The 72,089-nt window shown below is 38.0% G+C and overlaps 1 protein-coding gene, 1 long non-coding RNA gene and 1 pseudogene across 3 annotated transcripts; 1 reads left to right on the top strand and 2 right to left on the bottom strand.

Moving 5' to 3' along the window:
* Positions 1–12,239: 12,239 nt before the first annotated feature.
* LOC116667213 lies at positions 12,240–61,438 on the bottom strand. The gene is made up of 3 exons (XR_004324027.1): positions 61,299–61,438; positions 59,185–59,284; positions 12,240–14,895 (listed from the first exon to the last, which is right to left on the bottom strand). It is a non-coding gene; the product is annotated as an uncharacterized LOC116667213 (long non-coding RNA).
* Positions 15,972–16,735, bottom strand: LOC102510670 (annotated as a pseudogene).
* On the top strand, positions 61,311–67,462 carry TMEM254 (transmembrane protein 254). Of its 2 annotated transcripts, none has more exons than XM_006180039.3 (4): positions 61,311–61,442; positions 63,224–63,327; positions 63,507–63,566; positions 67,208–67,462. In XM_006180039.3, the coding sequence occupies exons 1-4, from the start codon at positions 61,353–61,355 to the stop codon at positions 67,326–67,328; spliced, it is 375 nt and encodes a 124-aa protein (XP_006180101.1). In that variant the 5' UTR covers positions 61,311–61,352; the 3' UTR covers positions 67,329–67,462. The 2 variants fall into 2 exon arrangements, with proteins under 2 accessions (XP_006180101.1, XP_032347476.1); XM_032491585.1 differs by lacking the exon at positions 61,311–61,442 and adding an exon at positions 61,576–61,825.
* Positions 67,463–72,089: the final 4,627 nt, after the last annotated feature.

Raw genomic sequence — 72,089 nt, 5'->3', positions numbered from 1 at the left:
TAGAAGGTAATATTTCCAATACAGAGATATTCACTTAGATCATGTACATTGCATCTTATCCTTCCATCTCCTGGAGCACTTCAACCCATCATCAATCGTAACATTGATTTTCAGATAATGATCTGATGGGAAATATTATATAGGTGATTGTTCTTGGGAGCCATCACGTGGGTGGTGCTCAACTGCACTGGACAAAGAAAAACCCATCTTATGCAAATACAAAGTATGTCACAGCTTGTTAGCTAAACAAAACCTGAATAAGCAAAAATGTGACATACTCCTCTGTTTTCAAGAAAGGGAAACAGACTCTGTAGATTGCACACTTTTTCTTATAAAAAAATTTTCTTATTGAAGTACAGTTGATTTATAATGTGTTAATTTCCAGTGTACAGCAAAGTGATTCAGTATATATATATAAATATCCCTTTTCATATTCTTTTTCATTATAGGCTGTTATAAGGTATTGAATATAGTTTCCTGTGCTCTACAGTAGGATCTTGCTGTTTATCTATTTTATATATAGTAGTTAGTATCTGTAAATCCCAAACTCCCAATTTATCCCTCCACTCTGCCCCTGGTAACCACAATTTTGTTTTCTATATCTGTGAGTCTGTTTCTGTTTTGTAAATAAGTTCATTTGTGTCATTTTTTCAGATTCCACATATAAGTGATATCATATGTTATTTTTCTTTCTGGCTTACTTCACTTAGTATGACAATCTCCAGGTCCATCCATGTTGCTGCAAATGGCATTATTTTATTATTTTTTATGACTAAGTAGTATTCCATTGTATAAATATACCACAACTTCTTTATCCAGTCATCTCTGTCGATGGACATTTAGGTTGCTTCCATGTCTTGGCTGTTGTACATAGTGCTGCTATGAACACTGGGGTGCATATATATCTTTTCAAATTAGAGTTTCCTCTGAATATATGCCCAGGAGTGGGATTGCTGAATCATATGGTAATTCTATTTTTAGTTTTTTAAAGAATCTCCATGCTGGTTGCACCAAATTGCATTCCCACCAGCAGCTGTAGGAGGGTTCCCTTTTCTCCACACCCTCTCCAGCATTTATTGTTTGTGGCACACCTGTTCTTGGTGGCTATTGTCAGAGTAAGTAAAGAGATACACGAGCTTAGAAGAGGACTGCACTGTTTAAAAAGACCAAGGGGGCAAGAGAGCAATTGAAACAATGTGGGACATACAACCGATGTGTCACATCATTGAAAGGTAGCTATTTCTTTCATATAAAATGAAAACAGAAACCTGAAGTGCTACTTGTATTAAAAAAAAAAAAAAACCCACTTAGACGGTGGATGTCACAGCTTAAAGCAATGTCATAGTTTAAAGCAATGATTGGATGAAAAATGCTACCAATCATTTCTGTTGAGCTTAAGTTCCAGAAAATTATAAAAAACCAAACCACAAGCCACAACCACCAGCGCCACCACCACAACAAAACCCCAGTGAATACTTTTGCTACTCAGGGCTGTGAAACTCAAGTTACATGTGCTAAAATAACGACAATTTAACTCAAACAGAATCAATTAGAGATGAGACTAATTATACCAGGAAATAAATGTAATCAATTAGATTACAATAGAGCTGGGTGTGTGTGTGTGTGTGTTCCAATAAGAGAAAGGCACTCTGCTTTTCCTAAAGGAAACGTTATTTAAATAAAGGTAGTGTCTTCTAGATCCACAGAATCCTACCCAGACAGTAGGTGGCACTCAGACCTGGGTTTTCAACTGGGTCATGTTTGAAAGCTGCCTTATGCACAAGGAGTCACATGGACAGGGTTCTCCTGGAAGATCACAAGGACAGTTTTGAGAGAGGGGCATTGATTGGGGAGAATTCCACTGAAGTATAAATTCTCCATCTGAATACAGTGGCTACGTCCTGATTTTGGCTCTAGAGGCTGAATAAGCCGCTCGGCTACTGGCTTGCGTTTCTTAACGCTACCACTTGAAAAGAAGAAAGGAGGAGACCTGGGTGAAGGAAGGCCACCAAGAGATAACTTACACCTTCATCATAAAACATGAGGAAAAATTATGAGTAGCTCTACATGCCCATACAAATGAAAATGCTAAAATTATGGGAAGAGCAAGATTCATATGCTTTCCTGAGTGACTGCCTGGAACTGCTGTTGTACCATTCCCTCCCATTTTCTGTAGGCTTGAAGTGCTTCAAGGGAAAATCATATGCAAGGACTTCACAGTATTTTGGACTTAATTATGAATCAATAATTGATAGATGGAGACTGAAGTCGTTTCCAGTTACCAGTTCCAACATTCTCAGCTAAGATAAAAACTCATGTTCCTGAACGCACATGTTCAAGAGATACAACATCCCTTCTTTCCTACACATCAGCCTAACTTCACACTTGACTTTGATCTTGCCAGGAGGGAAATGTGTGTGGATGAGTCCTTCTTAGACCTTTGTTTTGGTCCCAGTTCCAGTATTGTGCAGACAACCGAGGAGGTGGTGATGGCAGGGAGGGTTACTGACCTGGGTCCTTGGATTCCTTAATCAATAGAAATTGATAAGAAGCCAGACAAGAAGTTCAGGCAAGGCTTTATTGGGACTCAGATTCCAACACAAGGGAGCGAAAACAAGAAACAGGTGCCCTGGCTCGCTCTCTGAGGAGGGCGGGTTGATTCCCTAAATGGGGTGAGGGTAAGAGCGGATGGGTATGTCGGGCCAGAGGGCTGGCTTAGGTGGTCAGCCCACCCCCTTGGTGGTGCTGTGTGCAGGGATCCTGCGCATACCCTGCTTTTGCTCCTGGCACCTCAGAAATGGCAGTTGATTTGTGGCCTTTTGTATCTTATTGTTTGTAACTTCTCCAACTGCGCATGCCTGCAGTTAGTTTTAGTCTCATAGTTTCTTTGTGTTCTGTTGTTGGAGGAGACATTTGTTCAGGTGGAAGCACTGCAGCGAAGGGTCCCAGGTCCGAGCCTGTCTCAGGAGGAGGTCACGTTTGCCATGACCAGGCTTTTGTTCATTCAGGTATTGGGAAGGGCGTCCGCTGCCTGGTGCCCACGGTGCCTCCAGAAGCCGTGTGGAGCTGGCAACAATCACTGAGGCAATGAAGCACTGCCCGCGGACAGAGATGAAACACACTCGCTTTGGGTTTCCAAGTGATGGATGCTTCTTCTTGTCCATGGCCTTGCTCATGAACATGATGAGCATCCCTTGCTCCTCCTCCTCTCCATCACGCTAGCTCTGCATCTCAGGAAAGAGGCTTGAATGGGGGATGCAGAGAATGATTCCTTCCTCCTCCTAAAGATGAGGCCCTGGTGAGCTTTGCAGCGGGTGAGCTTTGCAGCGTGTTGAGCAGAGCCTGAATCTCTTCCTCCTAGAGGGGTGCTTCTGGTTGTCTGGAGGCTTTTCTTCCTGTGGATCCCCCTTTAGAAAAGGTTGCATCTTTTCCTGAATCTCTGTGATTGAGACAAGTTCATCTAAGAGTCTTGAGGATTCTGCAGAGTGAGGGTGCAGTGGAGATGACCCTTCTGTTGATAGTGTCTGCTGCCACTACACGTGCGTCTCATCATGTCCAGGCTGCAGGATTGCCCCTTCCTGAGGCTCCCCTCAGGCCATGACAACCTGGGGTCCCTCACCCCACCGCTGTAAAGCATGGGGTATGCCTGGCTGACACACATCCTGCAACTGTTGCCAAGGATTGTGAGTGTCAGGCTGAGGGGAGTCCTGGAAGGGCAGTGCTGCCATGCCAGTGTGCTCACCGTGCTCCGGGAATGTTCCTTGGTGTGAGGGTGAGACAGGAGTGTGAGGTGGTGAGGGACCCCCTCCCACAGTGTCCTGTTGATGAGTGGCTCGTAAGTGTCCAAGGAGGGTGAGTTTTCTCTCTTCCCTGCACAGCCTGAGTGGGCTGGACCACTGTGGTCCCTGGTGACTGGCCCACACAGCCCCCAGAGGGAACCCAAGGGAAAAAGAACATGGGGGAGAAAGGAGGAGCTGCAGCAGCAAATGATTGGATGCTCTTGAGAGGACTGGAGGGAGGAAAATGATGGGAGCTGTTGAGGACGGTTGTATGGTCAGGCCATTCAAGATGGCTGTTCTCTTGCTCCCTGCACATCCCCTGCTCAACCAGCTCCCTGCTTCACTCACAGGACTATCCAATCCTCTTAATTATTAGGCTTTATTAGTAACTGCCTGCGTGCTTTCCCCCTGCCCCAGCCGCTGGTTTCCCTGGGAACTGACAAGCCAACCTGATGTCAGTTCCCCCTATAAATGGTAGCCACCGCCTCCTTCTCTGAGTAGTAAAGTTTGCTGCCACTGTTCTGTTTGCTGTACGTGGTGGGACGCCTGCTCCAGGACCCACCCTCTTTGGTTCGGCAAGATTCCCCCGTCCAATAAGCCACTGGTGTCTCTGCCTTCAAGGCTGGGCAACTACAAGGCTCGCAGGCCTGCAGGATACGGCCAACAATAGTAGGTTGCTTCAGTCCTATGGAACAGTCAGGGCAAATCTAGCACTGGGACCTTCTGCCAGGGCATCCAGTGACCCACTGCTGCTCTGCTCTGGGTGCTGAGCTCTTAGTTCTAAAACCAGCTGTTTCCCCCCGATCTGTCAGGCAGAGGACAAAGTCTGTTCGGCCTAACCTCAGGGAGGTTATCTCTACCATTCACCTGGTCCTTGCAAACTAGGTGTAAATTCAGGGTAACTGTCCACACCTGGCTAGGACTGGCTCCTACGTTGGTTGGTTAGAATGGCGGGCTCTCACACACTGTCCATTACCTCTTTTGCCTTTTTCTTTCCTAGGAGTTGATGTCTTAATATTACCCACCTTATGAATCCTAGGGAAAGCCATTAGTGATCTGCCTCCCCTTTCCTACCCATACACCCCAAATCCGTGGGAATACAGGCATTCCTTAAAACCTTCCCCCTGTCTGCTAATAGCTGTGGTCCAAATGAAAAATCACCTTCTCTGGGTCAGATCCCTTTCCTGGTTCAGACATGGGTTGAAATTCATGCCTTCAGCGCATGTGTCTGTCTGCTTGGTATGTCTACAAGCCCATCTCTTATGGACAGTTTCAGATATAGGCAGCCAACAAGACCAGATGAAAAACACCTGGGTCTAGAGTCAACCTTTTACTTTCAATACAGTACCAGGAAAGGAGTTCTCCTGATCAAGCTGTTTCTTCTCTATCCATGGAGAACAGAGGTTAAGAACACAGGGCCTGGCAAGCCAGTTGAAGCAAGGTCATAGGTTCTTGGGTACAAATGAGTCTTTCAGAGACTCTGTTGTGATTATACCTATGAATGCATTTCGTAATTTATATACCGCCAAACCACTGTCTTCATAGCTTATGGAGAGCAACAGTTCTCAACCAGGGGCAATTGTGTCCCCACCCCCAACCGGGGACAAGGCCAACGACCCTAGATGATTACGTCATCCCAAGGGGTTGGGGAGGGGGGATTTGGGGCAGGGTCTGTGTGGGCCCCTAGGGTCTCAGGCCCAAGATGCTGATGAACAAATGTAACTTCCGTTTCCTTAATGACTTACTTCAAACCTTGCCGGGGAGGCAGTCTTCAGCACAGGGTGGTACTTCAGAGGTGAAGGAATAAAGGAATAAACAACATGCCCAACCAGCCTAATCCTTCATTGTTTCATGGACCTTCTTTCCTGACCATTGATGCAAATGGGTCTACAGTCACTTGGCCACCTAACGCCGAGTGTTCCCAATTCATTACTAGGATTTGAGTATGTGCTGCCTCGGATACCCAGAAGGGGAGGATCAAGAGAAAGAAATATTTCTCCCCAGCATGCCCTCAATTGAAGTCCCTGTAACCTATGATTTATTGGGAATGATAACATTTAAAAAAAAAAACCCTAATCTCAAGACCTTCCTCTAGTAAGTTGCTTTATTTGTTGGTGGTACAAATACAGTGTCTCCTAGAATAATTATTTTCTTCCCAGCTGTCTTTTTGATCACCAGCTACATTAAATTTTCTTTTTAACATTGATTATTCCATTCATAATGATTGGCCTGTAAACTTTGCTGTGTCAAAGCCATTTGAAAAACTTAGTAGTACAATAAAAGATAAAAAAAAAAAAGGAATTCTGGCCTAAAAGCTAGGAATATGGGTACTATTTTAATGCAGAGTCCTCCATACTATATGGTTCATTATTCTGTAGTTGTGATTACAGTGATCAGTGACAGCATACCACGGTCACGTTGACCCTATTGCTTACATTCTGTTGTGCCCATGTGTCATTTAATTTTCTGCTGTGAGGTGAAGATCCAGTCCAAGACCCTTCCCCCATCAATGAATGTCCCAAAACAAGTTTTCCTCCGTTGGTAGAAGATATAGACAAACTTACCATTTTTTATTTAATTCTTCACATTGTATGATGTAACATGCAAAAACTTCTTAGCAAAATACATGAAATAAGATACTGAGTCAAAATTGCTAGCCCACATTGTGTCGTTAGTGACCCTGAGACACAATGAAAGAGAAATTCAAGTGTACCTGGATTCTAGTTTCTGGAATGACAATTTCTTTTAATTGAAATATACTTAGCATAAAATATTGTGTAAATTTAAGGTGTACAACATGTTAATTTGATACATTTATATATTGTCATATGATTGCTGTTGTAGCAATAATTACTACTTCTATCCTGATACATAATTCCCTTTTAGAGGATGCAATATTAAGTTCTCTTTGCTTAGCATGTTTGATTACAATAGAATATTGTTGTCTGTATTCACTATACTATGTGTTTGACCTCTAGAACTTATTTACTACTTATTGCAAGTTTGAACACTTAAAACACGTGTTCTAACCCCCCATCCATCTCCTCTAGTAATCATTTTACTCAGTTTTTATGAGTTAGGCTTTTTTTAGATTCCATGTAGAAGTGGTTTCACACAGTATTTGTCTTTGAGTTATCTCACCTAGTCTAATGTCCTTAAGATCCATCCATACTGTTGCAAATGACAGGATATACCTTTCTCCTGGCTGAATAATATCCCATTGTACGTGTATGTGTAACTCATCTCTTTATCCATTCATTTGCTGATGGGCACTCAGGTTGTTTCTATATCTGAGCTAATGAGAATAATGCTCCAATGAACACAGGAGTGCATATAACTCTTCAAAATCCTGTTTTCATTTCCTTTTGGTATGTACCCAGAAGGGGGATTGCTAGAGCATATGCAAGATGTGGTTTTCAGTTTTTGAGGAACCTGCATATTGATTTCCATAGTCACTGAGCCGACTTGCAATCCCAGAATAGTGTACACAGGTTCCCTTTCCACCCTTGCCAACACTTGTTATCCCTTATCATCTTAATGACACCCATTCTAAAAGGTGAGGTGATAGCTTATCGTGGTTTTGATATAAATCAAAAGATGTTACACTGAACATCTTTTCGCGTGCCTGTTAACCATTTGGATGTTTTCTTTGGGAAAATATCTCTTTAGTCCCTCTGCCTACGTTTAAATCAGGTTGGTTTTTTGTTTATTGTACGAGTTCTTTATATATTTTGGATATTAACTCCTTATATGAGTTATATGGTTTGCAAAAAACTTTTCTCCCATTCTCTAGGTTACCATTCATTTTGTTAATTGTTTCCTTCGCTGTGCAGACGTTAAGTTTGACATAGTCCCACTGGTTGTATATTGCTGCTGCTGTTTGTGCTTCTGGGTGTCATATTAAAAAAAATCACTGCCAAGACCAATGTTGAATAACATCCACCCTGTTTTCTTCTTGGAGTTTTACGGTATCAGGTATGTTTAAATCTTATGATTTCTAGTTAATTTTTGTGAGTGTTGTAAGATAGGGGTCCAGTTTAATTGTTCTGCATGTGTTTATCCAGTTTTCCCAACACCGTTGATTGAAAAGACCATCCTTTCTCCATTAGGTGTTCTTGGCTCCCTTGTCAAATATTATTGACCGTGTATGGAGGGTTTCATTCTGGGCTCTCTATTCTGTTCCACTGGTCCACGTGTCTGTTTATTCATACCATACTGTTTTTACTACTATAGCTTTGTGTAGTTTGAAACCTCCAACTTTGTTGTTCTTTCTCAGGATTGCTTTGACTAATCAGGGGCTTTTGTGGGTCTATACAAATTTTGGGATTGTTTTTTCTACTTCTGTGAAGAATGCCTTTGGAATTTTGATAGAGATTACACTAAATCTATAGATGGTATTATGAATACTTTTAATTTTTTTATATTTTTATATTTTAATTTAAATTTTAATATTTAATATTTTTAATATTCAATCCATGAACATCAACTGTCTTTCCACTTGTTTCTACCTCTTTGATTTAACGGTCTTGTACTTTTCATCGTACAGATCTTTCACTTCAGTGGCTAAAATTTTTCCTTAGGCATTTTATTGATTTTAATGCTATTGAAATGGTGTAGTTTCCTTTTATTTATTTTTCAGATAATTTCATTATTAGTGTACAGAAATGCAAGTGATTTCTATATGTTGATTTTTTTAATCCTTCAACATTACTGATTTTATTATTTCCAACAGTTTTTGGTTGAGTCTTTGGGATTCTCTATGTAGAAAATTATATCATCTGCAAATAGTGACAATTTATTTTTTTTTATTTGGGTACGTTTTATTTTTCTGTCCTGCCTAATTGCTCTAGCTAGGACTTCCAGTACTATATTGAATAAGAATGCTGAGAGTGGGCATCCTAGTCTTAACAAGAATCTTAGAGGAAAATCATTTAATTTTTCACCATTGAGTAAGGTCTTAGCTAAGGGTTTATGTACGGCCGTTATTATGCTGAGGTGTGTTTCTTCTATATGCAATCTGTTCAGGGGTTTTTGATTATTTTTAGTTGAAGTATAGTTGATTTACAATATTGTTTCAGGTGTACAGCAAAGTGATTCAGTTATACATATATATTTTTCAGATTATTTTCCATTGTAGGTTATTACAATATATTCAATATAGTTCCCTAATACAGTAAATACTGTTGCTTATCTATTTTATGTATGGTAGTTTGTGTCTGTTAATCCTATACTCCTAATTTATCTTCACCTTCCCTCCCTTCCCCCTTTGCTAACCACAAGTTTGTTTTCTATGACTGTAAGTCTGTTTCTGTTTTGTATATGGATTCATTTATATTTTTTAGATTCCACATATAAGTGGTATCATATTTGTCTTTCTCTGACTTACTTCACTTAGTATAGTATTGCCTAGGTCTATCCATGTTGCTGCAAATGGCAATATTTTATTCTTGTTTATGGCTGAGTAATAGTCCACTGTGTGTGTGTGTGTGTGTGTGTGTGCGCGCGTGCGTGCGTGTTGTGTGTGCTTGCGCCACCTCTTAAATCATCTGTTGATGGGCACTTGGGTCGTTTCCATGTCTTGGCTATTGTAAATAGTGCTGCCCTGAACTTTTAGGTGCATGTATATTTTCAAATTGATGTTTTCAATTTTTTTCTGGATATATACCCAGGAGTGGAATTGCTGGATCATATGGTAGTTCTATTTTTAGTTTTTAAAGGAACCTCTGTACTGTTTTCTGTGGTAGCTGCACTAATTTACATTCCTACCAATAGTGTAAGAGGGTTCCCTTTTCTCCACACCCTCTCCAGCATTCATTCTTTGTAGACTTTTTGATGTTAGCCATTCTAACCAGTATGAGGTGACATCTCATTGTGGTTTTTGATTTGCATTTCTCTAATAATTAGCAATATTGAGCATCTCTGCATGTGCCTGTATGTCTTTAGAGAAATGTCTATTTTGGTTTTCTGCTCATTTTTGATTGAGTTCATTTTTTATATTGATTTGTATGAAGAATTGTCTATTTGGAATATTAACCCCTTGTCAGTCACATCATTTGCAAATATCTTCTCCCATTACTGTTGCTTGTATTTTCATTTTGTTGATGGTTTCCTTTTCTGTGCAAAAGCTTTTAAGTCCCATTTGTTTATTTTTGCTTTTGTTTATTTTACCTTGGGAGACCTAAGAAAATATTGGTACAATTTACGTCAGAGAATGTTTTGCCTATGTTCTCTTCTAGAAATTGCATGGTGTCATGTCTTACATTTAGGTCTTAAAATGATTTTGAGATTATTCTTTTATATGCTGTAAGGGAGTGTTCTAATTTCACTGGTTTACATGCAGCTGTCCAGCTTTCCCACCACCACTTGAAAAGACTGTTTCTTCTCTATTTATATTCTTGACTTCTTTGTCCTAGATTAATTGACCATAGGTGTATGGGTTTATTTCTAAGCTCTCTATTCTGTCCCATTGATCTATGTCTGTTTTTCTGCCAATACTACAACGTTTTGATTACTCTAGCTTTGTAGTATTGTCTGAAGTGTGGCTGGGTTATGCCTCTGGCTTTGTTCTTTTTCCTGAAGATTGCTTTGGCGATTCTGGGTCTGTTGTAGTTCTATATAAATTTTAGGATTATTTGTTCCAGTGCTATGAAAAATGTCATGGGTATTTTGAGAAGGATTGCATTAAATTTATTGCTTTGGTTACGTATGGCCATTTTGAAAATATTAATTCTTCCAATCCAAGAGCATGGGGTATCTTTCCTTTTCTATGAATCATCAATTTCCTTTATCAATGTTTTATAGTTGTCAGTGTATATGTCTTTTCACCTCTTTGGTTAAGTTTATTCCTAGGTATTTTTTCTTTTTTGGATGTGATTTTAAAAGGGATTTTTTTTCTTTCTTTTTCTGATATTTCATTGTTACTGTAAAGAAATGCAACAGATTTCTGTATATTAGTCTTGTATCCCACTACCTTGCTTAATTTATTTATTCTAATAGTTTTTGTGTGGAGTCAAGTATTCTCTATACACTACCATGTCATCTGAAAATAGTGACAGTTTTAGCTCTTCCCTTCCAATTTGGGTATCTTTTATTTCTTGTCTGATTGCTGTGGCTAGGACTTGCAATACTATGTTGAATAGAAGTGGTGAGAATTGGCATCCTTGTCTTCCTGAATTGAGAGAAAAGGCTTCCAGCTTTTTACTGTTGAGTATTTTGTTGGTTGTGGGTTTGTTGTAAATTGCTTTTATCATGTTGAGATATGTTCCCTCTATACCCACTTTTTAGAGCATTTTTATCATGAATGGATGTTGCATTTTATCAAAAGCATTTTCTGTATCTATTGAGATGATCATATGGTTTTTGTCTTTTGTTGATGTGGTGTAGCACATTGGTATTTTTTCAATGCTTTTTTTTTTTTTAATTGAAGTGTAGTCAGTTACAATGTGTCAGTTTCTGTTGTACAGCACAATGTCCTAGTCATGCATATCCATACATACATTCATTTTCATATTCTTTTTCATTAATGGTTATTATAAGATATTGAATATAATTCTCTGTAATACATAGAAGAAATCTTGGTTTTTAAAATCTATTTTTATATATAGTGGCTAACACTTGCAAATCTCAGACTTCCAGACTTATCCCTTCCCACCCCCTCACATTGATTTTTCTGTATGTTAAACCATCCTTGTGACCCTGGAATAAATCCAGTTTGATCATGGTGTATAATCCTTTTTATGTATTGTTGCATTCTGTTTGATGAATATATAGATGCAAAAACCCTTAACAAAATTACTAGCAAAGATACTGGCCTTTAATTTTTTTGTAGTTTGTCTGGTTTTAGTATCAGGGTGATAGTGGCTTCATAGAAGACTTTGGGAGTATTCCCTCTTCTTCAATCTTTTGGCATAGTCTGAGGAAGATACGTATAAGCTCTTCTTTGTATATTTGGTAAAATTCCCCAGTGAAGCTATTCAGTCCTGCACTTTTGTTTCCATGGAGTTTTGTTTTGTTTTAATTACAGATTCTATTTCACTTATAGTGATTGGTCTGTTCAAATTCTGCTTCTTCTTGACTCACTTTTGGCAGGCTGTATGTTTCTAGAAACTTATCTACGTTTTCTAGGTTGTCCAATTTGTTGGTATGTAACTGTTTATAGTATGATGATTTTTAATATTTGTTGTATTGGTTGTTCTTTCTCCTCTTCCATTTATTATCTTGTTTATTTGGGTTCTCTCTTCTTGGTGAGCCTGGCTAGAAATTTGTCAATTTTACTTATCTTAAAAAAAAAAAAAAAACAGCTTTTGGGTTTATTGATATTTTCTATTGTTTTTTTGTCCTCTATTTTATTTATTTCCCCCAATCTTTTCTTTCCTTCTGCTGACTTTGTTCTTTTTTTTTCTAATTCTTGTAGGTGGTAGGTTAGGCCGAATTTATTTGAGATCTTTCTTGTTTCTTGAGAAAGGCCTGTATCACTGTGAACTTCCCTCTTAGAACTGTTTTGCTGCATCCCATAGACCTTGTAAAGGTTTTTATCATGAAAGGATGTTATATTCTGTCAAATGCTTTTTCTTCATCTATTGTGACAATCATGTAATTTTTACCTTTCATTCTACCAATGTGATGTATTATATTTACTGATCTGCATATGTTAAACCAGCCTTGCATCCCAGGGATAAATCCCACTTAGTCAGGTGTATAATCCTTTTAATGTGCTCTTAAATTTGGTTTACTAACATTTTTTTTGCATCTATATTCATCAGGCATATTGGTCTGTATTTTCTTTTCCTGTATTGTTTTCATCTGGCTTTGGTGTCAGGATAATGCTGGCCTGGTAGAATGTGTTTGGAATTACTTCTTTCTCTTCAATTATTTGGCAGAGTTTGAGAAGAACTGGTATGAATTCTTCGTTAAATGTTCAGTAGAATTAATCAGTGAAGCCATCCTTCCGGGTTTTCTGTGTTGGGGGTTTGTAATCACTCTTTCAATCTCTTTACTTGTTATTGGTCTGTTAAAATTGTTTGTTTCTTCCTGATTCAGTCTTGGTAGGTTTTGTGTTTCTAGGAATTTATCCATTTCTTTGAGGTTATCTAATTTGTTGCCATGTAATCGTTCAGTCTCTTATGCTATATGTCACAGTCTCTTATCCTATGTGTTGTTACAGTATCAGTCGTAATGTCTTCTCTTTCATTTCTAATTCAATTTACTTGAGTCTTCTGTTTTTCTTATTTAGTCTAGCTAAATGTTTGTCAATTTTGTTTTTTGAAAAACCAGCTCTTAGTTTTGTTGATCCTTTCTATTGTACTTCTGGTCTTTATTTACTTTTGCTCTGGTCTTTATTATTTCCTTCTTTCTGTTAACTTTGAGCTTACTTTGTTCTTTTTCTAATTCTTTGAGATGTAAAATTAGGTTGTTTATTTTAATCTAATTGCTTAATATTTGTTAACTATCTCTATAAACTTTCAGAGCTGATTTTGCAGCATCCTCTATGATTCAGTGTGTGTTTCCATTTTCATTTGTTTGGAGACAGTTTATTTCCCTTTTGGTTTCTTCTTTGATTAGTTTGTTCAGAAAGGTGTTGTTTACTTTCCACATATTTTGCAGATTTTCCAGCTTTCCTCTTGTTGATTTATAGCTTCAAACCACTGTGGTCAGAAAAGATAGTTGGTGTAATTTAAATCTTCTTATTGCTAAGATTTGTTTTATGTCCTGTCCTATCATGATCAACTCGGAGAATGTTCCATGCACAATTGAAAACGATGTATTTTGATGCTGTTGATGGAATATTCTATATACATCTGCTATGTCTAAAGTGTGGTTCAATTCCAATGTTTTCTTGTTAATTTTCTGTCTGGATGATCTACCCATTGCTGACAGTGGACTACAGAAGTCCCCTACTAGTATTGTATTATTGTCTGTTTCTCCCTTCTTTCTCATCCGTCTAGTCAGTCTGTGCCTTTTGGTTGAATTCAGTCCATTTACATTTAGAGTGATTTTAATATGTAAGGACTTACTACTGCCACCTTATTTATCTTCTGGTTGTTTCATATCTCTCTTGCTTCTTTTCCCATCTCCTTCTGCCTACATTTGTACATTGGTGGTTTTCTACGGTGGTATGCTCTGCCTCCCTTGTTTTCTGTGTTTTGTGAATCTGTTCTTTAATTTTTGCTTTTGGTTACCATGAGGATTATATAAAACATAGATAACAGCCCATTTTATGCTGATAGCAACTTATCTTCATTTGCCTATAAAGTCTCCACCCTTTTACTCCTCCCCATTTATACTTCTGATGTCAAAATTTACCTCTTTTTATGCTGTATATTTGTTAACAATTATAGTAGCTGTAGTTGTTAACACTTTTTTCTTTAACCTTTATACTATAGTTAACTTAAGACACCATTTTCAGATAGAATAAGTTTTCTAATTCTATCTATCGTTCACCTTTACCAGAGTGTTGTGTACTTTCATATGTTTCCATGTCATTAATTAGTATATTTTTTTCAGCTTCAAGAACTTCTTTCAGAATTTCTTGCAAGGCAGGTCTAGTGCTGGTGAACTCCCTCAGCTTTTGCCTGGGAAAGCCTTTATTTTTCCTTCATAGCTGAAGGATAACTTTACCAGATAAAGTATTCTTGGCTATAAATGTTCATTTTCAGTACGTCATCCCACTCTCCCCTGACCTAGAATTTCTGCTAAGAAATCCACCGATAGCCTAAAGGGGATTCCTTTTTAGGTTACATTCTTTTTTCCCCAACTGCCTGATGAGCAGGAGTAGGGCAGATCTGACAGCTTCTTTGGATCTGCAGCCCTTTCTGAGGTTCTGTTTATTTTTGGATGCATAGGTGCACTGGAAACCTCCAGGATCCCTTGGTGCGATGTGCAGAGGCAGTTTGGTTTGGCTATGGATGTCTAATTACTTGTTTTAAAAAAGGAGAGGAAAAGGAAATGATTTATGCCACCAGGATGCTGATGTCACTCTTTTCGAATGCTGAGTCCTCTGGTCAGTCACCCTCTGCTAGTTCGCCCAGAGTAGGAGTTCTGTGAAATAATGCCCGGAGAGTGTCCTTCTGCCTCAGCTTCAAAACAATCCTAAATCAGAATCTTCTTGGCAATGAGCCTGTTTTAGAGAAAAAGGTAAAATTATTAGGAAGGCTTCACTTGATACGTATTCAAATCTGTGCTGTGAGCCTATGCTTTTCTTTTTAATTGAAGTACAGTCAACTACAATGTATCAATTTCTGGTGTACAGCACAATGTCCCAGTCTTGTATATACATACATATATTTGTTTTCATATTTTTTTCCATTAAAGGTTACTATAAGATATTGAGCATAGTTCCCTGTGCTATACAGCAGAAGCTTCCTTTTTTAAATTTATTTTTATATATAGTGGCTGACATTTGTACATCTCAAACTCCCAAATGTATCCCTTCCCACTCCCTTTCCCTGGTAACCATAAGATTATTTGTTTGTTTGTTTGTTTTTAATGACCAACCAAACTTTATTTAAGTTTTGAAGTTTCCTGTACAGAGGTCTTACTTTTCTTAGTTAACTCCTAGATATTTTATATTTTTCATCAAGAGGTACTTATTTTATTATGTTTCTTTAGTATTGGTTTTGAGAAATGCTGTTAGTTTTATAGGCTAATCATGTAGCTGGCAAATGTGCTTATCTGTGTGATTCTAGAAGTTTGACTGCTGGTTTTCCTTGATGATCATCTCATCTTCAAAAATCTGTTTTACCTCTTCCTTTGCCAGTTCTTACATTTCTTACTACATAAACACTTATACTATATTAAAACTAATAGTGACGGTGATTTCCCCTTAAATTTTGGCTGAAAATACCCTTTAGAAAATCCTGGACTTAAAGGTTGAAAATAAAATATGAGTTTATAACCTGCTCCCATTAAAAGTGAATAAACCTGAAAGGCTGCTAGCCTTCTTTTAAAAAGTCAAGGATAGTTTTGGGAAGAGGGAATTTTGGTGTCTCATTGGCTATCTAAGGGACCAGAAAGACCTTTTCCAGGGAGAGTTGTGAGGCTGATTGGGTAATACTGAGCTATACTTGGAGAAAACTCTAGTTTTTATAACATTTCCATGGAAATCAAAGCGACACTGAGTCAAATAAAGGGAAGAGGCATGTACAAGGTGCAAGATCCTTTTTCTATACTATCTGACGTTCATTAGTGCTTTGATCAGAGAAATCCAAAGTCCATACTACTGGAGGGGTTCTGGAATTCTAGGCTCTCTTAGGCTGTAGGCTGCAAAGGCTCCAGCTTGTCATACTGAACCAGGTTTGCCAAGGAGATAAACCTACAGCTGGACCAGAAAAGATGCTAAGAGAGGAACTCTATTCTAACTTGGCCTTGTTGGTGAGAGAGACTGATACAGAGAGTGGAAGGAAGAGCTGGCTATCTCATCTTCATCAGGAACTGTACATTTCCATGATTTTGGCTATGTCATAGGCATCAGAGTACAAACCAGGAACTGAGGCCACTAGCTTCTCCAATTGGGGATCTTGGATTTGGACATCACTTGTAGGACAGAGTCCCCTGTCCAATTGAAGGGGCCTAAAGGCTGAGGTGAGAGGGAACTACAGAAATCTGAAACTGGGGAGGGAAAAAAATGAGGACTTGATGCTGTTGGCACATTCTTGGCTGAAAGGATCTGGTTTGGTGGCTTCAGTGATTGTTGCTGCGGCTGCTTCCTCATTTTGAACAGCAGGTTTCTGTGAATCATCCTGGGAATTCATGCTGGAATCATCCACATAGCTAAAAGGATCTGCCTGGAGGTTCTCTTGGGCCATTTTGTTCATCAAGGGTGCTGACATCTGTCATAAATTCCCTTGGAGGGCCTGTTTGATGAGTTTCTCTGGAAATGCAATTCCTCTAGTGTCTTTTGTAGATGAGTTCATAGTGTCCTTTTTTTTCTTTTAGATTCCACACATGAGTGATATCATATGGTATTTTTCTTTTTCTTTCTGGCTTACTTCACTTAGGATGACATTCTCCAGGTCCATCCATGTTGCTGCAAATGGCATTATTTTATTCTTTTTTATGGCTGAGTAGTATTCCATTATATAAATATACCACCTTTTCTTTATCCAGTCATCTGTCAATAGACATTTAGGTTGCTTCCATGTCTTGGCTATTGTAAATAGTGCTGCTATGAACACTGGGGTGCATGTATCTTGTCGAATTAGAGTTCCCTCCTTTTTATGCTATGTGGAAACCTTCAATCTATTCTAATCTAAAGTGAATCTGTTTTCACTTTATGGATATACCTAATGCCATGCTGAATTGCACACAGGGTGTGATATATGTATATTAGGAAGGGTAACTATCAATGAACTAGGTATTCACACCAACCACTAACAGTCCATAAAGGTACATGGAAAGGAAAAGGGAAGCAAAAAGAAAGGCCATCAATGAAAGGAAAATGTAACAAAGTTTAAATTAAGAAAATACCTCAACAACTCATGAAATGAACAAATGCCTTTTGAAACATAACTTGTCAAAAGTGATGCAGGAAGAAAAAATCTAATAGAGCCATATTTATTAAAATATTGAGTTTGTAATTACATATCTTTCCCAAAAAGAAACTTTAAGCCTTGATTACTTCACTGTTGAATTCTACCAAATATTTAAATCAGAAATATTAAGGTCTACACAAATTCTTTCAAGAAATGGAGACCTTTCCAACTTGTTTTAATGAGGCCAGCATAAAGCCAGTTAAAAATCTGACAAATAAGAGAAAAGAAAAAGATTAATAAATATTCCTCATGAATATAAATAATACTTAATAAAATAGCAGGAAATAGAATGAAAAAAAAAATGGTACCATGACTAACTGGAGTTTATTCCAGCAGTATTTCACCACAATAACAAAAGAGGAAAAAAATCTGACAAAATTGAACACTTAATAAAAACTCTCAGCAAACCAGAAACAGAAGAGAATTCCACCATTTGATAAAAGACATCTCTGAAAATCTAACAGCTAATATACTTAATGATTTACTATTAAATCCTTTTCACTTAGGATTGGAAGAAGGGAAATATATCTGTTCTTGCCCCTTTTATTCAACATTGCAACAGCAGTCCTCGTCAATACAATAAGGCAAGTAAAAGAAAAACAAAGATTAAGAAAAAAAAGGAAAAATGGTTGTATATTTATAAAAATCCTATGTAATTTCCAAAACTACTAATTTTGGACTAATAAGTGAATTTAGGAAGAAAAAAAAAGAAAATACCAAAAAAAGGCTTATTGAAATTAAGCTTATATTTTTATAAATTTGAGAATAAAATGTTGATAATCACGTACTATGCTCTGTACCTAGAATACCAACTTCAAGATTTTGCTTTCCCATTGATGGGAATCTTGACTGTCAATTTTTCATCCAAGGGTCCAATGTCAAAGGCTCCCTCAATTTTGTGACCAATCTTATCACTGAAAAATAAGCTCTTTGGTGACAATCTGTCCTTGCAATCACAGTTGTAATTTAAACTTTCATAAACCCAGGAAAAGAAATATGACATCTGGATTCTGGAAGAACAGAGCACAGAATCTGATAGGACATTACCACTACAAGTGCTGATCAAATCCATATTGGGAGAGTCACCTGGGTTCCACAGAGGCTGCTGGCCATCTGGGCAACTCCCGGAAGAACAAGGCTTATTAAGGCCCAAGATGGCCCACCCATTTCTTAAATACCTTCCTATTTCAGCTCTTTATTGAATATTTAAGACCTTGAAAAAATGATGTCAGTAGCAGTTGAATTTCAAGTGGTAGTAGAGGTGTTAACAGGTACCTTTGCAACTGTCATAATTCTTTTCCCAGTATGACTTTGATTCAGGCCTCCCTAGATTTCTCATTCAGAAACAGTTTGTTCTCTGTTATGTTCCATTACTCTGGTTTCTTCCTTATTGTGGATGGACATGTTATATGTTATTTCAAATACTACTTCAAATACAGAAAGCCTCAATTTGCCTGTTTACTTTGCACATGTATACAAACTCTTCTCAGCAACTCCTGGAGCACATTTCATTCCATCCGCAAATCAGATTGTTTATAATTAGGATGATGACATGATATGAACATCCCTGTAGGTGAACTGTTATTGGAGGTCAATCCAGGGGTTATGACAAACTACATGGAATCCTGGTCAGGGAGTAACCTCTCTTATGTGGATAAAAAGTATGGTGCAGTTTTGTCAGCTGGCAAACCCTAAGGCAAAAACCATACATATTCCTTTTTAAGGAAGAGAAACAGAATCTCTGGAGCTGGGCTCTACTTTCTTAACTCTATTTTCAGGATAAGTGAAGAGACACCTGGGCTCAGAAAAGGTCTAAGCTGATTAACAAGATTGTGGAAGGGGAAAGTGATTAACTGTACAAAGTATGAGTTGCATATCACTGAAAGATAAATTTCTTTCATACACAGTGAAAACAAAACAGAAGCCTGAAATGTGACTTTGTATTTTTTTAAGTTTTAAAAAATCCTGCTTAGAAGGTAGATGCTACCAGTATATCATTTCAATTGAGAATAGGCTCCAGAAAATTAAAAAAATTACGTAGTGTGTACTTTTGCCCCAGAGAGCAGAAAAACTCAAGTTATGTGTATTAAGATGAGCACAAGAAAACATATTCAGAATCAATTAGGGGTGGGACTAATTACACCAGGGACTAAATGTAATCCATTCGATTAAAATTATGCTAGGTGCAAGTGTATGTGTGTGTTCAAGTACTCAAATAGCCCCTGCTTTAACTGAAGGAAACATTATTAGTTTAAATAAAAATAATGTGCTGTGAAACCAGCAGGCGCCTCTCCAAACTTCGTTTTCAGCTGGGGCTTGTTAAATGCTGCTTTACAGCAAGTCCTGTGGGTGGGAGGCCTCTGAGTAGGTTGTAATAAACATATTTTAATGGAAAATTTGACGCCCTTCTATTAAGAGATGTTTAAGTTGGAGTGTGTTGAGGAGCTGCATGAGAAATCTTGTCATTGTTCACTTTTTGCAAACATTTAAAAAATGTAAAGCATTTAACTTAGGTAGCTTTGACATGTAAAAAAAATATATGCATACAATGTAGTGAGGTTGGAGATAAGTATACATCCATGAAACTATCACCACCATCAGGTATATAAACATCCATCACCTCCCAAAGTTCCCTCCACCGCACTTTTTTTTTTTAAGGATAAGAACACTTATCATAAGATCTACTTCTTTGCAAATCTGAAGTGTACAATATAGTCTTCTTAGCTTAAACACTGTTGTATAATCTCTAGAACTCACATACATAAAACTAGGTACCTTAACCATCATCTCAACCTCCTCATTTCTCACTACCCTTATTCCCTGGCAACTACCATTCAACTCTTTGTTTTTTAAGCGTTTGACTATTTTAGATTATTTTAGACTATTTTAAGGTCGTGCAGTATTTGTCTTTCTGTGTCTGGCTTATTTCACTTAGCATCATGCCCTCCAGGTCCATTCATTCAAGTTGCTGCAAATGGCAGGATTCCCTTGTGTTTTAAGGCTTCACAATATTCCATCGTATGTGTATACCACATTTCTTTATCCACTCATGAGTGAGAATTTAAGATAGTTTCTATCTTGGCTATTGTGAGTAATGCTGCAGTGAATATGGGAGTGCAGACACCTCTTCAAGATCTTGACTTCAGCTTTTAGATAAATACCCAGAAGTGACAGTGACAGATCATATAGTAGTCTTTTTTTAAAAAAAAGTTTTGAAGAAACTATAGTGTTTTCCTAATGGCTTTACTAATTTTCATTTCCACCAATAGTATACAAAGTTCGCCTTTTCTCCTCCACATCTTTTCTCCACCATTATCATTATCTTTTGTCTTTGATAAAAGTCATTCTAACAGGTTATGAGCTGATGTCTCCTGGTTTTGTGTGTGTGTTTTCCTATTGCTGAGTGATGTTGAGCATCTTTTCACAAATCTGTTGTCCATTTGTATATTTCCTTGAGAAATGTCTATTCAGGTCTTTTGCCTGGATTAAGTGTTTTGTTTTTGTTTTCCTGTTGAGTTGAGTTCATAATATTTTGGATGTTAACCCTTTATCAGATACATTGTTTGCAAATACTTTCCCATTCCACAGACTGCCTTTTCCTTTTTCAATTATTTCTTTTGTTGTACAGAATATTTCTAGTTTAATGTAGTCACTTCTTTACTTCTGATTTCTTTGTCTGAAAGTTTAGTATCATAACCAAAAAAATCATAGCCAAAACCAATATCAAATAAATTTTCCCATTTTCTTCTAGGGGTTTTATAGTTCAGGTCTTACATTTAAGTCTTTAATCCATTTTCAGTTGATTTTTTTTTGAAAGGTATAAAACATGATAGGTGGAACAGTGGACATACAACCTGAAGAGTAACAAGTCACAGTGCATTGTGCTACCTGCCCACCCCACCCCACATCCTCCAGTCTCTGAAAGGGTCCTGGAGAGGCACCTGGACTCCTTGAAGTTGTGGAATCCATGGGAATTGCACACTGTGCCACTAGCCACGCAGGTAATTAGGCTCAGTTTCCACAAACAAGCTGTATGAAGGATGCTGAGTGCGGCAGCAATGTTTGGAGCCGTATTACAGGGGAAAGGTTCCCACAGAGGACCCGTTCGTTGAGCCTGCTGCGGCACCTCATCGTCTGAGGAATGCCTGTCCACCTTGATGGCCTGGAGTTTCAGTAGCTTTGCTGTTCCAGGTCTTCGCCACACCTTAGGGTATCGGGGCCCAAGCCGTCTTCTCTTCTGGGGAGGAAGATCCTTTGCCTCCTCAGCCCTTTTCCTCTTCTGCCCCACAGTCTCAGGGCAGCTCTTCCGGCCCCTTCTTGCAGTCCTGGCCTGAACAGACACTTTTGGCCTGCCTCTGCCCCTGTGCTGGGTGCAAGCCCCCTTGGCCCTGGCCTGCGCTGCCTTGGCCTTGGCTTTGATCCGTGCTGCCTTGGCTTTGGCCTTAGCCTGGATCCGTGCTGCCTTGGCCTTTCCCTGGGCCCTGTTTTTCTGCATATAAGACCATGTTATCTGCAAACAGACAATTTTTCTTCTTCCTTTCTGATTTGAATGCCTTTTATTCCTTTTTCTTGCCTGACTTCTCTAGCTAGGACTTCCAGTGCTGTATTGAACAAGGCGGCAAGCATGAACATCTTATCTTGTTCATCATCTTGGAGTAAACGCTTTCAGCTTTTCAAGTTAGGTATATTTGCTGAAGGCTTGTTACGTATAACCTTTATGGAGGTACACTCTTTATATGCCTAATCTGCATCTGTTAATATAATAAATTTATTCTTAATTCTGTTAATATGGTATATAACATTATTTACAAATATCAATCCACTGCAAGCATGAATCCCACTTGATCATGGTATGATCCTTCTAGTGCTGCTGAATCTGCTCTGCTAGTATTTTATTGAAGATTTTTGCATTTTTGTTCATTGGGGATATTGGCCTATAAATTTCTTTTCTTGTAGTGTCCTTATAAGGCTTTGGTATCAGGGTAATGCAGGGCTCATAACACGATGTTGGAAGTGTTTCTTCTCGTCAGTTTTTTGGGAGACTTTGAAAAGAATTGGTGTTAATTCCTTAAACGTTTGATGGAACTCAACACTTTAGCCATCTGGTCCTGGGCTTTTACCAATTCAATTTCCTTATTTATTGGCCTATTAGGACTATTTTTTCATGTTCCATGTTAGCAGCTTGTATGTTTTCTAGGAATTTATTCATTTTGTCATCATCCATTTCAACAAAATATTACAATTTTTTGGAATGTATATATTTGTTTATTGTCATCCCTTATGACCTGTATTTCTGTAGTATCTAATTTCTTTTGTTTATAATTTGACTATTCTATTTTTTAGTTAGTTCAGTTAAATGTTTATTTTTATCTTTTTTAAAAAAATCAACTTTTAATTTTGTTCTTTTCTATTTTCTAATCTATTTCATTTCTCTATCTTTATTATAAATTTCCTCTTCTGCTAACTTTGGACTTAAGTTTGTATTTTTCTAGTCCCTTGAGGTATAAAGTTGTGTTTTTTAGTAGTTTTTTTTTTTTCTTAATATGTGTCTATCATTGTAGACCTTCCTCTTAGAACTGCTTTTGTTGCATCCTATGAGTTTTGGTATGTTGTATTCCATTCTCATTCAATACAAGATCCTTTAAAATTTACCTTTTGATTTCTTTAACCCAATGGTTGTTTGAGTGTGCTGTTCAAATTTAACCTATTGTGAATTTTTCAATTACCCCATGTTATTCATTTCTAGTTTCGTATCATTGATATCAATCCTTTGAAATTTATTAACATCTACTTTGTGGCCTAACATATGATCTATCCTGGAGCATGTTCCATGTGTGCTTGAGAAGAGTGTATATTCTGATGTTGTTGCATGGATGTTCTGTATATGTTAGGTCCATTTTGTCTATAGTGTTGCTCAAGGCCATTTTTTTCCTTCATTCTGTCTGAATGACCTATGCATTGTTGAAAGTGACATATTTGAAGTCCTCTGCTATTACTGTATTGCTACCTATCTCTCCTTCCAGTTCTGTTAATATTTGCTTTATATTTAGATAAAATTTATATTCAGATATTTGGTGCTTATGTATTTAACATTTTTTTTATACCTTCATGATGAATTGGCCCCTTACAGTATGATGACCATCTGTCTCTTGTGACAGTTTTTGACTCATATTCTATTTTATCCAGTATAATTATGGCTACACCACTCCCTTTTATTAACATTTACATGGAATAACTCTATATTCTTTCACTTTCACCCTACGTGTGTCTCGTAAGCGAAAGTGAGTTTTGTAAAGGAAGCATATAGCTTTGTTGTTGTTTATCCATTCAGTCATTCTCTGTATTTAGGTTGGAGAATTTAACCCATTTACATTAAATAATTGATAGAGATGGACTTACTTCCATTTTGTTCACTGTTTTCTGATTGTTTTGTTGTTCCTTTCTTGCAAGCAGGGCTAGTGGGGTCTGGGCACGGGCATGCACTGACCTAGGCAGCATAAGGACTGGCATGGATGGTTGTGGTGGCCCAGGCCCTAGGTGTCCGTAGTAGTAGCTCCAGCTCTCAGGAGAGTGTCTCAGTGAGGTCTAATATCTGCAAATCTACTAAGTATGAAGTGTTATCTCTTTGTATTTTTTAAATGAATATTTTCCTTTGTTTCTTGCTTTTGCCTTTTTCAAAATTAAGGTATAATTTACATGCAATTAAATGAACATATTTAACTATATACAGTTAGAGTTTTGATGTAAGAAGCATCAAGCTCAATAATTAGATGTTTTTACCACCTCAGAAAGTTCCCTTGCTAACTTTTCCAGTTAATCTCCCACCCAGGGCAACCACTGTTACAATTTTTATTACCAGATTATTTAGCCTGTACTTCAGCTTTATGCAAACAGAATGTTGTAGCTTGTATGTTTTTGTGTAAGGCTTCTTTGCTTAATATAAAGTTTCTGAGGTTCGTCTAAATTGGTGTATTATCTGGGTTCACTGCTTTTGATTTTGTAGTATTCTGCACAATTTGTTTATCCATTCATTGGTTGATCCATTCTTCTGTTGATGGACATTTAGGTTTTTTCCAGTGTGAGGCTGTTATGAAGCTGTTATGAATGATGCATGGTCTCTTCATGGTTTCATTTTTTATAGACAGCTTCACTAGGTTCAGTGTGAAAGCGTACGTTTAACTAAATAAACTGTCCAAAAGTTTCAGAGTGGTGGGAACACTTCATATTCTCAGAAGAACTGTGTGAGAGCCCCAGATGCTCTACATGCTCATCAACACTTGGTATTGTCAGTCTTTTACGTTTTTGCTACTCTATAAGCAGGAAACATTTTCAGTGGGGTTTTATCTTTTCCCTGTTGCCTAATAACACTGAGAACCTTTCCAGATGTATATTAGCAGTTGGTATCTTATTTCATGAAGTAGTATTTAAGTTTTAATCTATTTCACTGGCTTACTGATTTCAAAGAGTGCATTATACACTCTGAATGCATGTCCTTATAAAGACATGTACTGCAAATAGTTTCTCCTAGTCAATGGCTTGCCTTTTCATTTTATTAACAGCATATTTCCATGATCAGAAATTTTAAATCTTGGTAAAATTTATCCAGCTTTTCTTTATTGTTAGTGCATTTGTGTTCTGTTAAAAAAATTCCTTGAGTACTCCAATGTCACAAAAATATCCTTTTTTGTTTAATTATACATTGTATGTTGCTTTAGCTTTTACATTTTAAATGTAAAATGTATCTCAAATTAATTTTGGTTTATAGTTTGAAGTATGGTCAAAGCTATTTTTTTCCCAAATGGATAACCAGTTGACTCAGATTATTGAAAAGACTTTTCTTTTCCTGAATTGCATTGGTGACACTGTCAAAATCAATTAGCCATGTATGAGTGTATTTCTGGGCTTTGTATTACATTACATTAATCCATACGTCTATGCTTACAAGAAAACCACACTGACTTAATTACAACAAACTTAAAATTAAAACTTGAAAGAGGTGGTATAAGCCCTCACCTTTTTTTTTTTTTTTAAAGATTCTCTTGACAATGCTGAGTTTTTGAAGTTTCCATATAACTTTGAGTTGACTTGCCAATTCCCCCCCCCCACACACAAGAAGCCTGTTCAGATTTTATTCAGTCAAGACACCAATTTGAAGAGTATTGACATCTTCACTGTACTGAGCTTTTCAATCCATAACTCTGGTATATATTTCTCTACTTATTTAGGTTGTCTTTAATTTCACTTAACAACGCATGGTAAGTCCTGGTGTCCAACTTTGGTTTTAAAGTGACACTGGCCTCAAAGTGATTTAGAGAATATTCCCTTATCTGTATCATGAAAAGAGTTCGTGTAAGGTTGTTGTTTATTTCTTAAAGGTTTTAGTAGGTTTCACTGGTAAAAGGATCTGATCCTAGAATGTTATTTGTGGGAAGATTTTGTATTAAAAACAATTTCTGACTGGTATAGTCCAATTCAAATGTTCTTTTTCATCTTCTGTTTTGATAAGTGAAATGAATTCTGTGAAAAAGCCAACTTTAGTTGTTGAATTTAAGAACATGGAGTTGTTCAGAGTACTTTAAGTTTCTGTAGTAATTTATTATCTTAATTGATTTTGGTAGTTTTAAAGGTTTTATTAATTTTTTCTGTTTATTTTGTATTTCATTGATCTCTGGTTTATCTCTATTTCCATTGGTTTTATTTCATATACTTGAAGCTTTTTTCTATTTATCCTCTTTATTCCTTTCTCTTTATTTTGTATTGAATGAGCTTTTAAATTTACTTTTTATCTCTTCCATGCACTTTGTTGTCATTGTGAAAAGGTCATTTTTGAACATTATAAAATATACAAAGTTGCAGGAATTTATAATGAATGTGTATATTTCCAAATTCTAACATGACATTTATGTGACAAATACCTCCCTTTCTATTTATCTGCCCAACCATCAACCTATTTTATTTTTTGGTGCACTGCAAAATAAATTCTAGACATAAATTTCAGAAGACTTTCTCTTAAGTACATCACTGTGCATACCATTAGCCAGACTTGAAGACAGTGCATAATCTTAATCTTAAAAGTTTGTTCTTAAGTTTTGACAAATGCCTGTATCTGTGTAAAACAAGTCACTTTTCAAAACAACATTCACCATTTCCCCCCAGAGAATTTCTACTTGGTCCTTCCCAGTCTGTCACTATTTTTATTGATGATTATTCCACTCTGAGGATAGAACACTGCTGGTTTATGAATCATTCTATTGATGGACACCTGATTTATACAATATCCAGCTTTGGGCCACCATGGACAAAGCTGCTAGGGACATTCTTGTACAAATCTTTCTGTGAACACATTTTCACTTTTCTTGGTAAATACCTAAAGAGTAAAAATGATAGATCACATGATGTATTTTAACTTTTATAAGAACCTTCCAGACCATTTTCCAAAATGATTGAACTAGTTCATATTTCCACCAAAATACATGAGAATCCTGATCATCTTAATAGACACAGAAAAGGTATTTGACAAAATCAACACCCTTTCATAATTAAAAAAAATTAATCTTGGAATTGAAAGAAACTTCCTCAATCTGATAAAGGATATTTATGAAAACCCCACAAACATCACAATTAATGGTGAAAGATGGAAAGCTTTCCTCCTAACATTAGAAACAAGAGGAACCAAGGAGGTGAAAGATTTATACATGGAGAACTACAAAGCACTGAGTAAGGAAATTAAAGATGACCTAAAGAAATGAAAAGGGAGATTTCTGTTCAAGATGGCAGAGTGGTTGGACCACGAGCTCGTCTCTCCTCCCGAATACAGTGAAACCACACTGACTGCTAAACAACCATTGAAAAAAAAGACTGAAACCTAGCAAAAAAGATCTTCAACTGAAAACAAAGAGGGAACCACAGCAGGACGGTAGGAGGGGTGTGCTCACGATATAATCAGGCCCCATACCCACCCCACCCCAGGGGGGCAACCCACAAGTGGAATAATTAAGTCACAGAGGCCCTCCCATAGGACTGAGAGTTCTATGCCCCATGTCAGGCTCCCCAGCCTGGGATGCCGGCAGTGGGAGGAGGAGGAGACCCCAGGACATCTGGTTTTGAAGGCCAGCGGGGCTTAGATCCACAGGACTGGGGGAAACAGACTTCATTCTCTTGGGAAGTGTACACAGAATCTCGCATGCGCCAGGTCCAGGGGCAGAGGCAGTGATTTCATAGGAACGTGGGCCAAACCTGCCTGCTGGATTTGGAAGGTCTCCTGGGAACACAGGGGATGGCTACGGCTCACTCAGGGGGCATGAAAGCTGGTAGCTGACAATCCAGGAGTGTGAATCTACATGAGCTTCCCTGGAGGCTGATATCTTGATTGGATCATTAGCACAAAGACCTAGCCCCACCCAACAACCTGCAGGGAAGCCTCAGGGCAAACAACGTACTTGGTGGGAACATAGCCCACCAAGGTTCAGCAGACTTCCTAAGCCACAAAGGCCTCTAGACACAGCCCTACCCACCAGAGGTCCAGGACCAAGCTTCACCCAGCAGTGGGCAGGCACCGGCGGCTCCTGCCAGGAAACCTGCATAAGCCTCTAATCCAGCCTCATCCACCAGGGGGCAGATACCAGAAATGAGAAAACAACAATCCCAAGGCCTGTGGAAGGAATCCACAAACACAGGCCAGACTCTGTACTGGGACCAGCTGGACCCTGGCCCTTGGGTGACAAAAGAGTGTACTGCTGGGACGCATAGGACATCTCCTACAGAGGGCCAGCTTTCCAAGGTTGAGAAATGTAACTAACCTACCTAAAAAATACAAAAAGAAAGATAGACAATATGAAGCAGCAAAGAAATATCTCCCAGGCCAAGGCAAAAGATAAAATCCCAGAAGAAAGAAGTGGTGAGGAGATAGGCAGTTCATCTGAGAAAGAGTTTAAAGTAATGATGGCCAAGATGTTCAGAGGAGTATAGATGTACAGAGTGAAGCTTTTAAGCAAGGAGTTGGAAAATATAAAGAATACTCAGAGTTGAAAAATAAAATCACTGAAATGATTACCACTAGAAGGAACCAAGAACTAGACTAAATGAGGCAGAAGAATGGGTCAATGACCTAGGAGATAGATTAGTGGAAATCACTACTGCAGAACAGAAAAAAAAAAAAAAAAAAAGAATAAATAGAAATGAGGATAGTTTAAGAGAACTTTGGGACAATATGAAGTGCACTAATATTTGCATTATTGGGGACCCCGAAAGGGAAAAGAGAGAGAAAGGACCTGAGAAAATTTTTGGAGAGATAATAACCAAAAACTTCCCCAACTTGGGAAAGGAAACAGTCATCTAAGGCCGGGAAGCAGGAAGCACAGAGAATTCCACACAGGATCAGCCTAAAAAGGAACACACCAAGGAGCATGGTAACCAAACTGACCAAAATTAAGGATAAGGAGAAAATATTAAAATTAGCAAGAGAAAAGCAACAAATAACATACAAGGGAACTCCCATAAGGTTCTCAGATGATTCTTCAGCAGAAGCTCTCCGGGCCAGAAGGGAGTGGCACGATATATTTAAAGTGATGAAAGGGAAAAACCTACAACCAAGAATACTCAATGCAGCAAGGCTCTCATTCAGATTTGATGGAGAAAGCAAAAGCTTCACAGATTAACAAAAGCTAAAAAAAATTCAGCATACCAAACCAGCTTTACAACAAATGTTAAAGGAAGTTCTCTAGTCATCAAACTGTAAGAAAAGAGAACAAAAAGAAGAGAAATAAAAAAGACCCATAAAAGATTGTTTCAGGCAGTTCAGGGTCTTCTATGGTTCCATATAAATTTTGGTATTCTTTGTCCTACTTCTGTGAAAAATGTCATGAGTATCTCGACAAGGGTTGCAGTGGATCTGTGGCATTGCTATGGGTATTGTAAGGCCATTTTGATAATGTTGATTCTTCCAATCCAAGAGCATAAGACATCTTTCCATTTCTTTCATCTTCAATGTCCTTCAATGTTTTATAGTTTTCAGAGTATAGGTAACCTCCTTGGTTAAGTTCATTTCTAGGTATTTTGTTGTTTCTGATGCAATGGAAATGTTTATGCCTGTTATAAAATTCTGGGTTTTGAAGTGAAAAAAAAAAAAAGTGAATGAAGGGCCGCAAGTGGCAAATACCCTTCTTACAGGTGAGTTGTATTCCATTACATATATTTATTTATGCTGCATCTTCTTTGTCCTTTCATCTGTTGATGTGCACTTAACGATGCTTCCATATCTTGGCAAGTATAAATAATGTTGCTGTTAAGAGTAGGGTGTATTTATCTATTTGAATTAATTCCTATTTTGTGGTTGGCTTTATTCCTTTGATAACTATGTAAGTTTAAAAAGCTAAAGCTCTAAACATTCTTAGAAACAATGAACAGTGCATATACGTAAATTAGAAATGTACAGTATTTGGTGTATATGTATTTACATGCAATGTATTGTATATGTGCAGTCAAATTGTAGCAATTTTACCTCATAAAAATGAAAAGTGAAAAGAAAACCACAAATCAGACAATAAATGGTTTTTTTTTTTTTAAAGGACTACTGATAAGGATAAGCAGTAAATCTGTATATTGCTTTGGGACCATTTAACAATATTAGTTCTTCCAGTCTATGAGCATGGAGTATCTTTCCATTATTTGTGTCTTCTTTAACTTCTTTCATTAATGTCCAGTAGTTTTCATCATATAGGTATTTCACCTGCTACATTAAATTTATTCCTAGGTATTTTATTCTCTTTGATGCAATTATAAATGGGATGGTTTTCTTAAATTCTCTTTCTGTTAGTTTCGTTATTAGTATATAGAAATGCAACTGATTTTTGTGTATTGGTTTTGTATCCTGCAACTTTACTGGATTTGTTTTAGTTCTAACAGTTTTTTTTTATGAAGTCTTTAGGGTTTTCTAGATATAATATGTCATCTGCAAATAGTGACAGCTTTGCTTCTTCCTTTCAAATTTGGGTGCCTTTTATTTCTTCTTGTCCGATTGTTCTGGCTAGAACTTCCAAAATTATGTTGAATGAAAGTGGCAAGAGTGGGCCAAAAAACAAATAAAAACAAAGATATCCCATGCTCTTGGACTGAAAGAATCAATATTATGAAAATGTAGATTGCCTTGGGCAGAATGGCCAGATTTAATGTGATCCCTATCAAATTACCTACTACATTTTTCACAGAAAATAATCCTAAAACTTATACGGAATCACAAAAGATCCAGAATTGCCAAAGCAATACTGAAGAAAAAGAATGACACTGGAGGAATAACCTTCCCAGACTTCAGACAATACTACAGAGCTACAGTAATCAAAAACAGCATGGTATTGGTACAAAAACAGACATATGGATCAATGGAACAGAATAGAGCCCAGAAATAAACCCACAAACTTTTGGTCAATTAATCTTTGACAAAGGAGGCAAGAACATACAATGGAGTAAAGACAGTCTCTTCAGCAAGTGGTGCTGGGAAAACTGGACAGCAGCATGTAAATCAAAGAAGTTAAAACAGTAACTCAAACCACACACAAAAATAAAATGGCTGGAGAGGGGAGCCTTCCTACACTGCTGGTGGAAATGTAGTTTGGTGCAGCCACTACGGAAAACAGTATGGAGATTCCTCAAAAAAATCATTCATATGTAGAATCTTAAAAAGGCAAGAAAGAAGAGGACACTAATGAACCATCTACAAAACAGAAACAGACTCACAGACATTGTAAACAACTTTATGGTTACCAGGGGAAAAGGGGATGGAAAGGGATAAATTTGGGAGTTTATGATTTGCAAAAGTTAACTACTATATACAAAAATAGATAAAAGATAAATTTATACTATATAACACAGGGGACTATATTCAGTATCTTATAATAACCTTTAATGAAAAAGAATATGAAAATGAATATATGTATATATATGCATGACTTGGACATTGTGCTGTACACCAGAGACTGACACATTGTAACTGACTATACTTCAATATAAAAAGAACTAAAATAGTAAGGATACTAATAAATATATACACACAATCAGAAGAGTGATGGAATAAATGTTTTAAAATGTTAACAGAAAATCTGGGTAAAGTGACAAAATGTATACTTTAAAATTACTTTGAAAAAAGATGCTAATTACAACGACAAAACTAAACAAATATCTAGGTATAAATCTAGGACTGATGTTGTCCCCTACACTGAACACTCCACAACATTATTTAGAGAGATTAAGGAAGACTTAAGGAAGAGATACAGCATGGATTCATGGATTGGAAAACTCAGTATTTAAAACAGGCTGTTCTATATAGCTTTACTATTTATTCAAGAGTTTTACTAAAAAAATTTTAATAATCTAAAAAGAAGAGGCTAAGTATGAAACTTGAGATGTTATTTTTTAAAGTAACAACATAATTGTAACAAAGATATAAATAATATAATATAGAAATATAATAAAGTATGGTAAAATAGCAAAAATAAAATAAATCCTACAACTGTCTCTAAAAAGACTAAAATTTCTTTAAGAGGTCACAAACCTAAAATATAAAAATAACTAGGAAAAACTAAACTTCCAAAAGATAGCAGATTTTGTTGTAGAAATTGACAAACTGATTTTTAAAGTTATTTGGAATGACGAGGGGCTACGAATAAGCAAGACAACTTTTAAACAGTATAAAACTGAAGGATAATTAGACCAGTGCTGTAGAAATTAGGCCAGGGTAGAAAAACAGATCAAAGTAAGACTAGAGACAGTAGTTCAAGGATACATGATTAAGCTGTCTAGTACAAAAAGGTCACTACAGTAAAATGGAAAGTAACAGTCTTCAATATATAGTGTAGACAGACTGATAATTGTAACTGATGTTTCACATCTTTTGTCTGGGGGCTTGAAGGGCCTGACTCTACTTCTGACATCCATGGGCAATCATCCAGAGACAGGTTGATTGTTCACGGAACAATTTTATAGTCACAACCTTTCTACTACTTGAAACCTGAAATTAGACCAACTGTAATACCTCCTCAGAATTCAGATATCGTTTAGTTTTTCCAATTATTGTATAGATACAAAATATGTAGGAAGTGTGTAAGAAGCAGGTCTATACATGTGGTAGTTTTATATTTAACCAAGCTCTTTTTATAGATCAATGGGAAATTGTTGACTTTTCAATACATTGTGCTGGGAGAATTGACTATGTGGAAAAAAGGAAAGTGAACCCCCTGCCTTACACAAAACATGAAAAGAAATTATGTTTAGACTAACCGCTTAAGTATTAAAGGCAATGTATAAAATATTTAGACTATCATTATGACTTTAAATAAGGGTACAAAGACTAACAATACTGTGAACACATATGAACTTACCACCCAGCTTCAGGAATACTTCCTTACCTTGATATTACCTGTGGTTACCCTGCCAGACCCATTCCTTTTTCTCTCCTCTCATAGGTAACGTCTGTCCTAATTTTTATCATTTGCTTGGTTTTTCATTAATTTGTCTAAAGGCTTGTATGCTTAACTATATTGCTTAAATTTCTGTTTTTAAACTTCAGAATAATACTCGATCTTTGATATGTGTGTAATATTCTGGAGATGCATTCACATTGTTCAAAGGGTCTGTGACATATTTCCACCTATATAAGATATACCATTACTAGAATGTAAACTTTGGGTTTTTTTTTTTTTAGAACAATTTTGGATTTGGAGAAAATCTGCAAAGTTAGCACAGAGTTCTCACATACTCCTCAGCCAGTATTAACATTTTGCATTACTGTGGCACATTTGTTACTACTATTTAGTACTATCATTGAGCCAATTTGATACATTAGTAATAAGGCTCATACTATAAAACGCTTCCCTGGTTTTTAGCTAATGTCATTTTGGGTTCCTGGATCCCACCATTAACACTTCATTAATTTTCACAGTCATGTCTAGGTTCCCTAGGCTCCTTTTTGGTTGTGAGTTCCTTGGATTTTCCTTGTTTTCCGTGAGTTTGACAGTTCTGAGGATTCCTGGCCAGGTACGTTGTAGAATGTCCCTTTATTGGGGTTGGTCTGATATTTTTCTCACGATTAGACCGGTGTTAATGACTTTGGGGGAGAAATACCATAGAAGTAAACTGACTTTTTCATCGTATTTCCAAGGTACATATTATACTCATGGCTTTTCACTATTGTTGGTGATCCTGATCACCAGGCTAATGTGGTGTTTATCAGGTTTCTTAAATGAAAAGTAACTGTTTTCTCCATTTTTTTACTGTATTTTTTGAAAGAAACTCACTATACGCAGTTGACACTTATGAAGTAGAGAATTATGATGCAGCACCTTGAGGGTGGAGCATCTATGTAAATTGTTTATATTTTTTCTGCATGGGAGATGTGTCTGTTCCATTTATATGATCATTACATCAGCATGGAGTCATGGATTTTTTTTTTTATACTAGGTTGTCATCCTATATTACTTTACTCTGTTGCTCAAATTATTCTAGCTTTGGCCATTTGGGAGCTCTTTTCTTGATTCCTGTATCTCACTGACAGAGAGAGAGAGAGAGAGAGACAGACAGACAGACAGACAGACATTACTTTACTGACACTACAAGATGTTGCACATTTCCTGTCCTAGTCCTAGAATCAGCCATTTTCTAAGAAAAAAAAACCCTGGCTCCTTTTATTAGAAAAAGATAAAAACCAAAATCAGAGTGCTAGGTGTGCTTTGCTTCTGGGATGCCATTTCTCTAAAATATATTTTTTATTCTTCTATGAATATAAGTTTGCTTTGTTGGCTTATTTTTTCAATTGAAGTCTGCATTTTTGCAAGGAAGCACATGCGAAGGCTATTTATAGAATCAAACTATTTCGTTCTAAATCTGTGGCTCGCTTTTGTTAATTCTGAAAAATTGTGTCTACCTCAATTTGTTCTCTCCTCTGTAATGACATGTAGGATTGACATTCTCATCTTGTCTGATACAGCTTACACCTCTATTTTTCATTTTCTCGATTAAATTATCATTAGCTATTATTAAGTCACTTATAATATACTCTGTGGTAAGATTAGAAAACAATGCATTTGTCCTTTAACACCAAAACCAAAAATTGATTCAACAATTTATCTAAGGTGATCTTTCACTGACATAAAATAGCACCTTTAAATGTCTCATTCTATTGCTTCAAAGAGACTAGCCAGATAATATTGCTTGTATTGTTACAAAATTTTACTTTCAATTCTGTTGGTGAGTGAAAAAATATAATATGAAAACATCTCTACTGGAATTAAATAGACACATTACAGAAAAGGTGTATCAAGTAAAGTCCTGTGTGCTGAACTTATCCTTACCATGGTAAAGAACTCTGTTCCTCATGGACCCCTTAGATGCAAAGATTTTGAATATCATCCATCAATTACCTACTTTTGAGACCATTTTCTTCTCTTTGGAAGAGCACAGAGCACTTTGAAAATCCTCCTGTCACTACTGATCAGCACCAAAGGGCAAAGCATTGAGGATGAGAAAAAGACACTGATGCCCTGTTGATTGAAATATTTGTGATGTGAAAAGGAAAGATGCACAACGAAGAAGGAATTGCTTAAATGAAAAACAAAACATGTCACCAGGCAAAGGATTAAGTGGCTTTCTTCTCTGGGAAGATTTTCTGGGTTTTCTAGCTCTTGTGCCAACCCTAAACTTTCTTTTGATGTCTACGCAGGAGTCACCAGGTAAATACTGGTGTCATTGGTAAGAATGACACTTACAAGCATATAAGCAACACGAGGCCCATATATTGTACAGTATTGTACAGAGGAAATCCATGCCCAAGAAAAGCGATATTTTTTGATGCTGCACCACCTCTTACTGATCTTGATGTTGAATAAGATGTTGAAGGTCCAAAAGAGGAGGAAAGAAGATGAAACTAAATTGGATGTTTTGGGTTTGAGCCATAGCAAGATGCAGTTGCTGAGAATGACTGATGGTAATGGCCTGGAATATGCTCAGGAAATACGTGGAACAGAGAGAAGGTCCATGTGCAACTCTAAAAGTGAGTATCGCTGCCTTACATCCATCATCTAGAACATGTTTAATTCCAAAAGAAAACATCACTTCTGGGATGCCTCTACAAATTACGATAAACATATTACAAAAAGTCAGATGGATGGGAATATTACCTGTGGCCTTCTTCTGACATCTGCGTTGAATAAGGAAATGTAAGCATATGCCGTGAGCAACAGTGAGTTCCCTGAAACCCCAGTGCAGGTTTGGGAGAGAACAGAATTCCAACGATCACATTGCTTGAAAACATTGTGTCTCTGTTAAAATTAAGAACAACGCCCAAGGAAGCCCCCAAATATCTAGAAGTAGAATTAGCCAGCAGCTGATAAAATCAAGTGATACACAGAAAAGTGAAAAACAGTGGAAAATTCTACCAAGAGCAAAGAAAAGCTACCCCAGATCTTGAAACACTATATGGTATGTAAGGGAACATTCTCATTGGCATTTAAGAGGATCACTACAGGGACAAATTATAAGATAATCAGAAACAATTAGATCTGTAAATATCAATTTCATTGGCTTCTTCAAGAAAGCAGCCTACAGAGAAAAGGAAAAACTCATGATCACTGCATGGATAAAAATAGTGTTAAGTATGTTAAGCTTAAAAGAATTAAAGTTAATAATTGAAATTTGGGGAAATTATAATGCAATAGTTTAAAATATACATAATCCTACCTATACAGAGGTAAACACATTTAACATTTTGATATAATGTAAGAAGTTGCAGTAAAGTGTAATTTTTTAAAGAACTGATAATGTATATAGAATTTGGTATCACAGTTTGCAATTAATAGAAGCATTTTCCATGTAAACAGAAGGGCTTTTTAAACGTAATTTTAAATATAATTAAATATTTAATAATTCACAATTTCTGAAAGTATTTTCATATTTAAGTTATTTCTAAATTTTCCTTACTGGAAACACTGCTGTGTTCTTTTGGTACAAAGCTTTATGTACAATTGGCAATAATCACCAAATTTCCAGGAAAGTTATTCAAAAAACCCTCACTTTCAACAAATTGTAGTATGTAACTCTAACCAAACCAGCATAGAATATAATTTTAATAACCTTCCCAACTTTGGAGAAAGAAATACGGCTTTGCTGTTTTAATTTAAATTTGATTAATTTTGATTAGGTTGAACTTTTAAAATAAGTTGATCATTTGCCTTGCATCTTTTGTTAAATGTCGATTCAAAGTGATGATCTAATGATTTGCATATGCTTTGTATGGCTGATATTACGTTTTGCATATTTAATAAGTGTTTCTCAATATGTATGTTGCTATTAAATTTTGTTCATGTGTTTTCTAGTTTACTGTACACCAAATTATTGTCCTTTGGCACTTTTCAGTTTTCTTTAAGAAAGTTGTGTGTCAAAAAAGTTGTCAATTTTTGAAATTTACTTCCAAGATTTTTATTTAGTAACAATTAACTTGATTTTATCTGGAATTTGTTAGTATATGCTACATGTACATATACGTAAATAATAGATATATGTGTATGTGCATATAATATATCCTCCACCAAGACCAATAAAGTTATGCAATAGAAAACCAAAAAGTAGGAGACATAGTGAGATAATATTTGCAATGTTCCCAACTGAAAATATATTATTTATATCTCCTATATATGCCAATTTCTCCTTAAAAACTAAGACAGGACCCAAAAGACAATTGGACAATTTATGGAACAATAATTCACAAAAGAGGATACCCATTGGTCAGATAGCCTTTGAAAATGTACTCAACTTGAGTAGCAATTACAAAAATGCCTATCAGAAGAACAGGAAGATACTGTACTTCATCATGCTGACAAAAGTAAAACATAATTTCAAAGGCTAGTGAAGATCAGTTTTATGTCTGAATATATATATACACTCAGTATAGACAGCTTTACAGGGAGACAATGATACTATTCAATTCAGATACAGATGAATATAAATGTGAATGATGCAAATGAAAAAATATGCAGAAGTTATTAAAAATGATTTAGATTTAAATCATTAATATATGAAGATCTTGGCTGGGAGGGTATAGCTCAAGTGCTGAAGCACATGCTTAGCATGCAGGAGGCCCTGGGTTCAATCCCCAGTATCTCTAAAAATAAACAAACCTAATTACCTCCCCACCCCTGCAAAAAACCTAAAATATATATATGTGTGCATATATATATGAAGTTCTGAAAAAAATAGCACTGAAGACAAAATCAGAACCAGGAATATCACACAGAAACAGTTCATGTACATTAAATACAAATCTGAATGACTATGTAAGAGAAAAGGAGATGGGTTTAAGGAACTGAAAATGTATTAATACGTAGCTATCTGCACACACTCCTGGACTGATGAAAGCAGTGTGCTTGACACGGGGCATGCGACGGTGAACCCAAAACAAAGGAGGCAGAGAAGACCTACAACTATCCAGCACTCACTGTTCAATAAAATGTTATATGGTCATTTTAAATTTTATACTAGCTACATTTAAAAAATAAATGGAAATAATTTAAATGTATTTTATATGACTCAACATATCCAAATATTCTTTCAACATACAATCAATATAAAGATATTGGTATGTTTTACATCCTTTAATACTAAGTCTTCAAAATTTAGTGTGTATTTTATACCTAAAGCATATCTGGGTTTGGATTAGTCTCATTTCAAGTACTAGCGGTTACCATACTGGACAGCACGCATACAGAGGATATATCCTTCCCATTTTTTCCTAATTCTTAATGCTAAATTACTGTATAGAAGCCGCTTGTATTTCCTCAAATCTTCTAATGATCTACTTCTTTCCATTGAATAGTTGAATTGCTAATCAATCATTATACATATTTATTCATTGTTACCTAAATGTAATCAAATATCCAGTAGGGTAAGTTATCAGATTTTTAATTTCCTTTTAATTTTTTAAAATAGTAATTCTCTGGGGAATTATATTCAATATCTTGTAATATATAATAAAAAAGAATATGAAAAAAAGGAACATGCATCCAGCTATGAATTTAATCGTTAATTCCTCCAAAAAAGTCATTTAAAGCTCCCACTGAAGATGTAATAAAGACACATATTAATAAAAATAATGGATAATTGAAAAAATAGTAATTCTCACATTTTCATTTTACTTTCAAAAGTTTTAACAATACTATGAATTTCATCTCAAAAAGTGTAATAATTTCAATTGTAACAGTAAGTCCCAAAACCCCCATGCAGTCTATAGACTATATCTTTATTTAAAATTTAGAATATTAATATAAGTTTCCATAGCACTACATGTATTCTATGTTTAGAAACATTTTCTGTTAGGGTAATGGAATACTTAATAGGAAAAAGTAAGTATAAGAAATCAAAATAAAAGATATATATCTTTTAAATTATTTCATCTACTCTATTTATCTTAATATAACATTAAAAGAGACAGTTTTCCATGTAAGACTTTTCTAGTCTTCTTGAGGACTTCTCACCTATCTTTCCCATAGCATTTATCATACTAAAATTATCTGGGTTAAGTTTTTGTTTTTGCTGCTTCTACGAGAAACTGAGCCCCGCACAGGAAAGGTCTGTTTCTGAGCTAACAAAGCTATGATTATCTCATAGAAGATTTTTTTTTAAACTACCTATCAACATAATAAGAAAAAATTTAGGTGATAGTTTAAAACAATATTTAAGAGCAAATATTGAGAGCAACTGAGAAGTCAAATTATAATGGAGAAAAAAGAATAAAGAATGTGAAAAATATAGGGGGAATATGGGTGAAGAATTTAAGGTGAAGGGGGTTTGCGAAATAAAAGACTCTCTAGAGAAACAAATTTATTGAAGAAAATAAGATAAATGATAAGGTGATCAAGAGAGAAGTTTAGGGGAAAATAGCAAATAAGTGAGAAAACTTTATATTGAATAAAGAAATAAAGAGGATAAAAGTGCTCAGACAGAAATCTCTCAAATAAGAGCAAGAGAAAAAAATATGGAAAACACTAAAACTACACATATGAACATCAGTAAAAACACAAAATAGACAATATATTTAACATTATAAAACTATAAATAGGGAATGGGAGAAGACATGGGGAGCAGAAATGAGATGTCAAACACCAAAGAGAATACGTGGAAAAAATGTCAGCTCTAAGGATGACTAAGCCAAATTACTAAATGAGGAAAGAGATAAGCAAAAATAAAAGATGTTAAGGGAAACAGAATAAATGTAAAACCTGGAGAAAACTGTGTTCCTATGATGAATAAATTGGACTTCAGGACATTAAAGAGAGGTAAAGAATTGAGAGAATACCAAGGAAATTCTCACTGTAAAGCTTTCTGGGCACAGGAAAAGATAGCAATGAATCAGAAGAGCAAGACCTGTAAGAGAACACACGCAAAAGCAAAGCAACTGAAAAAATAAACCCATGTTAGCTATCAGCGGAGGAAGGAGTAGTGGCTCAAGAACATGACAGAGGTGCCAAAGAGACTTTAAAGGGAGCTACAAATAAAGGGTCTAAAGCAATGAGAATATTAGTGATAGACCCTTATGGGCCAGGCACGCTTCTAAGCAATTTACCTGTAATAGTTTATTTAATCTTCACAACAACTTTATGGGAGAGTTGTTTTTATTCCCATTTTACAGATGAGGACGTTGAAGCACAGAGAGTACAAATATCTTGCCCAACGTCAGACATCTAGTAAGTGATGGGGCTGAGATTTATCCCCGAAGGCCTGAGTCTAGATACAGCCCTTCTAACACTGTGCTATGACACCTCCTAAAGAAAAGAGGAGATGGGATAAAAATCAGAAAAATTAAACTTAAAAAAAAAAACAGAAAATGATGGAGAGATGGGGGTGAGGGAAGGAAGCATGAAAGAGAATAAGAAAAGACATGCAATGTGGAAGGAAAAGAAAGAAAAGAATAAAAAAATGAAAAAAGACAGATCAATGATAAATGATAAAAAAAAAAAAAGAGAGAAGACATATATAGAAAAAATAGAAGGAAAAATGAGAGAAACATGACTGAGCATCAAAGGAGAATTCTTTAAGAAAAATTTCAGAAGAGTCTGTCCCTGTCGTTCCCTGTAGAAGCTAAGGCAGAAGTGACTCACCTAATGGGGCCCCTCTCCCCAGGCGGGTGGGAAGCGAATGACAGGCTGGTGCAGGTGAGGAACTATCAGCCCTCTGGTTAGAAGGGGTAGGTGGTGGTCTCACTTCCCATGGAACGTGATTATCATGTTACCTACACGCCATGACAGGCTGTAGGGTGAGCCTCCGCGATGGTGTTAAAGACAAATTATACTTGCTGCAGCAAGTTATTCCACTAATGACTGATTTTAAGAATTAAAGTACAGAGGTAAAATCATCCTCTAGGGACACAAACTCTTCCAGAAATAAACTTGGCATCAACAGAAAAATCATAGATATGTAATAGGAATAGAAATCAAGTACTGAGAATTTAAATTCTTCTCTGGTGAAACCATAAGTTAATTAGTAGGTTTTGGCATATCAACCTGATTGAATATAATGCAATACTTTATGATTTAAGAAGACAAATATAAATTAAAAATAAATGACATATTAGTGGCAAAAGCAAAACAACAAAATAGGTTCTAGTCTTTTTCTCTAAAGTCTTGCTTAAGTGTTATTACAATTATTTAAGAAAATATATATCCAAGTCATTGGAGACCAAGGAAAATGTGTAGTATTTGATTGTAGGTGATCCATGAATTTGTTCATTTAAAAATTTCTTTAAAAGATATTATCCTTAGATGAAAAATAGAAAGAAGAAATAATATTCTTGCCAAAATGCTTCTGCCAAGGAAAATATTTTCTTCTGTGATTGGTGGTACTTTCTAAAATACATGAGTAGAAGTGCCTTATATTACACACCACAAAATCCGTAAGGAAGTTAAAATGAGAAATAAAATGGTATCTTTAAAAAGTAATAAAAATACCTTCAATCATAAAACCACTGAGTTTACTGGCATTACATTTCCTTACAAAACAAAAGCAAAAAGCCCAAGTAAATAATTCACCATCTCTGACAGAAGGAAACATACTAATTCACTTAAAAGCCCGACATTTTACTTACATTCTATTCTGAAAATAATTATTATGTGAGAATTTGCACAAGAGATATGAAAATATTTTGAATATGCCTACTTCAGTGGCTTTATGGTGAATAGTTTTAGATGACAGTCAGCAGACCACCTCTAAGCTGAATTTCTGCTAGTGTGACAGCCTGTAAGTTACAATTCAAAGGCCAGAATGTGTTCATCTTATATTTATGGACTATATTTGTCTGCCACGTACTTATATCCAATAGTGTGCTGGTAAACTAGCTCATTGAAGTAAAAAATGCCCTTCTGTAGAGTTTGCTGATTTTCATGAGATTAAACTAAATAGTTTAACTACCAGCTTTCAAAATTTCTGAATATGTTCCTAAGAGCTACTATTAGCCAACTCCTCCAAACACTACTGCCTTAAAAAAAAAAAGTATCATGAATTTTCAGTTCTTTTCTCCTTTCTGAGTTCATGGGAAAGTATTTGTGGCAGAGATGATGTTACACTGGCCACTTTAATATCAAAATATCCAAGGGTGACATGATTATTAAATATTTGAGCATTTAAAAAAAAATCTTCAACTCACACACCTATGGTCAATTAATCTTTGACAAAGGAGGCAAGAATACACAATGGAGAAAAGACAGTCTCCTCAGCAAGCAGTGTTGGGAAAACTGGACAGCCGCATGAAAATCAAAATAAACGCAAAATGACTTAAAGACTTAACTATAAGACAGGACACCATAAATCTCCTAGAAGAGAACATAGGCAAAACATTCTCTGACACAAATCATAGCAATGTTTTCTTAGTCAGTCTCCCAGGGCAACAGAAATAAAAGCAAATAAACAAATAGGACATAATCAAACTTTTGCACAGCAAAGGAAACCACTGACAAAATGAAATGACAACCTACAGAGAAAATATCTGCAAACGATGAGACCAACAAGGGCTTAATTTCCAAAATATACAAAGAGCTCATGCAACTCAGTGACAAAAAAAAAACCCACCTCAACCCAATCCAAAAATGGGCAGAAGACCTAAACAAACATTTTCTCCAATGAAGACATAAAAATGGCTAATAGGCACATGGGAAAAATGCTCAATATTGCTAATTAGCAGAGAAATGTAAATTAAAACTACAGTGAGGTTATCACCTCACACCAGTCAGAATGGCCATCATTCAAAAGTGCACAAACGAAAAATGCTGGAGAGGGTGTGGAGAAAAGGGAATCCTCCTACACTGCTGGTGGGAATGCAGTTCGGTGCAGCCATTATGGAAAATAGTATGGAGATTCCTTAAAAAACTGAAAATAGACTTACCCTATGACCCAGCAATCCCACTCCTGGGCCTATATCCAGAGGGAACCTTAATTCAAAAAGCTACATGCACCCCAATGTTCACAGCAGCACTATTTACAATAGCCAAGACATGGAAACAACCTAATGTCCATCAACAGATGACTGGATAAAGAAGTCATGGTATATATACACAATGGAATACTACTCGGCCATAAAAAACAATAAAATAATGCAGTTTGCAGCAACATAGATAGATGTGGAGATTATCATGCTAAGTGAAGTAAGCCAGAAAGGGAAAGAAAAATACCATATGATATCACATATATATGAAATCTAAAAAAAGATGACACAAATGAACTTATTTATAAAACAGAGACAGACTCAGACATAGAAAACAAACTTATGGGTACCAGGGGGGAAGTGGGGTAAAGGGATAACTTGGGAGTTCAGGATTTCCAGATACTAACTACCATACCTAAAATAGATAAAGTCCTACTGTATAGCACAGGGAACTATATTCAATATCCTGTAATAGCCTATAATGAAAAGAATATGAAAAGGAACATATTTGCGTATAACTGACTCACTATGCTGTACACTAGAAATTAAAAACATTGTCAACTGACATTTCAATTGAAAAAAAAAAAAAAGCACAAATGGCCTTGGACAAGAACTCATGCAGTTCCCTAGCAGCAAACATTCTCTCTATGTGTTCACTGGGCTCTTTTGTTCTGGAACCAGTTCTAAAGAGAACAATGTTTTATGGAATTTACTTATCTTGTTATATCCCACAATGCACTTCCATATGTAGGAGAGGATTCTGTACTTAAGCCTGGCTCAGCATCATCCCTGACTTCCCTCCTGACCTTGAGTAAGACATGAAAAACAAAGGCAGCCTTTCCTGGGGCTGCACATGTGAGTATAGCGGTCATGCAGTACCCACTTCCAAAATCCCAGTCACCCCCAGTCTGCAGTGGCCCTTCTGTACATGCAAACCTAGGCCTTTCAAAATCTCCCTCAACCTGTTTACAACCCTCCGCATTTAGACAGAACTGGCTCCCAGCTGTTCGCTAAACATGCTGAATTCTCCCCACAACTTCTCTATTTTATTCAAGCTGTCACACTAGAATGACTTCATGGCTCAATGTAGTCTAAATTATGTTCTTAGCCTCATTTTTTCCAAAGGCTACATATAAACAACCAAGAGACTGAGCCGTAACTTGACTGTATTTTATATGTGACCCTGAGTGTTTCATTCAACACCGTAAGTCTCCATTTGTTTCATCTTCCCTAAAATGAGGATAATTATACATGCCAGCCACAGTCGCTAGGGCTTTGTGGGAGGTGGAGATGACAAAATGCTTTTCTGGACAACACACCCTAAGAAGCCATGGTGGCTGCAGGGCGGCTGGAGTCATGCAGTACAGGCAACAACGTCTGGGAGCCTTTCGTCATCTGCTCGCTCCTGAAACTGCACCCCGCTCCCACCAGCTCCAAGTTCAGGACTGCCTTAGGCCTTTGGTAGTACTGGAGCTAGAAGGATTTCTGATCCACTCGTGATGACTGTTTAAAGCAAAACTCTGCACAGTGCGCTTGACATCTCCAAACATGCTTTCATTTTCTCGCAACTCCAGAGACAATGTTACAAAAGGCTGAGTTGCAAGAGTCAATTTATCAAAGGTTATAGGGCCAATTAGAAGGGTGATCTCGTGAGAACCCAACTGAAAGCCAAGTGCTCACCTCCTCTAGTCTAGCAGAGTCCTATGGTCCTCCCCCAAGTCGCGAGCTTCCTGATCACATCATGAGCACTTCCTCTAAGCACATGAAGCCCAATTCAATTCAGCGTAGTTTGAACAGCCATATCGGTTATAACTTCCTGTTATAAATCTATCCCTCTGAGAAGTATGGAAGATTAAAAAAAATAATTAAAAAGCAGTTTGACCTTAAGAAATCAAAGTAGTCATAAATCTAGAAATGTAAAGAAAATATAAGAATGTTTAAGTACTGGACCACTTTCAATTCTTTCCTGATCATCACCTTATTCAGATTTTCTACTTATTTGTATAAAAATTATAGAAGATAACTTGAGACAAATGAAAGTGAAAAACACAAAACACCAAAACTTATTTTCCTTAAAATGTTGCCATACAGAAAACTTTTATAACATAACATCATTACTTACATGCTATTTGCCTTTACTTTTATCATCCAAAACTACTCTTGCATTTCCTTATTCTCATGAAGATCATTTCTTCCTATTGTCAAGAACCCAATAAATTTAATGATCGACAAATAATTATAGAACAAAGAGAAATATGGAAATTCTTAATTGTGTCTCTATTAAAAGGAAAACTCTAAATTTCCATGCAGCTATTACCAGTCATTTCCAAAAACAATTATATCAGAGTTCCCCAAACAAATGGTTATGAAGCACCTACTACATCTGTGAGGTGTTGTGCCAAGTGGTGGGACACTATCAACGCCAAGTGCTTCGCCCTGCACTTCAGACTTGTGTATCCAACTCTTTACTTTCTAGTTCTTCTGGGAGATCTAACTGGTATACTAAACTTAGTGTGTTCAGAGTGAAACTCCTAATGCCTCTGGATAAAATGACTCCATCTCCAGGCCTCCTTATCTTAAAGGTAAGTCCAGTCTTCCATTTGCTTAAGACAAAATTTTGGAGCCCTCTTTATTGGATATGCAGGGAGAGATCAGCAAAATATCAGCTCCACCTTCAGAATAATGAAGGTCTTCCCAGTTCCCTGTACTTCCACAGCCAGCACCCTAGTCCAAAACATGACTTTCCCTAACCCAGTTAGTTATAACAGATTCTTAACTGGTTTCTGCTTCCAGATTTGCCTCACATAGTCTATTTTAATAAAACCCATACATAACGTATTTATACCCACATTGAGATGAACAAGAAAAGTGACTGGATGTCAACACTTTGTTCTATGTGATAAAAATGCTATTAAACTTTTCTAATTCTTTACATTTTCCCTATTGTCTATAAAAAGACATACGAATGCAAAATTTTCACTCTTTCACTTACATCAACTACACACACTTCACAGTGTACTTGTTCAGCCAGTTCTTTCTGAGCAGTAAAACCACAGCAGAGATTCTCTTCAAATGTCTGATTGGGGATGCAGTCCTTGGTAAACATATGCCTTTCTCCCTTTCATCTTCATTTTGTTCCTTTTATGATTACCACCTTCAATTTGGGATCGTGAAAAATATACAAATGGAAAGAGAAAAGCATTGGGGAATACTGGCAGTATCTAAAAAAGATAAGACTTCACTGGCTGACAATTTGTAAGAGACGTTTTTAAAGTGGGATCCTACCTAATACCTATTTATAATAGGACTAATAATGAGTTAAAGACTTATCTTTAAAATTATGATGAGAAAATGAGGTTTCCGACATCCAGGATAGTGAAGGATTTCTTTAGTCTAACAAAAAGTTACACATTATAAAGGAAAAGAGTGATAAAAAAAAAATGCTCAGCCTCCCTTGTAATTGAAGAAATAAAAATAAACCAGCTCACATCTGTTTGGTAACCAAAAACGTAAATGTCTGAGGGTGAAGTGGGAGGAAAAATGATAAGGATTAAAGAAAATAGGAAACCAGCATCAGGGCTAGAACAAGCATCAATTGTTAAAACCACTTTGGAATAATTTTATTATATATAAAGTGTAGCATACCTTTCAACACAGCAATCAAATAAACGGCACTGAAAACAGTAGGAAAGTTTGGTAATTGAGTTTACATGCATGGTTAAAAAAAATATATATGCTGTCTACAAGAGACTCACTTTATATCTAAGGACAGTCATAGGCTGAAAGTAAAAAGATGGAAAAAGATGATCCATGTAAATGGTAACCAAAAGAGAGCAAAGGTGGCTATACTACTCCGACAAAATATACTTTAAGTCAAAAACTGTTACAATAGAGTCAAAAACTATTATAATAGACAAAGAAGGACATGATATAATGATAGAAGGTTGAATTCACCAAGGAGATATAACAATTTTAAATACTTATTCACCAAATCTTAGAGTTTCCAAATACATAAAGCAAATATTGACAAGAACTAAAGGGAGAAATAGAGGTGGCAAGCCCCATAAAAAAAGACCAGCAGGACCCCCAGGCAGGGCCACTACTATCCTGCTGGCACCATCCGGTTCCCTGGCCTAGAGGCTCTAGCTCACTTTTTGCCTCTGAAAAGGCTTACTTCTAGGAAAGTGGAACTTACCCCTAAAATTCTATTGGTTCCCTGAGCTCACTCCTGATTGGTTATTTCCTTCACTCCTGATTGGTCCATTTCCCTAACTTCTGATTGGTCCATTTGTAGTACTTCATTTGCATGGAGTTCACTCCTGATTGGTTCTTTCACTCTTGATTGGTCCATTCCCTCACTCCTGATTGGTTATTTCTCTCCCTGCTGATTGGTCCATTTCTACAAAGCTTGTTCCTAATTAGTCAACTTTTGTTATACCTTATTTGCATATGATGTTGCAAAGTGTAAACTGGCAACCTGTAAAAGCCTGTGTAAACCTACAGACGGGGTCCAGAGATTGGAGTGTTAACTCCTCTGGGCCCACTGGCATAATAAACCTGAGTTCTCCAACTCTGAGTGCTGCTTGGATCCAGGTTGCTGTCACAACTGAGCTGTAACACGTTTTTCTACAACAAAATAAGCAACAATACTAGGAGACAAGCCGCACTTTCAATCATGTATTAAACACATACACACAGAAGATCAATAAGGAAATACAAGACTTGAACACCACTATAGACTAACTGAACATGAGACATATACAAAACACTCCATCTAACAGAAAAATAAACATTCTTCTCAAGTGCATATCAGCAGATCACGTTAGGCCACAAAACAAATCTTAAATTCAAGACTACCAAAATCAAGCAAAGTATATTTTCCAGTCACAATGGAATGAAACTAGAAATCAATAACAGAAGGAAAATTGGAAAATCCACAAATCTGTGGAAATGAACACACTTTTAAAGAAGTCACATGGGTCAAAGAAGTTATAAGGGAAATTAGAAAATACCTTGAGTTAAATGGAAATGAGTAAGAATTATGAGATACAGTGAGAACAATACTAAGAGAAAGGTTTGTTAGTTGTAAATGAGTACATTTTAAAAAATCTTTCAATCCCCAGTAACTTCATTAAAAAATACATTGAATAAACAAAGCGAATTACCTACCCCCATCAAAATCTTAAGACAAGAAACTTTATAGCCCAAGAGATTAGAAAAAGGACAAACTAAACCTAAACTTAGAAGATAAATGGATATAAAGATTAGAGCAGAGAGAGATAAGCAAAATAGAGAATTGAAAATAACTAAAAAGATCAACAAAACTAATATAGTCTTCCCTCAGTATACACAGGGGTTTGGTTCCAGGAAGCCCATGCATTTACCCAAATCTGAGGATGTTCAAGTCCCTAATATAAAATAGTGTAGAAAAGTCAGCACTATATATCCATGGGTTTCACATGATGCAAAGCCCACAAATACGGAGGACTGTATATTTACTGAAAAAAAATCCACACATAAGTGGACCTACACAGTTCAAACTTGTGTTGTTCAAATGTTAAATGTAGTTATTTTTTCTAAGGTAAAAATGGACAAATCCTTGACTAGATTGATTAAAAAAAGATTCAAACAAAAATCAGAAATGAAAGCATTACAGTTAATGTCATAGAAATAAAAAAATGATTACAAGTGAATGCTATGAACAACTGCACACCAACCAATTGGATAACCTACAAGAATGGAAAAGTTTTTCTGGAAACATAAACCTACCAAGACTGAATCATGAAGAAAAGAAAATCTGAACAGATTCACAACAAGTAAGGAGACTGAGTCAGTAATCAAAAAACTCCCACTATAGAGCTACAGTCATCAAAACAGCACGGTATTGGTACAAAAACAGACATACGGATCAATGGTACAGAATAGAGCCCAGAAATAAACCCACAGACTTTTGGTCAATTAATCTTTGACAAAGGAGGCAAGAACATACAATGGAGTAAAGACAGTCTCTTCAGCAAATGGTGTTGGGAAAACTGGACAGCAGCATATAAATCAATGAAGCTAGAACACTCACACCATATACAAAAATAAACTCAAAATGGCTTAAAGATTTAAATATATAAGCATATAAAACTCTTAGGAAACATAGGCAAAACATAATCTGACATAAATCTCAGCAATGTTCTCCTAGGGCAATCTACCCAGGCAATAGAAATAAAAGCAAAATTAACAAATGGGACCTAATTAAACTTAAGCTTTTGCACAGCAAAGGAAACCATTAACAGAACAAAAAGACAACCTATGGAATGGGAGAAAATATTTGCAAAAGATGAAACTGATAAGGGCTTAATTTCCAGAATATATAAACAGCTCATACAACTTAATAAAAAAAACCCAAAACAACCCAGTCCAAAATGGGCAGAAGACCTAAACAAACATTTCTCCAATGAAGACATATGAATGGCCAATAGGCACATGAAAAAAATGTTCAATATAGCTAATAGCAGAGAAATGCAAATCAAAACTACAATGAGGTATTACGTCACACCAGTCAGAATGGCCATCATTCAAAAGTACACAAACAGGGGGGAGGGTATAGCTCAGTGGTAGAGTGCATGCTTAGCATGCATGAGGACCTGAGTTCAATCCCCAGGACCTCCATTAAAGTTAAATAAATAAACCTAATTACCTCCCCCCTAAACAAGTTTAAAAAATTTTTTCTTTTAAAGCACACAAACAATAAATGCTGGAGAGGGTGTGCAGAAAAGGGAACCCTCCTACACTGCTGATGGGAATGTAGTTTGGTGCAGCCATTGTGGAAAACAGTATGGAGATTCCTCAAAAAAACTAAAAATAGACTTACCATGTGATCCAGCAACCCTACTCCTGGGCATGTATCTAGAGGGAACCTTAATTCAAAAAGCTACATGCATCCCAATGTTCATAGCAGCACTATTTACAATAGCCAAGACACTGAAACAACCTAAATATCCATTGACAGACGACTGGATAAAGAAGTTGTGGTATATTTATACAATGGAATAATATTCAGCCATAAAAAAATGAAATGCTATTTGCAGCAACATGGATATATCTGGAGATTATCATTCTAAGTGAAGTAAGCCAGAAAAAGAAAGAAAAATACCATGATATCACTTAAATGTGGAATCTTAAAAAAAGAAAAGACAAATCTATTTATAAAATAGAAACAGACCCTCAGACATAGAAATCAGGCGGGTAAGAAGATGGGAAAGGATAAATTGGGAGTTTCGAGATTTGCAGATACTAACTACTATATATAAAATTGATAAACAACAAATTTATACTGTATGGCACTATATTCAATATCTATATTCATATCAGTATCTTGTAGAACTATATTCAATATCTTGTAGTAACTTATGGTAAAAAATATGAAAATGAATATATGCATGTTCATGTGTGACTGAAGTATTATGCTGTACACCAGAAATTGACACAAGATTGTAAACTGACTATACTTCAATTAAAAAAAAAATATATATATATATACAAAGAAAAAACCTCCCAATAAAGAAAATCCCAGTACCTGATGGCTTCACTGGTGGAGATTTCTACCAAACATTTTAAGAATTAATACCCATTCTTCTCAACCTCTAAGCAGAGAACACTTCCAAACTCATTTTATGAAGCCAACATTACTCTGATACCAAAGCCAGACAAAATAATAATAATTTATAGATAAACTTATATTCTATATACACATATACAAGAAAACTACAGAACAATACCCCTGATGAAAGGCAATGCAAAATCCTTAATACTACAAGGATTAATAGAAACCAAATTCAACAACACTTTCAAGGGTTTTTACATCCTGACCAACTGGTATTTATACCTGGAATGCAAGGACAGTTTCATATACCGCCCCCCTAGAAGTGTAATATACCACATTAACAGAGTCAACAAAAATGGTATCATCATCTCCACTGATGCAGAAAAATTAATTGACAAATGTCAACACTCAATTTATGATTAAAAAAAAAAAACACTCAACAAACTAGGGACAGAAGGAAACTTCCTCCCACATAATAAAAGCAATATATGAAAAACCCACAACAAAGATAATAGTCAACAGTGAAAGACTGAAAGCTTTTCCTCTAAGACCAGGAACAAGGCAAGGATGCCTGCTTTCACCACTTTTATTCACACACACACACACACACACACACACACACAGTATTAGAACTAATTAACAAATTCAGCAAAATGGCAAAGTTACAGGATACAAAATCAACACACAAAAAAATCAGTTGTATTTTTATACACTAACAATGAACAATTCAAAAAGGGAAATTTTTTTAAAATCCCATTTATAATAGCATCAAAAGAATACAATCGTTATGAATAAACCTAACCAAGGAGGTAAAAGACCTATGCTTAAAAATTACACAACACTGCTGAATGAAATCAAAAAAGTCAGAAATAAATACAGATATCCATGTTCATGGACTGGAAGACTAAATACTATTAGGATGTCCATACTACCGAAGTGATCTACAGAGTTAATGCATCTCCCTACCAAAACCCCAGTGGCAGTTTTGACAGAAATAGAAAAATTCCTCCTAAAATTCATTTGGAATCTCAAGGACCCTGAGTAACCAAAACAACATTGAAAAAGAAGAATTTGGAGATCTTGTACTTTAGATTTCAAAATACTACAGAGCTACAGAGAACAGAACAGGGTGGTGCTGGCATAAAGACAGGCGTATAGACCAGTGGAACAGAATAGGTCCTATACAGGTAATTGTGACACTCGGAGCAAACAATTTATGCGAGAGCACTCTGTCTCCAAGGGGTGAGATGACATGCTCACAGTCACAAGAAGACAGAAGAAGTTTGCCAGAGAGAGACGGATTTTTACAAAACTGGGGATTCCTTCCCTAATTAACTTCTGACCCTTTCTGTTGATTGTGGGATTGGGCTCAGCACAGACGAGATTAACAACATTCCCTGAAGGTTCCTTAGCCTCCAGTTTGTGCACAGATCACTCCTTACTGTCCTCGTTTCCTAATCTTCATTGAGGACACATTCAAGGGGAAGGGAAGGAAATTACGATTATTTGTGTTTGAGACATGCCTTGACCACTGTCTGGATTTTTTTCCCCATATAGTAACTAATCTGATCTTCACACACCAGCAAGTTGAAGTATCTGAATATTATTATAGCTTGTCAGCTGTTCTCACTGGGCAATTCCCTCACTGCAGACTGTGAGACCCCACATCTGAAACTCTGCTTGCAAGGTGAAGAGGAGCCCTTCATGAAGTGGTTTGAATTAGGAAATTCCAGGGAAATTTTTCTCCTTAATCTTTGCCTTGGGATTATTTCAGATCAGGTTTGGGAAGCCTGGCTCTTTTTCCACCTTACTGAGATGATATGAATAGAGACTCAGGCTTGAAAAGCTCTAGATTATCTCTGAACTTCACAGAATATAAAATCATTTGTGAACCAGAGGAAAAAAAAATCCCAGGGCACTTCAATTCTGTGATAGCTCTTTTGGTTTGGGGAATTTTTTTTAACTTTTTAATCCTGTTAACCTTTAAACGAACATGAAATTAAGAGACAAGATGAAGATAATGAACTTGATGATCCTATCACTCAACTCTGATAAATGGCAACACATGGCTAATTTCACATCATCCACCCACTCATTCCAATCATCTCGTTGAAAACCACGCTCCCCTAATTCTGAAGTGAACCCTAGACATATCATTTCACTCAAAAATACTTCCACAGAGAAAGACAAATATCATATATCACTTACATGTGGAATCGAAAAAGCAGGATACAAATGAACTCTTTTACAAAACACAAAGTCACAGCCAGAAAACAAACTTATGGTTACCATAGAGGAAAGGCAAGATGGGGGATAAATTGTTGAGGATTTGCAGATGCAAACTACTATATATATAATAGGTAAACAACAAAATCCTGCTGTATAACACAGGGAACTATATTCAATATATTATAGGTCAACAACAAGGTCCTGCTGTATAGCACAGGGAACCATATATTGTAATAACCTATAATGGAAAATAATCTGAAAAAGTATATATATATACACACACATACGACTGAATCACTTTACTGTACATCAGAAACACGACATCATAAATCAACTATACTTCAACTAAAAAAATTACATCTCTAAAAATACAGAAATCTTTTTTAACCAGCTCCATACCATTGAATATTTATTTAGGTTGGTTCTACTTTGTCTTTTTTCTCCGTTTTATTGAGCTATGATTGACAAGAAATCCTTTTTAATATAACTAAAAGTTCAGTTTTAAATACCTCAGCCTCTTAGAATGTGCTGTAACCCAACTCCACTGTATAACAAGCACAGATGATTGCAATCAGTAACAAGAGCCTATACCCCTGCACTTAAAAAAAAAAAAAACCAGAAAATTTATTTTCTCACAGTTCTGGAGGTTAAAAGTACAAGGTCAAGGTATCAGCAGGGCTGGCTTTTTCTGAGGCTTCTGCTGGGTTTGCAGATAGCTGCCTTGTCCCTGCACTTTTAAAAGATGAAAGCTCAGACCCCTGCAAAACACTAGTACCTCAGGTAGGTTACCTCCCACCAAAGAAACTCACCATTGGAAGCCACGATGAATCTCTGGTCCAGGGTCCTTCGGAGTGATGGAGTGATAAAGTGATGAGCAGAGAGCCCTGGAGCAGCACTGACATGGCTGGAGGTGCCCGCCCTAGACATGGCTCCGCCCCAGACACGCCTCTTAATCACTTCACCTTATCCACCTTTTCAAAACCCAGCTTCTGTTCATGGAGGACCAACTGAATTTAATTTTCTTATTTAACCCCCAAAATACCCTTATAAAGTAGCTACTATTTTATCTGCACTTAGACTTGAGAACACTGGAGGTCAGAGAGGTTTAGACCGGATTTAGCCTGTGACCAAGACAATGTTACCTCAGACCTTATGCTTGTCACTATCACCCTAATATGTTACAGACTACAGACCGTGTGAAGACAGCTTTGGTCGACTCACAGATGATCCACATTTCCTGATACATTATTGACTAAGGGATACTGAGATTGGAAGCAGAGAGGCCAGAGACTAGTATCGAGTAAGGATTAATGGACACTAGATCATTTGCTAATTCATCTTATCCTTAAAACAGTCTTTGAGATAATCCAACCCTCCATTTTACAGCTGAAGAAACTGCAAGCCAATGGGGTTTTCTTCCCAAATGTGCAGAAGGTTATTTTATACACTAGGCATGGAAAACACAACATATGCTTGACAGCTGTTTCAGATTTATTCATCTGAATTCAGAAGGATCCACAGGTTCCCCCTTTCTATTTCAACAAATTGCTATACATTTATGCAGCAAGCCCAAAGAATAGATCTTTCCTACATTACGTTACTTAAATGTCATAGCAGCCCTGTGTGGATATACAGTACTTGTACCCATTATACATAGGAGGACACCAAAGCACAGAGATACTCATTAATTTGGCTAAAGTGAAACTCTAAGAGGAAGAGTCCTAGAGGAACAAAAAACAGGTGAAAGTAAGGCTTTTAAGTTAGCAAGTCAATAGCTGAGATGGAGGCGGAGGGAAAGCCCATGCTCTGACTTGATTCCAGCAGTTGATGCCTCACCGAAGTGAAGAAAAAGCACAGGGAACAGACTTGATGGGCAGATGAAATCATGGGAGGTCACGTCAGTGTGCTATGACTATAGCTGGGTCCTCTGCTGCAAGTGTTGGAGGAGTCTGGAGACCAAGACAGCAGAGCAAACCAAAACAAGGTTGGACCTAACTTGATTTCTCTGGCTTTGTTTTTTCCCCCCCCAATAACTCAAAGTTCAGATCAGCTGTTTTTGGTTTTATTTTTTTCTCAGTATTTTGGATTCACACTCGGCGGCGACCTTTCGTGTGCCTCCTCCGTGAAGCTGCTTCTAGAAAACATCTTTACCAGACACCTTCGCTTCCTTGCTTTACACTTTTTTTCTCAACTCCATTCAGTCCTGCCTCTGCTCCCCCTCTATCATTTAGGTGTCACTGGCAAAAGCCAACAAATCAGCCCCCCCAAATTCCCAACCTTATGGTTACTTCTCCGCCCTGAGTCATCCAACATTGTTGGCCAACCTTTTTTTTTAAATTCCTAAACTCTTTTACTTTGTTTCTTTATATTAACCTTCACTTCAAGGGATATCTACTGGGACCTCTATACTTTTTAAAAATATCTCATGATAGGAAGATCCCAAAGTATACCAGGTCCTGTGTATTGAGCCCTATGTTACAGCTGCGAACAGCACGAATGCAGTCTCTGTTACGGAAACGACAAGGCCAGCCAAGAAACAAGCACCACTCGGAGGGTTGGAGTACCCAGATTTATTACGCCGGCGGGCTCAGAGGGGCTTCTGCTCCGAAGCTCTGAGCACCTCCAAGACGAGTGCATGAGGTTTTATAGGGTAAAGTACAAGCTTGGGGTATTTGGCCAATAGGCAAGGAACAGCTTTAGCAGCATCATTATCACAAAAGTAGAGGCAGGGAGGAAGCAAACCAACATTTCAAGGCCAGATATGTCTCTCTCTGAAAATCCAGCTGGCTAGCAAAAAAAAAAAAACAAAACATGAGCAGGGAATCAGCAAACTGACACTTATTAATTTAGATTTACGAGTTAGCCCAGCCTGGCTTTTCCTTCACATTTCTACTCTCGGAAAATCAACATTCAGATGAAATTTTAAAAGTTCTTAACTACCAATTATCACCTGCAAGGAAAAGTCAGAACTTTCTAGAATGCTTAACAGGGAGTGACCCCGACACTGCTTCTATCTCAGCCTCACCTTTGAGACTCCATGGCCTCCTGCAAACTCTTAGCTCCAACCAGGCTAGACCACGTCCAGGTACTGAGATACCCTCTACCCTCCTGGTCTATACATCTGCTACAAAGAAGAGTGCCAGGTGACTTTAGAAGAAAGTAACCAAAAGCAAGTTGATCGACATGGCAACCTGACTAAAATGATCATCTTGTGATCCTATGGGGCCTTCCTGGGGCAGACCCTTACCCCATATCTTCTGCTGTAGCTCCTCTCTGAAGCACCTAATAGTATCTAATGAACATTTCCTGAGTTGTTTTACAGATGTGAAAACCCCCAACACCACCAAAGGGAAGATGTTAACTACTTGATGACCATGAGCACGTAGCCCCCAGGCCTCCTGGAGCCTAAGGACTGATAATGTTAACCCCTGTGACACCACCCTGTGACTTCACCACCACAGAACTGTGCACCAGCTGGTCACAGACCCTGCAACCTCCCCTCCCTCACCTGGCCTTGAAAAATGCTTTGCTGAAACCCTTCCAGGAATTTGGGGCTTTAGAGCAGGAGCCACCCGCCCTCCTAGTATTGGTGCCTTCACAATAAACGTTGCATTTTCCTTCACCACAACTCCATGTCACTAGATTGGCTTTACCCTTCTTTCAATTTCACATTGTTCCCTCTTGAACAGCAAATTGCTCCTACTTGCCTGGACACAGAATGCTATTCAAACTTCCATAAATTTGTTTATATTGCTCTCCTCCGCACACACTCTGCCCCCCGCCGTGATCCTGGGAAAGTGTAGGAGGGTTGCTGTATCAGCATACGCTCATCCTACTCCACAGCCATCTGAGCAGAGCTTGCCTGGGGGACTATTACCTCTGTACTGCATGATATTGCATTATTTGTGTATTTGTACTGGGGGGAGGGGAGAGTTTAAAACATTTTTTTCCAAATAGACAGCCAATCATCCTAAAATAATAAATGGTTCTTTCACTCCTCCTTAGTTTGAAATGTTACAGAAGGCGAGCAGAATTTGTCACCCTAAAATACGCCACCTTGGAATGAGGACTATTTTGTGCTAAAGGCAATAGAAACTCAGAAGATTCAGAAAAAGCTCTTTTCCTCTCCCTCAACTGCCTGAATCTACATTGGCACGGGGACCTGTACCAGAAGAGAGCTATTACTGGAGATACTTGTTTACCTAAGAAACCTATTTGTATAACAGGGCAATCTTTGTTTTCCAGACATCCCCTCTGCCTTCCACTGAACGGCTTTCCTCCCCTTTGTATCCCCAAACCCCCATCCCTTTCCTCAGCTCCAGGTGTTATGTAAGCTTCAATTACCTGGCTGCCCTTTGAGTCCTCATATCTTTATGGGGCTCCTATATATATGTAATTTTCTTTGCTTTCTCATCCTGTTAATCTTGTTACCAATCCCCAAGGGGTCTATGACCCTTCAATGGGTCCTTTCTTTGTCCAGAGTTGCAAATGCCAATCAAACCAGGTTTGGATTAGCAGAGCAGAAACATTATTCCTTGATGGAGGAATGGAGAAGGGAGGGCTCATGCTCTAAAAACACCTTCTCCCTGAAGGGAGGGGAGTAAGGGAATTTTTAGGGGTAGCAGGCAACATGTCAGCAAGGCTCTACGAAAGGGGCAGAGATTTCTAGCGGCAGCCCAGCGTGGCTGGAGCATGCAGTCTTCCACGCGTCTTTGCACATGGCATGAACTGTGCCTGGCAGAGTACAAATCCCCCCTTAATGCAGAGATCCCAGAATGATAATGAAGCAAATGTAACTTTCAGGCACTTTGGGTCTCATCTGTGTAGGCACCATCTTGTGATCAAGTCAGAGCCAGGTCAGAATAGTTGACCACTGCATAATCTCTCAAAGCACAGCTGTGAACATCTCTGTCAAATACCAGGTGCTTTACAAACACACACAGAGATAAGTCAAGGCAAGGACCCTTTAGCTCTCAGGAGCTGGTATGAGTGACAATCTATTTTACATCAATTTAATTATTAGACCAGACAAAGAACCTAGTAGGAAAGAGGAGAATAGAGTATTTTTTCTGTCTGCACATGATCTTTATCATAAAATAAATGCTTGGGTGTATGTCAGATCTATCTCTGGAGTATCATTTTCCATTGATTTATTTGATTTGCCTGTCAAATACCAAATGTTTTTAATTATTATCGTTCTTTAAAGTTCTTGATACCTGGTAGACTAGACTAACTGGAAAAAAAGATAGTATCTTATTTTTGCTTTATTTTGCACATCCCAAACTGTCATTATGGTTGATTATTTTTTTTTTCATGTTTCTTGGCCATTCAAGTTTTCTTTTTAAAGGATTTTCAATTCATGTCCTTTACTCATTTGCCTACTATATATATATTGAAGAATTCCTTCTTCCATGTATTTCAGCTTTATTTATGTGCTTTTCATAAGAATTAAGTCTTTAATTGAGATGCTCTTAAAGTTCTGATCTTTCCCTCTGTCTCTCTGACTTACAATTTTAATATTGTGCTAAGAAGTTTCTTTCCCCATTCTCTAAAATTGTACAACTCTTCTCCAGTATTTTCTTCACTGTTTTTAATGTTTAGGTCATTAATCCATCCAAATGGGAGAGAGAGATAAAGTGTAAAGGGATGAGAGATTTCTCTGTCAACGCAGAGGGGATAGCAAGATGGGATACCTAGAAGATAAAGAAATGAGCCCCTCCCATCACACGGGGAGAGGGTGAGTCAGATAGAAGAGAGAAAGCCCTTCTGAATCTCCAGCTGACATCTCCAGTTGACTGTGGATTGACATAAACTACTCACAACTGAGTGAAGGTCTCCTGGTACCGTCTTCTGGACTCCTTCTGTGTGCATGAGGGGTTAATGGTAAGACCCATTGATCTCTACTGTTCTTCCCTTCCATAATGAGGGAGGCATAGGACACTTCAGTAACTTGCTGGGCTCAGAGAATGATGGTGGAAGATATGAAACTAAAACCTACCTTCCTCATAGCAACACTATTTACAATATCCAAGACAGAGAAGCAACCTAAATGTCAATTGACAGATAAATGGATAAAGAAGATATGGCATACACACACACATAGACACACAATGGAATACTACTCAACCATTAAAAAAAGAATAAAATAATGCCATTTGCAGCAACATGGATGGATCTGGAGATTGTCATACTAAATGAAGTAAGCCAGAAAGAGAAAGAAAAATACTGTATGATATCACTTACATGTAGAATCTAAAAAAATGAGACAAATGTACTGATCTGAAGCAGAAGCAGACTCACAGACATAGAAAACAAACTGGTGGTTACCAGAGGGGGAAGGGAGGGGAGGAGGGATAAATTGGGAGTTCAGGATTTGCAAATACTAACTATTATATATAAAATAAATAAACAGCAAGGTTCTACTGAATAGTACAAGGAATTATATTGAATACTTTGCAATAGCCCATAATGAAAAAGAATATGAAAATGAATATATACGTATGTATAACTGAGTCACCGTGCTGTACACCAGAAATTAACACAACACTGTAAACTGACCATACTTCAAAAAAAAGTTTAAAGTAAAAAATAAATAAAACTTACCTTCTAATAGTCCTTTGACCCAAGCCATTCTGCCTTTTCAACAACTTTTTTTCTAACATGAGTTACTTTTCCAGTAACTTCCTCACTGCAGATTTAACACCTGAAAAGAAATATAGAAACACATAGCTTAAAATTAGGGGATTTCTTGAACAGTTTTGGTAAGGTAAAGGCTTGATCAGAACTGTACTTGAGGAAGATTACCCTGTTATTTGTAGGACAAATGTGATAAAGGAATTACTGAAGTGGTAAAACACACTTCATCTGGGAATGGCCCACGGGAGGCAGCACAAATTAAACTGTGATTTTATAACCGAGCAAGGGCTGTTGTATCTGCAGCAAATAAAGCCAAACTCTGGCAGCAAGTGTTTGCAGCAAAGTAAGGGTTTACTGCAGGGCACCAAGCAAGGGAGTGGGAGACAAGGCTCAGATCCACTCCAACTTGGTTTTTCGGTGAGGGGCTTTTTTGTTTGTTTGTTTTTTTAAGGGGAAGAACAAAAATGTTGGGGTTAATCATTACCTTGTGATATTTCTTAATCATACTTTCAGGGTATACTGCAGGTCAGCAACTGCACTGGCTAATGACTTGATCCTTGTGCAACTGAATGGTAGGCAACATTCTTGGTTTTACAGTCCCTTTAATGTAAGAACCAACTCATTTAATCCACACAAAAGCTCTGAGGTAGGAACCAATATATCTCCACATCACAGAGAAATTAAGGCACAGATGGGTTAGGTAACTAAGCTTACAGAAGAATTTAGTGGCAGAGCCAGGACTTAAGTCCAGATCATCTGTTCCACAGCCCCTGCTCATAACTGCTGTGCCATATGGTTTATTACATCTTTACTAATGAGGAGGAAGAGCATTATTTCTGTTGACCTGAAACAAAAGACTGCCAGATATTTCTCCAGGAAAAATGGTTATTCCAGGATCAGCAAAGAAATTGCAATTCTGGGTCTGCAACCATGGTGAGTCACATGCAAGTCCCTCTGCCCCGCCTACACCCCCCACCCCTATTCCCCACCCCCTCCACCCCCCATCTGCCAAGAGAACACTCTTAAGGAGAAGAAAAGTAAGTTAGGAGGGCTAAAGTAAACAAAAAGTCCATGGGTTCCCTTTGACTGAGTCTTTGCCAAGAAAGAAGGCAAGTCTTCTCCCTATTGGCCTCTGCTACCCTCACAGGGTGTGGGAGTTCCCCCTTCCAGTCTCCCAAGTCTATTTAATTGAGGTTTCTTCTTATTAATTTTTCACATTTCCCACGGAGCATAGCAAAGCTAAAGGAAGATGCACAGTTGTTAGAGGTGTGAACGAAAATACTGCAACCATATCAGTAAACAAAGAATGCTGAAACCAAGTCAGCAGCAGCTGCCGCCACCCCCCAGTGAGGACAGGCCTGCAGCCCAGCCTCTGCAGCTACTCACAATGGTGCACTCCGAGCAGACTCAGAATAATAAAGGACAAACTAATGGCCCTAGATAGCTAGATGCTTGTCAAAGGAATAAATTCAATGAGCCCAAATGTTTGCTTCCTCCCATACATAGAAAAGCACTAAATTCTTTAACTTGAGATGCCTGGTTTTCTTTAGATAATAAGTAATCTTTCTCACAGAGAAAAAAAGATGTGACAATGAATATATACATGTTCATGTATACCTGAAAAATTGTGCTCTACACTGGAATTTGACACATTGTAAAATGATTATAAATCAATTAAAAAAGTAAAAAAAAAAATTTATTGTTCCAACTACCTGGTCTTTGTTGTAAAGCTCCTATATATCCTAGCTCCTCCCCTACCTCTTCGGAGCAGTCCCTCAGAGCGATCTGAGGGGTTGTCATCCCAGCTCGAGTCCTCCGGCCAAATAAAACATAACTCAATTTTTAGGCTGCGCATTTATTTCAGTCCACAGAGGCATAAGGCACCACTTATTACAACACCATTATCTTAATGCCCGGAAAGTGACACTCAGAGAGGGGGCTCCTGTGCAAGGTGATGACCACTCCACCAGGCGAGAGCCCAAGACATTTCATTTTCCAGTTTGTCCCACAGACTCCTCCCCCTCCCTTAATTAAGCGAGAGAAGGGAGGAGCGTTTGCCACGGCCCCGCCCCCGGCCTTACCTTCCTCCAGCTCCCATCGCGGGCCTGCCTCACTACCCAGGAAGTGCTGCAGCGATGGGGAAAGCAGCAGGAGATGAGATGTACTTTCAGAAGGCCAGTCCGTTCTGGGTCACCGTCATCACTGTTTCCGTTGTCTATTACACGGTAAGGGCAGTGCCCCAGGTCTACAGCCAGCCGAGGGGATGGAGCGCTCCTTTCAGCCGCAAGGTCCACACCTGCAGGCGAGGAGAGGTCGCGCAGGCGTAGTCGTGGCTCCCAGGCCTCAAGAGCCCGGGAACTACACCGGGAAGGAGACGCAGGCGCACTCGTCTGGCCATGCCTTTGCGGGTGTGGAGATCCTGAGAAACCGGCTACCCACGCTTTCCCTGTGTGAAAGCAGGAACAGCTCCCCACCCCAGGACTAGGTGTCTACATCTTTCAAAATGGTGGTTGCGAAGTCGGAGACAGGCGGGGCTGCTACCTCTTACTTTCGTGCAGCCAGATCGTTGCCCTCGCTGGTCACAGTCCTGGCGCTGGGATATTTCGGGGTAAGGTGTAGTGCTAAGGTGTAGTGTTTGGGCCACCAGGTCCCCATAGCGCGAGGGGCGCGGCGGAAACCTTGCGCATGCGCGCCGGGCGATTGCCTAGGTTACTGGTGTAAGCGGACGTTTGGTGGGCTCATAAGGTTTCTGTCTGAGAATGTTCCTGCCTTTGTGCCCCAGCAGTTACTAGGACTTAGCAGCTGAGCCTGAGTGGGTGTCCACGGAGAGGGTGTCCAATTTGACAGACTGTCCTAGGCCTGCCAAGTCAGGATAGGGCTTCGCAAGCAGAATATTTGAGGCAGTTGGAATTGCTTGGAAAGTGGGGATAAACCTAAGGGACGGGTAGGATTTAAATGGTAAGAAGGAATAGAGAGCTTATACATGTTATGGCATAGATGTGGAATCCATAAGACAGAGAATCTCTACAATAGATTGTTTATTATTTCTGCCAACCATCGCTATAATTTTGAAGGAAAGCAAAGCTATTTGGATATTGCCCAGGAGATCCTGGAGACAGGGGATTAGAAACGTGTTTCTCATGTCCACAGTGTTGTTTGCTGTCAAATCTGACCAACTTTGTCCTCATTTCCCCATATTTAAACCGGTGGTGTTGAACTGAACATGTTCAAAGGTACATCTCTGTTCTATAATTCTTTGTCTCTGACTAGTCAGAATATAGATGTAGGAAAACCTTGGGGCCTTCAGTTTGGGATATTGTGGACCTGGCAGATGCTGCCCCTTCCATTCCCCTTTGTTTTGGAGAATGCAGTCATATTTTATGCTTTGTTTAAATTTCAGATGTGTAACAACATTAGTGGGAAAGGTAGTACTGCCCTTGGCTGAGTTGTGAATGGGACAATAAATGTGGGACACATTGGCACTTGATTCTTGGCAAAGCTTAAGCTGGCATAGGTTACAACACAGAGACTGAGGGAAAGTTGATAAGATTACAAAAACCTTATAGAATTAAGTAGGTCCTCTTGGCACTTCACAAACCTCATCTCACTTGTTTTCCAACTGTGCAGTGGATCAGTCCCAGTTTTAGAGGTCAAAAACAAGAAAGAAGAGAAAGGGATTCTAAATTAAATAGGGGTTTGGCTCAAACCATAGTTTCTGCAGAAAAGAAGTTAGCCAGGGCACATAAACCCTCAAAATGTATTAATAACTCGCATAAAATAATGTTTGGGGTGGAATTCACTAAGCACAGAAGTCAGGCAACCTGGTCACTAAGTCCGATAACCACAGTTTCCCCAGCATAAAGCTCCCACTAGAACAGCCTGTTTTCTTTGGTCCGTTTCACTTGTTCTTGTAGAATCAGAGTGATTTCATAGCCTCTTCTCAAACATAGACATGGGCTGATTTAAATGACCTAACAATCCTGCTGTGTTTCTGGTTCTCTTTCAGGGTGCTGTCTTCTGGCCTGAGAGCATTCCTTACCAGAGCCTCGGGCCCCTGGGTTCCTTCACTCAGTACTTGGTGGACCATCATCACACGCTGCTGCACAAAGGGTAAGGAGAAGTGGGATATGGACCCTGCAGCCCCAGTCTCACTGCAGACCAGGAAGGCCTGCGGTTGCCTTCTAAGAGTGGTGCTGGGTCACAGGAAATCGCCTTTCTTTTGAAGGTTTCTGTATTAGATTTCATCAGTAGATAACCATCACCCTAAACCAGGCTGACTCTTGTTTCAGGTATTGGCTTGCCTGGCTGATTCACTTGGGAGAGTCCTTGTATGCCATTGTGTTGTGCAAGTAAGTGTTTTTAATAGATCTTTGTCACTTTTCTCTTGGTATCTAATATAAGCTGAGCCACATTTAAGTAATCCATGCGCTTGTAGGCTGAGAACACTGTCAGGGTAGAGGTGAATCCCCACACCTAACGCGTAGCCTAGCTCAGTACTCAGAGGGAATACTCAGTAAATCATTAATGAGTGGATTCATCTCATTGTGTTAACCAGTCATTTTTTTTTTTAAGTCATTTCATTTTAGATGATTTTTCTTCTTCTTTTCAAAATTCTCTGTTAGTCCCAACTAGAAGAAAAGGTTAGGAGGCAGCCTTATAGTTTGAAGAAAGAGCCATTATTAACCTACTTTCACAACCGAGTCACCTGAAGAGCTTTTTCAACGTTGACACATCTGGTTTCCAGAACCAGAGATCCTAATCTGGTGGGCTTTGCTTCAGACCTGGGAATATGTCATTTTTTCAAGTTCTACAGATAATTCTGGGATGTAAGGCGGGCTAAAAACCTCTCAACTAGACCCTACTCAGCAGATTCCAGTGTAGGGTAATACAACACGAGAGGACTAAAAAACTTGTCTTTACATTTATACTTTTTGTCAGCATGCACAGAAAGTATGGGGTAATGAAAGAGATGGTTATAGTAATGCCAGATTGCTTTGCAGTGGATTTTTTTTTTTCTGGTCAAGATGAATTATCACCTCTGCTTTTGTTGTATTACTTCTAAAAGTAGAAAAAAAAACTACTTAAATATGCTTTAATAATAAAAGTAATTAATATTTATTGGGTGCACACTATGCCAGACAACTGCTAACTGATTTAAATAGATTATGTTGCTCTGTCTTCTGGTTTATTAAACAAGCTGGACCTTTCTAGGAGAAAATCAGAAGGCAACTTTATTCTTTATCACTCCTCTCCAAGTAATCTCACCCTGTGGATTACTGCCTCCCACCCCAGCCCTGGATGAAATCTGAAGCAGTTCCATAGATTTCCCAGTCACTATCTGATGTTATCGAGTCAAGCCCAGCCTGTTTTTTTAAAAAACATGAACATTTATCTAATTCAGATTGTCCGTTTTCCGCTGGCCGGGGCTCAGCAGCCTGCTGTGGGGAAGAGAGTGTCACGGATGTCCTCGCTCTCATTCCAACTTTTTTCCCTGTTCACTAGCGGCAGCTGCTTGTGGCCTTGGGGTGGTGGGAGTAGTTCGGGGAAGCAGGGCACGGTGTGCCGGGTGATCAGGCAGCTGGGTGCTGTGGAAGTTGCATACCCAGTGTTGACTTTTCTCTCCAAAGGGGGGGGGGGGCCCTGGTGGATTTCTGAGAAACCACTCATCACTAAGGAGTCTCCCTCTTCAGTTCTCTTGATGGCTCCTTCAGACGCTGCCATCAGCATGCTGCTTGCTGTCTCCTCTTAGGATCTATGATGGTTGGGGGGTGTGAGGGGGTGTCCCCTTTTACGGAGCTCTCTTCTACTCTTCACTTAGGCGTCTGGCGTGGGTTCCTTTTTAAGCCCACCCATGCCAGCACCCTTTCACAAGATCTTGTATAGCTCATGAAAACCTCTTCCTTATCCCTCCAAGGGGGTAAATTTATCTGCAACTGCATGCAGTTCCCAGTCCAGCCATGTATCTTATCAAGCAAGCTCTACCAGTCTTTTGAATCAGATATTAACCCTCACCCAAATTCCAGGGGACGCTTTGTCAAGCTCTGCAAGTGGTTCCCTTGAAGCTGTCCTTTGGGCTTGACTTGTGGCAGGAAAGCCAGGAGCACTAGTACCTCTTTCTCACGGCCTCTTCAGCCTCTCGGCGAGAGCTTAGCTTGGAGGTGTGTGGTCCAGCCCTTGCACTTCCAGTGTTGGGAGTACTTCACGCCTAGTTTGTTACTGGCATTTGGAGCCTCTAAAGAAAACAAAGACTCAAATTGAACATCCTGCTATCCAGTTCTTTGAAGGGCAGAGGGAGGATAGGCCCAGAGAAGTTTGGTCACTATTGTGTTCTTGAACGCATTTCTTTACAGTCTAACAGGTTGCCATGTATCATTGGTGACTATAAATCAGAATGAATATTCCTTTTAACTTATGAATGAATGAATACATTTCAGTGAACGAATCAGTACTTGAAGACACGTAGAACATTCATAGCTTCCCCAAATCTCACTATCCAGCAGTGAAAAGGAATTTGATGAATTCCGCTTAATCAGAGCTAAGACTGGACTGTATGTCAACTTTATAGCCACCATATATATACACACATACGTATAGATATAAACACTTCTGTAACTTTTTTCTATTGTCATATATGCCTATTTCTCCACGTCTATACCTATAAATTCACCTCGTTCATTTTATTAGTGCATAGTATTCTATTACATGGCTGTATCTTAATATATTTAACATCCTCCTTCTGACGGACTTTTAAGTCTTCAGGGTTTTTTTTATAAGTAATACTGCATGAACGTAAATTTCTCATGCATCCTGGCCGACTGATACATATTTCTATTTTTTATTGTTTAGTGGTAGAATGTATGAATATAGTCAGTTTTTGTCTATTGCCCTCATATCCAGTGACCTTGATAAATTCATTTTTTAGTTCCAACGGTTCATCTGTTCATCTAATAGTTTACCATTAATAATTTAAAAGATTCTTTTCCATTTTCTAGGTACACAGTTGTCTCTAGAAATAAAGACAGTTTTATTTCTTCCTTTCAATTCGGTATACCTTCTATTTATGTTTTTTCTCTTATTGCACTGGCTAGTACCTCTGGTACAGTGTCCGCTGAAGTGCTGACTGGCCTTGTTCCTGATCAAAGGGAAAGCTTTCAACATTCCGCATCACGTTTTTTCTAGAGCTGTAGAGACCTTCTCTACCAGAATAAGGGAGTTCCATTCTCTTAATAAGCTGACTGAGAACTTACGTTAAGAATGGATGTTAAAATTTATCAAATGCTTCTGCATTTATTGAGATGATGGTACCATTTTTCTCCTTTATCCTGTCATTGTAGAAAGTTGGATCGTTTTTACATAAATTATTTTTAAATTTTGTTTTAAATTAAAAATCATCCATGTGAGACTTATTTATATACAGGTGAAACTGTAGCAAGCCATTCACTTCAATTTGGCCATTTCCTTCTGAGCTCGGTTCTAAGCAGTTTCGTGTGAATTGGTTGCTCAGACAGGTATTTATTGTCACCATGTGCCTGGCCCTTTACTAACCGCTTTGTGCAACTTATCTCAAAAGTCATCTTGAAACTTGGTGACATAAATACTATCCTTCCTGGAGACAGAATCTGAGAGGGAGGGAGTGGCCTGCCCAAGGTCACAGCTGGTAGTTGGCCAGTCTTTCAACACACTTGCTCTGAAGCCCTCCCAGTGCTTTCTAACCCTATCTGCTCATCAGAATCACATGAGAAACAGTTTCATAATGCCATGCCCTAGGCAGTTAGCAGACTGCTTCTCACGGAAGAGTGTACTATCCTAAATGCACAAGAAAAATGAAAATCAGTGCACGAACATTCAAGTTAAGAAACTGGAGGAAAAGGGCAAAATAAACCCAATGAAAGTAGATAGGAGGAATACATATTTTAAAAAAACTAGAAGACAATAACTCCTATGAAACCATAACATTAAAATTCTGGTGGATACATTTTTCCTTTTTTAGGTCTAAAGGCATCACGAATAGCTGGACTCAACTACTCTGGTTCCTACAGACGTTCCTCTTTGGGATAGCATCTCTCAACTACTTGATTGCTTATAGGCCAAGACACCAAAAGCAAACTTAAAGAAGATATTGTCGACTGAAATAAATGAGAGTTGAGAGTTATGTTTCATTTGGCGGGAGGACTCGAGCTGGGATGACAGCCTCTCAGATGGCTCTGAGGGACTGCTCCAAAGAGGTAGGGGAGGAGCTAGGATGTATAGGAGCTTTACAACAAAGACTAGGCAGTTGGAACAATAAAAGCTTACTTACTAGCTAAAGAAAACCAGGCATCTCAAGTTAAAGAATTTAGTGCTTTTCTATGTATGGGAGGAAGCAAACATTGGGCTCACTGAATTCATTCCTTTGACAAGCATCTAGCTATCTAGGGCCATTATTTTGTCCTTTATTATTCTGAGTCTGCTCAGAGTGCACCATTGTGAGTGGCTGCAGAGGCTGGGCTGCAGGCTTGTCTTCACTGGGGGGGGGGGGTGACTTGATGGTTTCAGCATTCTTTGTTTACTGATAACGGTTTGCAATATTTTTCATTCACAGTACCCCTGAAACTAATACAATGTTGTAAATCAACTATGCTTCAATTAAAAAGTAAATATATAGCATATAAAGTTTCTAGGGAAAAACAAAAAAGAAAAAGATACTCAAAAGCTTTCTCTACACATTGACATTCATCCTTACCTTTTTTGGGTGGTGCTGTGTTTACTTGATCTTTCCACTTTCTAGAAAGCTAAGACCCTCTAGTGATTCATTATTCTTTCATCTGCTCTGGTTAAGCTTGAGTAGATAAGGACAAGGTTTGAGCTTTCCAGTTCTGCAGACTAACTTACTTGGCAGGGGGTTTCCAGCTACCTCCTGAGGTCCCTGCCTGTTTTGGTTTTCTCCCTGTCACCTGGTTTAAGCTGTGAAGGAAAAGCCCAGCTGGGCTAACGAGCTAAGTCACAAATCTAAGTGTGATAAGTGTCGGTTTACTGATCTAAGTTCTGCTGGGCTAACTCATAAATCTGAAGTTTAGTGTCAGTTTACTGGGCTAACAAGCTACCTCGTAAATCCAAGCTCAACAAGTGTCAGTAACGTGATCTGTTCCAAATTGATAAGCTCCAGTGTACTGATTCCTTGCTTTTTGTTGTTTGAACCTTATTGGCTAATAGCCCCATACTTGTAATTAACCCTATAAAACCTCATGTGCACGTCTTGGAGGTGCTCAGAGCTTCGGAGCAGAAGCCCCTCTGAGCCCGCCGGCGTAATAAATCTGAGTACTCCAACCCTCCGAGTGGTGCTTGTTTCTTGGCTGGCCTGTCATTTCCGTAACAAAGCCACATACAAAGTTTACTATTAGGACACCTTTGCTCCCACCTTCTGAGTAAGACCCCTTACCCTCACCACCGCCATCCTATTAGCTCTCCCTTCCCAAAATGTGTATCACCCATCTGGACCAAGATAGAGTGACACTTTCATAACACATCAATTCCACCCACATCCGTTAGACACCTGTGGGACAGGGTCTTCCCCTCTCAGGCTTCCATCTCTCCCACTACAGAGAAAGATAAGAAAGACGAGCACACGGCAGGCCGAGCAGTGACACTGAGGCACAGAGGATGCACTGGGAACCAAGAGGCGAGGACTGGGGAGTGCCTTCTCTGCACCTGTCAGCCAGGAGTGACTCTTCCCTCCACTCGGCCCTTCCAACCCAGGGCTCTGTAGTGTGAACAGGCTGACGGCCACCTTCAAGTCAGGACCACATCTTAGACAGCTTCCTTTTTCCTCTAGCCCCTGCCCACTGCCTCGCACACAGGTGTTCTATCAGTGTTTACTGAACAAAGGAGGGAAATTCTAATTTCACTCTGCACTTGTTCAACATCATTCCAATTTTTATGTGAAAACTGCAGAACCCATTCCGTACACCCTTGTCTCAGAGAAAAGTGCAGGCCTGCCCGTGACTGGCACTACCATCTTTCTGTGGTCCCTGATGGGAAACCTGTATCTTTTTCACTCTCCTATTCTTGGTCACTTTCTCCAGTCTCCGCAGATGCTCCTTCCAGCTCTGACTCGCTCAGCCATGCCTGTTCTAGAGATCCTAGCCCATGAGTTCTCCAGCTGGTTACGACATCTCCCACTCACCTGGTTGTTACTCCTTACTACTGACTGATTGAGGCAGAAGGGTCCCTGACCGTCACCTCTAGGAGCCTTTAGGGCTCCTTTCCTGGAGGACCAGCTGCTTTTTCACTAGGGACTAGCGCTTATTTTCCCCCAGTGATACAAGAGGTCAGGTGATTTGTTTTAGGTAAATATTTATGTGTGTAAAAGCACAACCATGAAAGATAATGGACTACTGATTGTTTTTGGTGGAGATCAACTTCTACAAATAAATCTCACTCTTTCCCTCTGTTTCTCTTGTGACAAAGGGGTTATTAATGGTGACAAGGATAATAGGGCAGATTACTGAACGGAATGGATTAACTTGAATAAAATGCTATGAACTGTGTCTCCAATCAAATGCTTTTTTTTTTTTTTTGGTGTGTCAGTTTTGATATATTGTCACATATATGATTCTACTCTTTCTCAAATAGACTATTATGGAACTCTTTGTACAGGGAGTTATCTACCAGGGTTTTTTTTTTTTTTTTTTTTTTTTTTTTTTTTTCACTGATAAAAAAATGCAGAATGCCCTACCTGTGGGACATTCACTCCTCATGTTTATAGAGCTGCCCACAACTTAACTCCTCCACATGCACCAACCGAGTTGTGGGTAGATATGAGGGTCTCCTTTCGTTGTAGGACTGGCCTCCTTTTATTTCTATTACATTTTATTCAGCCTTTGATACAGCCTCTGCAGCAAGTGAAGGAGTCCTCTGACTTTTTTTTAAATGCCAAAAGTAATAAAATCTGTAATCTTATTTGGGGTATTATCATGGCTTAGAGCAAAAAAGGGTCTCAGCAAATGATGCGGGTCATTCATTTTCTAGACCCATGAGCTGCAGGTGGTGAAGTAACACACAGAGGCCAGACTAACTGGATCTCCCCTCCCCCACAGCCCAGGAGCTAGGAGTCAGCCTAGGAAGCAAACATAGAGACATCTTGGCCTTGCTTTGCAGTCATAGTGGGTGACGTGGGCGAAACCTCTTTATGGTGCGTTTGGATGAGAAAAGGCTAGAGGCATCTTGTTATAGTTTGGAAGAACAAAAAAGAAAGGGCCAACTGGGGGGGCGGGGGTAGGCAGGAAACAAAACGAATGACCTCACAACTCAGATTTCCTTATCAACAAGCCAGATTTATAAACTAAAACTATTTCCTACATTCAACATGGTTATGACTCCATGCACTTCAAATCCAAGCATGTTTTCTAAGCCATGGTTTTAAAACAAGTCTTTGAGTTTAAGAGGTTATACTCCAGATGTGTGAAGAGGTTCTTCAGCAAAAACAGCTTGCCGTCTGGAAGCCTGTCCGTGTTTACATGGAAGGTCTGAAAACACAGAAGAGGCACTGGAGAACCTGCCTTTGAGGTTAGAGCACAGAATGCAGTCACATTGCCTGGGGTCCTTGCTGGAACCTTGTTAACTAAAGCTCCTACTTGAGCAACTTCAGATGAAATATCATTTTCCCCTCCCTCTCTTATTAGCATAGACAAAAAAAAAAAAAAAAAAACTAGGGCAGCTGAGTAACATATTTGTAAGTCTGAGACTTCTCTCTGCAATGCTCCCTGTCCACATCAGATTGGAAATTACAGTCCCCTTTTTCTCAGGGTTGGACAATGAAAGTGTGTGATTATCATTTCATATATCTCTTTATGAAGATCTACAGTCTGATTCCACAGTGGACACTTGAAAATCCTATCCAAAATAGCGTTCTTGCTGTCTACGGCCATACCACCCTGAACGCGATCTCGTCTGATCTCAGAAGCTAAGCCAGGTCGGGCCTCGTTAGTCCTTGGATGGGAGGCCAAAGTACTGTTCTTGCAATTTCTATCAACAAACATTTTAAAATGGCTCTCAAACTTTCTCAGTATGATTGAGTATCCCATTTGCCTCATTTCTGTCTGTAGTAAGTCATAAAGATGGATTAGTGGAAATGCCTCTGACATACTCATGCTCTTCAGGGAAATATCCATGAAAGAACTTTTACTTTTTCCTTGTCCCAACATATTGAACTGGATGTTCTTGGTAAGTAAAAATTAACTCAGTAAAAACTGTCACTAAAATTGAAACCTTGACACTGCTGTAAATGAAAGAAAGGAGTGGCATCTATGTATAAAGTAGGGAAGTGTTCCCCAAACCTCGGGCCGGTAGGGACCACGCTCACAACTTTAATCCTGCCTACACTACACCTGAATTCACTTTCTAAAAAATCTTCCTAAGCAAGAATAACTATGAAATGCCAGGCTTAGTTGGTTTGCTCATTATATTTTCCTCTAATACATATGAGAATAATGTCATCTGCACCATATTAAGGTGGGAACTGTATTTTCATTTATATGTGGGATCCAAAAAAATGAAACAAAATGAACAAATATAACACAGAAATAGACCCACAGACACAGAGAACAAACTAGGGGTTACCAGAGGGGAGAGGGTTGGGGGGAGGGGCAAAATAGGTAAAGAGGATTAAGCACAAACTTCTAGGTATAAAATAAGTGCGACTAGGATGCACAGCCCAGGAAATATAATCAATATTTCACAATAACTTTGTATGGAATATAACCTATAAAAATATTAAATGACTATGTTGTACATTTGAAGCTAATAAAATATTGTAAGTCAACCATCCTTTAAAAAAACAGAACCAAATTTTGAAGAACTTTCCACGTTCCAACCCTCTAGAGTCCCCTAAAATC

The sequence above is a fragment of the Camelus ferus genome, chromosome 11, assembly GCF_009834535.1.
Source record: "Camelus ferus isolate YT-003-E chromosome 11, BCGSAC_Cfer_1.0, whole genome shotgun sequence".
NCBI classification, from domain to species: domain Eukaryota; kingdom Metazoa; phylum Chordata; class Mammalia; order Artiodactyla; family Camelidae; genus Camelus; species Camelus ferus.
Note: the sequence above shows the minus strand (reverse complement) of the source record. Positions and strands in the feature narration are given on the sequence as shown.

Bases quoted from the DNA above. Each gene is read 5' to 3' on its own strand.
- TMEM254 (XM_032491585.1), top strand. From the start codon at position 61,721: ATGGTGGTTGCGAAGTCGGAGACAGGCGGGGCTGCTACCTCTTACTTT. The intron at 63,328-63,506 runs GTAAGGAGAAGT...CTCTTGTTTCAG, and splicing joins CACACGCTGCTGCACAAAGG to GTATTGGCTTGCCTGGCTGA. The intron at 63,567-67,207 runs GTAAGTGTTTTT...TTCCTTTTTTAG, and splicing joins TATGCCATTGTGTTGTGCAA to GTCTAAAGGCATCACGAATA.